General features: G+C 41.3%; 1 protein-coding gene across 1 annotated transcript; it reads right to left on the minus strand.

The window, feature by feature from the left end:
• Window positions 1–360: 360 nt before the first annotated feature.
• UBE2E3 (ubiquitin conjugating enzyme E2 E3) lies at window positions 361–57142 on the minus strand. The gene is made up of 6 exons (XM_061379204.1): window positions 56929–57142; window positions 55521–55723; window positions 53314–53364; window positions 5873–6005; window positions 3866–4013; window positions 361–2866 (listed from the first exon to the last, which is right to left on the minus strand). Exons 2-6 carry the CDS (start codon window positions 55712–55714, stop codon window positions 2769–2771), a joined length of 624 nt encoding a protein of 207 aa, XP_061235188.1. The 5' UTR covers window positions 55715–55723; window positions 56929–57142; the 3' UTR covers window positions 361–2768.
• Window positions 57143–72089: the final 14947 nt, after the last annotated feature.

Raw genomic sequence — 72089 nt, forward strand, 5'->3', positions numbered from 1 at the left:
CCAGCAGATCACAGACCCCACTTTGGGCACCCAGCTCCCACCCACACTCAAATCCCAGAGACAAGAGAACAAGAAAAGCCAATCCAAAAGGAAGAGAGGATGTGCAATAACTTTAGCTGTTCTTTTCACAAAAGTGCCATTTCAGTTCATTTTTTTCCCCAAATAGAAAGCTCAGCGATTGGCGACAAGAAGATGGAACTGAAAATTAAAACTGCAAAATAGAACAGCATCCAGTATTCACCCCAGCACAGCCAGGAAGGAAATAGTTTGAAAACACCAGATGCTCTTTGCAACTGGTATTTTGGATATATATCCAGCAGGGATTTCTGCCCTCCCCACGAAAACAGACACACATTCTCATTTAACAACTAATTGATTTATTTAACAATACAAATTTCTTTCTACTGCATGGTTTAGCAGAGAGAACTTGAGAAACAAAATTAGCTTCTTTTCTTTCTTTAAAGTTTAAATGTTTACACAAAAACAACCTTTACTTCAGTAAATATAAAATTTACACACAAAAAAACTACATTAAAAAAGAACAGAATCATGACAAACCAACAGAAAAAAAATAAAAATGATGGGAATTCAGTGTAAAGGATCCAATTGCAAGGAAGGCAAGATGGGGCAACACTAACAAGGCATCCCACTTGTACACCTAGGTATCTGAAGATGTAGGTACAATACAAAACCAAAATACATTAAAATTAGGATTAAAACCTGTATTTGTATACCATAATATTTTATGATATAAATACCTGTAAATTCTGTAAGCAACACAGTCAGTGTGTGATATACATAGTTTGCTCTTCACTGGAAAGTCACTGGAGTGGTGTACGAGCACTGTGTCACCCACGGGTGTGCTCATGGTCAGCAGCGAGCAGACGTTAGGTGTCCAGCCTGGATGTGATAGCCCCTTGTTTCTTTGCCAATCTGTGCTATTTCTCACACGTCCAATGACATAATGAGAAACTCTGGTCACCTTCAGCAGTGATTTCCAGCACTTCATCTCCTGGCATTAGTCTGTTACCTGACTTAGGCATATCCACCTGCCAGATCCCCTGTTTCTCATTCCCTTTTGCACTTTATAACCTGAACTCTAAAGCTATCTTGTAGCTACCAAAAGAGACTGGCTTCTAGGTCGAGATATTTGGGATACATGGTTCTTCAAGCCACCTTCAGGAATCTGTAGAAATATTTAAAGTAGGGTGGACAATTTATGGTCAAAGCTTATGTGATACAAAAACCTGGGACCTATATAGTGATGGCTAACTTCAGATTTAAATCTTTAATGTTTTTTCTATTGCTTTAGTATTTAAAATTAACATTCGGTTTAAATGAGCAGAGCATCTTACTGATGGAAGTGCTACATTATCTCCAAAAACACCAGGCAGTAAGGGAGACTGTAAAGTTTAAAATGAAGTGTAATTTTAAAAATCATTTAAAGGGATCAAGTCTCTTTTTTTTTTTTTATAATCAATATTGTGACTGGCAACCTATAAAAGCTTAAATTATAAAACTATTAGTGACTCTACTTTTTAAACTGTATGTACTATAAATCTGTATCTTTGTTACTTACAGATGTTACAAAACTTTCAAGCCAGAAGGCAAAGGGGGGAAAACATAGTCTAAAAGTTTTACAGATTACATTTTCACTGACAAATGTTCATTTCCCCCACAACCGTCATAAAAACCTGATTACATTTATTCCACTCCTCTCTTTTCTGAACAGATGATAAGAGTGTTCAATCATGCTTTGGAAGACCACTTTCAATGGGTAACTGAAGTTCTCTAGATCAGCAAGTCCGACTTGCTTTACTCAGAAACAAAAGCACCAAGACTATCCCTAACCTGGCCCTTGTCCTGCAAAAGAAAAATGGTAGCAAGATTTAGGCAGTCTGTTAGGACAGCAGGACTGGCCCTGAAGCAACCAGCTACATGGGCTTCTGGAGTAAGCATATGCAATGCTCTCATTCCAACTTCAGAAAGAGCCCAACAGTGTTAAATTTAAGGAAACTGTAGAAAGGACGTTTGTTCTGTTAAAAAAAACAAAGCAGGGAAAACTTAAAACAATCCACAGGTGTGCATCAAACATTTAACAGCAAGCCTTTGCTTATGTATATTAATTTAAAGATTATCCACAGGGATCTGTGATACATTGGCCCTGCCTTGTTACTATAATTAAATTTATTCAAATATTAATTTAAAATAGGAAAACAAAGAAACTACTCCTTGGGGAACATGTTTATTGTGTTTGAGATGATACACTGGGTGCTCTCTGAGCTACAAAGGGAAAAGGAAATCCTTTCATTACAAACTGACAAAGGTAAAAGTTAAAACAGTTTTCACAACAGCATGTACCACATATTGGAAATAGATCTGGGTTTAATACAAATGACATAATTCCTAGTAATCTACAGCTACCTTTAATAACTTCATACAGATAATGAATTAGGCTAAAATGCACTATAATATTTGGTTGACTTCAGGAACAGTATCCTTAGTACATCACAAAATACATTTTGATATCCCAAAGAAGCAAGACTTGCAAGTAGGCATTTTAAACATAACTAATCTACAGCTACAAATTTCTACTCTTAATAGCATTTACCTTTTTTGAGGGCCATATCCCAGTCTTCAAAAGGATAAAAGCAGAGTAGAATCAGTATAACATATACACAGAAGTCCGTATTGTAAAGGCTATAAAGATTTGTTGCACACTGCAAAGTTGCCTTCTGCACCTTCACACTGCACAAGTAGTTTGTCATTTATGTTGCATATCTCTTGGTCCACTGTCTGGCTATCCTGTCATGTTCTGCTCTGTTCGTCAGGTACTGAGTGGCTATGCTTCCAACCAGAGGGTCAGCTGCAAAAGGCAGGAGAACACAAAACTGAACACATGATTTAAAATACAGAATCTACTTCATAATACAGCCTTTGTTAGGCCAAAAAATGCTGTGAGATACAGGGGGGCTCTTACCATACAAGAGAAAGCACACAAGGCACAATGAACAGAAAAAGAAAACAGGAATATCTGTTGTGGTTATTTGCATATGAATGCATCCTGCCCCAGCCAGGGGCCCTGCTTTCAACCCTCTGGAAGGGCTGCTGAGTGCAGGGGACATTCAGTGAGCACAGCCTGGCACAGTCGGGTCATAAGACTGGTGTACATCAGGGTATTTGAACTGTAGGGGACACACCGAGGAGATCCCGTTTGCTTCAAGAGTTATCAGACTTTTGTATCACAGAGGCTAATTCATCTCTCCGAGATCATTGCCAGTGTTCTGTATATGAGCTGCCATCCTAGCACCATTGCTCAGTTCCTGCCCTGATGGCAGGCAATTAGCATTCATTGACAATGACACTGGTCACACAGCTGCTGAGAAATGGTACTGCTTCCAGTAGAGTTCCTCCCCTCCCAACAGGAACAAGGAACTCTCTCTGAACATCGTCCCCCTCACATTTGCAAGATTAAACATTTCACTTTCCATCTTAAAGAAGGGACTTCCTGGGGCCCCTTCCAACCTGCAGGATTTCTGAGTTTCTAACTCAAGAGAACTTTGGTCCTTTCCTGGACAGACCACTCGCTGGAGCTCCTACAATACAAAACTTCTGTGACATCAGCTTATTTTCTCCACCATAACTTGGGAAAAAAAGAGCTTAATGTTATTTCCTTTCTGTTGCACCACAGGAGTGAAAGGTGCCATTAAATGTCAGACCACATCTGCGCAAGAGGGTTGCATCCCCAATTTCTAAAATGTTATTTTTTATTTAATCTGTGTACAATCAAATATACAAATTACATGCCATGGCAACTAAGTCAAATGACTAAGAGTGGATGCTCAAAGAAGTATGTGCTCCTTACCTGGGTTGCAGTCTGTCAGAAGAGAACAAATAGACAGCAGAACCTTTGAAATAGTCAAAGCAGGGCTCCAGTTGTCTTTCAGGATATCCAGACAGATGACTCCCTGACTGTTGATGTTGCAGTGATAAATTCTGGTACGGAAAGTAACCTAGAATCACAGTATAAGAAACAGAAAGAGAGTCAGTTGGTGTTGCCCAGTGATGCTGCCTCTTGTCTCTGCACAGCAGCAGTGCCTGGGGTGCTCTCAGTTCATCAGAGCTTCCACGGAGGCAGCTCTTCTCTGATGGCTTTCTAAAATACAATTATTTAACATAAGAGTATTTACTGTAGTCATGGCTACCTACCATGGAGATCTTTGGTGCATAAACTGCTTTCACGCAGACTTTTTGTCTGGTATCCACAAAAATTACGACCTACTCTGTAGTACTGTACACAATTTAATGAACATAGAATCATAGAATCATAGAATAGTTAGGGTTGGAAAGGACCTTAAGATCATCAGGTTCCAACCCCCCTGCCATGGGCAGGGACACCTCACTCTAAACCATATTACCCAAGGCCATGCTCCATGTCAAAACCAATCTAATCACACGTGTAACTTTACTGTGGTTTCTCAAGGTGAAGAATTAGACAGAAGATGGCTGCATCTGCAGCATTAGTTGTTCCTTTCCTTGCTTTCAAATGCCTAAATATGGACCATGAACATTAATATTTAGAATTGGAATTTTGTGTTATTCTTGTTCAAATTAGCAATGAAATCTTCACCTCACCCTTCATTAGGCAGGATAAAATATACCACCAAAACAGTGCCCTCACACTACCATCACCTTTGTTTTTAAATTATTTCAGACTTGTATCAGTACAGCATGTGTTATTCTGCACAAATAATAAGTTAGAAATATTTAATGGCTTTAATTACATAATGCACAAGATGAGGAATATTCTCCTTTTCATACTGATGCAGGAGGGGAAAAATCCATGATGTTTTCTGAAAATTAAAAAAATGATCATGCTCTAAAGAAACCCCTACCTATGAGATTTTCATAAGGAATTTGTCTAAAATTCCGCATCACTTCATTATAACAATATGAACTCAGGGAATATTAAATTTTGTGGATTTCAGAGAACTGTTATTCTTTATGCTGTAATCCGTCTGGGAATGAAAAGTGGTATTTGATTTGTAACAATAGCATTGTAGCCACAAGAGCCATAAGTTGTAGAAATGTGAGGTAGGATGTATTTAGCCTGTGCTAATCTCAGCAGTGTCCTTTCTGGTGACTTTGTGACAAGTTATATTTTGACATTAAGGAAGGGTTGAAAGGAATAACCTTTAACTTCTTTGACATCCATTAGTAAATTACAATTTCTTAAGTGTTCAAACTATTTCTGAGCAAGGAAATTAAATTTTAGTTTAAGTCAAGACTAGTTTTCTTTAATAAAAAGAGTTTTTGCTCAAAAAGACTATCAAAGAAAGTCGCTGCTCTTACCTGCAGTAGACTGGCAGTTTACAATAATGGAAATCATCAGAGTAATTTACCCAATTTGAAGTCACAATAAAACACTCCAGTTGTCTATCTAAACTTATTTTAGCTTTCTGTCATTTTGTTAAAAATATGTATTTTTAGTGAGAATATATAATATAGAATCTTGTTCATAACAGAAAAAGCTCACCATACATATATTTTAGTAGCTGCAATGAGAGGAAGGAAACATAAGAAGGCCTTGCACTGTCTTCTATTAAAATTCCTTGAATCTTAACTCTTGACCAGAATTATCATCTCATTTATAACTTGGTAAAGCTTGGAAATCAGTATTGACTGTGGTAATTGGGAAACAAAATAGACATGGGATTTTTCTGAAACTACAGGCAAAGATTTTGAACCTTGAGGTTTTCGAAAAATCATAAACAAAATCGATATTCAGAAGGCAATGAGTACTCACTCACTGCATGTTACATTCTTCTCACAAGTGAAAATATGATAAACACGATAAAAACCTTACCCTTACCTTTGGTGGCTTGAATGGATAGTCAGATGAAAATGTGATATCCAGGAAAAAAACACCTCCTTCATATACAGAACCTGGAGGTCCAAGAATAGTAGATCTCCATTCATAAATGTTATCTCCTTTAGGACCGGCACTGCATAAAATAACAGGGAGAAACAAAGAGTCAGATGTACTGTTGAAAGAGGCACTTTATGGATTTCCTTCTACCTTTGTTTTGTTTAATACAAGCCACTTGCCTATCCTTAACATCTGCCTAATTTCCCACCAATTTCAGTGGGCTCAGTGTTTTAAACAGGCACGAAAGCTGGGTGCTTCGCTGCCCCTTTGGAGATAGAGCACTAAAGCAGATCGACCATGAACTACTGACTGTCATTATCTGAAACAAACCCCCAGGTCTGCTTTCTCAAGCATGTGGTTGCTCTGAGCTTCTACATCATGCTCTTCCAATGACATCATATCCATACACAAAAGGAATTGTGTATCTTGACGACATGCAACTTCTCCAGGCATTAAACAGACCATGCCTTCATGAAAGAAGTGACTTACACGAATATTGACACACATTTATTGCCACTTGTTTCACAGGCTACAGTGAAATGTTATATCCCTGGGCAGGAAAACTGGGGATGGGAGAGGCAATAACCTGGAACTGAGCACTGTCAAATCCAAATAACCATTTTATTCAGGATATATTTGTGTTACGTCTCCAGGTAACCAGCGTTAAGCATACTAGCCCAAAACAGTTTATTTTAAGAAGTACAATACTGAACGCATTTCTCATTAGGGGAAAGGTTACTGCATAATTAATTATTAAAGCTTTGAAAGAAGGGATAATGAACAAGCATTTTCTCGACTTCTGAGCCATCACACTTAATCCTATTATCACACAGTAACCATGTAACCTCCTCAGGAAAAAATAACAACCCAAGCAGAATCTTACTTCTGTCAGCAAATGCTAACCCAACCTTCCACAAAAGGTCCTGAATCTGATCCACTGAGATCCAAACTGACTGCTATAGAACACACCTCTGCTGAGCTCAGGCAGGCACGGTGGATTTGTCACATCTATGCAGATAACAAGTCAATAACGCAGCACTGTAAAAGATCCATTCAATTCTCCCCACCTCGGCAGCCTCTCAGACACCACCTACATCTTACAGACACATGGTGAAACGTCCCCCTCCTTATCCCTCTGCAGTCCCAAGGAAGAGGCACAGAGGACTGTCATATGTGATTGCACATGAAGCAAGCAGCAAGGCATGGCATCAAGCTGTAGCCTGGGAGTTTGTGGTTTCTGGCGCTGCTCGACACACAGAGGAGACTCCTTACGAGGCCTCCAAGTATTAAAGCTCTTTCCTTGTTGTGTCACCTCATGTATTTGTCATACATATGTCTGCAGTCTGTAACACGGCATGTTGGACATTCATCCTTACTATGTAGCCAAACATGTGGAGGCACTCATCAGACAAGGAATATGAGCAGTCTGCACTCTGTATCTGCAATTCCCACACCAAAAATTTAACTATTTTTACGTTAAGATCATATTCAAGAAACAACCAAAATCTGACTTTGATTATAAATTCCATTTCAATTTGTAATTTTCCAGCATTTTTTTTATCTTGTGGATGTTTCATGTACGCAATGTTTAAGCTGTTGGAGACCTTTCATTAACAGGACAAAACAATCACAGACTTTGGCTCACATCCTATTTAATTAAAACAAAAAAAAAATATTTGATGGAGCTGGAGCTATTTTCCTGTTGCCAAAAAGAAAGTAGGCAACAACGGCTTGCTGGCCTCCAGGGTACAGCTAGGAAACAAAAACTACAAGTGCTGTCAAGTTAAAGTCTGGGTCTAAAATCACTGATCTTATCATTCTATTTGTAATGCATGCACAAAAGTGAAAGAAAAACAGTAGATAAATTTTAGGGGAAGAAAAGGGAAATCCAGAGGCAAGGAGGTCCATTTTCGATGATGTAACGCACCATTTGTACCCTCAGTCACTCCAGAAGATAATTCTATTCATGCTCTCTAGAAAGCAATTAGTGTAAGAACTGAAAATATTGGGGCAATAACGACAATATTTAAAATCCACACAGGCCACTGAAATGTTTTAATTAATTCTTGACATTCATCAAGCTTACAGCTAATTACTATTGTGCTTGGAAACCAAATTTCTATGGAGCAATTCAATTTCGGCATTAGATGTCCTAATGACTGTTTTATAATTTAATGCAGAGGTTACTGCTCTTGCCTCGTGTGTCAGGTGCCTTTCTTTCATACACCTCTAACAGCTGGATGCAATTCAATCAGATTAATGAAATAGCTGAATTAAATTAGTGACATATTTCAGCCCAATGAATCAGTCACAATTAAGTGTGGCATCAGCCTGGTGCCAAACTATCTGGTAATCACTCACCAAGTCAGTGCAAAGGCATCTATCAGCTAGTTGCCAGAAGCTAAGTGCAGTAATTCTCCACTTATTACTATCTGCTATCCCCTTCTATGCCACTGCTAGCAATATACAAAAGGATCCAGGTATAACATGAGAAGGGGAATTCCTAACCTTGTAAGAGGAAGAAAACGCTGTGTTCAAGTCCTTTCTACTGCTGAGAAAAGATTACTGCAATGTCAAAAGTAGCAGAAAGCTGTAACAACAGCCACTCACAGATACAGGAGAAAACTGTTAAATCTAACAATTTGGTTATAACTGATTGAGGTTTGTGAAATTCCTATTTAACAGCTGAAGTGCTGTTTCACTTCCAGTGCTGTAAAAGACACCTCTGCTTCATTAGCAACCTGAAAATCCCCACAATTAGTATGTTATTGGTGTGAGGAAACACGAGATTAAACAGCGGAGACAAGACATCACACTGGGCTTCTACCACCTGTATATTTCCTGGGGATCCTCCTCAGCCAGCCATACCCTACTTTGTCTTTCATATACATACCAAGGTAATCTTCTTTTGAAGTAATCAAACCCACACTTTCTAAGGCTCAGCAAAACACACCAGACCTATTCACAGCAGTCTCGGCCTCCGCAATGACTTCCACAAGGACAGTGCATTGGGGTTTCACCCACTTGGATGACTGCAGGAAGAGCAGAAAGTGCAGTCCTGCCTCAGGCAATACCTCGGCTGTGTACTGACCTGCAAGCAAGTGCTCGAGCCTCTGTCACTGCAGAGCACTGTCTTGATGCTGCAGAAAGCCACAAGGAGGGAACCACCACTCTCTGGTGTAAATCTAACTTCTTTGTGCCCACAAAGGGCAGCAAAAAACCTGGGCTGAAAAATGGGAACAAGGAAGCTTAACCCTGTCAACAATTTTCCATTTCATTGATACACCTGGAAGAAATACTATCCTCCTTCTGTTAGGCACTAAAGAGGCTGGCATGGGAGGTGATTCTAGGGGCTGTACTTGAGCTCTTTAGTCCCAAAAGTTTTCCTGCTACTCAAGAGACTCACTTTCCCACAGCAAGCACAGGCTTCAAGCACCTCACCTTAAACCCCGAGAATTGCGTTGACTGACAGACAACCAAGGAATCTTTCTTGCTGCCTCCTACACGGGACAGAATACCCCATGCAGAGTGCTACCATGAGGAACTGCCATGGTTTTCTTCCCTTTCTTCATCACTGAAAAATCCAGCTCCTTCTGACCTCCTCCCATGGAATCCATATGGACAAAAAAATTCCTCCTCCACTGTGTCCTTTAAAATACAAGATCTTGATGGAGCAATGGATCTGACAACTGCTGCAGTGTTTTGGCTACACAGCATGTATGTGCAGTTCATTGCTACCAACCTGCTGCCCTCCTGAATTAGCTTACAGAGCATCACAAATTCAGTAAAGCCACCAACAGTATGTTCTCAATACAGGAACCACTTAACTATTTTTTTTTTAAATATGGGCTAAAAAATCTCACACAAAACAACAAATTAGCTGAAATGACAAAATACTCTTTGCAAAATTAAGGGGGGTCTACTTCATGCACAAAAGCTGGATTGATTTTCTTACAATGAATTCTATAAAGTTAACTGGCTGTATCCGCTTCCTAAGTAAATATTCATTATGCTACTTCACTGCGGGATATATACCTGATCTAGGTAAGACAAAGGATTTATAAACATGCTCTATCCAAGCTAGTCCACTGAACAGATTTAATTTACAAGCGTGCCTTCAGATGGTGAATTTGGCAAGATGTGAGGTTAAACTCCAGGGGCTCATGGGCTCACATCAGAGCCATTAAACCTAACTGCTGAACCCTGGCTGTCAGGTTTCATGAAGATGTACAACAGCCTCTCCAGAACACTGTTGTGAGCATTCACATGGATACAGCAGCATTCACACCAACAAGAAGCCAGTTAGACCCCTGACACAGTGGTTACAGAAATCAGAATTCAGCATTCGTTACAATTCACTAAATCAAAATGCATTATAGCTGCCCATATGGAGCTAGCTGCAGGATGAGAAACTGGGACAAGAAATTTCCAATCTACATGATGCTAGTAGCATGCTGCTTTCTGTTCTTGCTAAATTCGTTTCTCCTGTCAACAGCAATCCCCTGAAACATGGGGCTCTAAATTTCACGACAGAATGCAACTTCATGGTACTGAAACTGTGATAATTAGAAGAAAAAGGGTGGAAAAAAAGAGTAATTTAGCTAGATTTGATGTTAACTCTGCATTATGCTTTATTATGAGAAACAATTTGGGTCTGTAATAGGATGAAACTAGGGGAAAAGAAGAAAGTAATACGTGTTTTAGGAAGCTTCCCAGCAGTGAAGTCTGTCAGGCTCTAAAACAGCCTTATAAGAAATGTCATTGGTACCATAAAACTAAATGTACTGGCCTACAACCCAAGACACCCATCACATGTTTAAGAGGTGGAATATCATCCTACATTTTCCTTTCAAAGGCTCCACCCTTAGGTCTGATAGCCAGGCAGGTATCACAAAGGCAGCAGCTAGCAAACCAAATGGGAACCTGGTGTGAGAGGCAAGGGAAGAGCCCACTCTATCTTCCCCAAACTTCCATCTTAGATGAGACTCAGCAAAAGTAAAACTTCTGAAGCAATTCACAGACTGCTCAACCACAATGGCTTACAGTTTTTACAGCAATGTAAGTGAAGTCAAGGGACTAACTTTTAAGACAGGAGTAAAAGATCTGGTTTAATTTTTCTTAATTCAACTGAAGGTACTCAGAAAAGGAAGAATCAATGCCCTTAAGTATGTTCTGCAACCCCGTGCTTGAAAAATGCATTTCATAAAGCTACATAGTGATAGATTTTGCAATATCCACAAGACAGCTTCAGAAATAGAGTTTTACGAATCCTGGTGTAAGAAAGGCACTCGGCATTATTCTCAGCATTCCTATTTTCAGAGGTGGTGCCTAAGCACCTCTACTTACAGAATCTGGGTACTTCATCCCCTACACACAGAAAGCACGCTGATTTCACTGTCAAGAGCTTCGAGCCCTAATTTTTGGATTACAGCATTTTTCTACGGTTGTATACACGTGGGTTGTCTACAGCAATATATCAAACCCATGTTCAAAACACTTTTTGGTAAGGTACTCACTATTATTAATATTTACATTTAATATTAAATGTAAATTATATTAATTTATATTAAGTTTAACATTATTAATATTTTCCAGGTTACATGCAATTCTGATAAAATGTTTTGGTCTATTGTGTTCTCTACATAGTGACAACTGTTATTTTACCTGCCACTGAGCTACCTGCTACATCTGTTTGCTGAAAAAGGTTATTTACTGCTTCTAGCAGATCCACAGAGGCTCTGTGTAACTGAGGATGAACGGAGCCTCATTCACTGTACAAACCTTTGCTTCTGTCACTTCCTTAAAGTCTATCATGCCCTTAAGACTGAAAGCTAGAAATTACTGCATAAATACCTTCCCCCCCCCCCCCCCCCCCTTTTAACTCCTGGATCCCCTGCTAATTCAGCTGGTTGTAAGGCAGTGCAGAAGTTGTGCCTGAGGCCACGGTTTGATGCAACAGTAAATCCAACTTGAGAGCTCCTCCTACCAGATCAAAAGCAGCATGGCTACTCAAAGCAAAGTGCTCATCCAACATAAACTCCGCCAAACTGTACACATTCCAAAAATGTCAGTGGATTAGCTCTGTAACACCAGGATTTACGCTTAATCAGGTATCATTTGCCCTCCTGCAGCCAGCGTAAAGAGAGCACAAACTCTAGATTGCACAGTCCAGCTTAGGAATGCAATCATGTGGCCGTATTTGGTTCAAATCAAATTGTACCAATAGGGGAATCTAACGGAGGACAGATCTGCTATTAAGCAAACTACAGGGAAAGACACCACACTGCAGTGTTTTAGACAACTAAAACCTCCAGTGCTAATCTTGCCATTAGTAAAAGAATATACACTGTTGTTACTAGAGGAAGCTGAGTAACAAATCATTTGATAATGTCACCAAAGCTGTAAAATGTAGATAACCCAAGTAACGTATTTTAGAGAGCTGATAGCTTTTCCACTGCCAAAAGCCCTGTTAAATTACTCAAGCTGCAATAGCTGAACTTTACCTTTCCTCTTTGTACTCCTGCTAGTTCCTAGGGCCTTTCTTGTTGCTGTTAAAAGCCTACTCAGGTTCCTTTTCTCTTCCAGAACAAGCACAGGCGATTATGGAGGCAGAATTCCTGTAATTTTTATTTTGAAAAGTAACCAACCCCACCAGAATGTAGTTTGTTAAATTACAGCAGAAATACTGACTTTAATCCAGGTAACAAAACACATCAGATTGTTTCTATCTATGCTTTCGAGAGAGGAGCTATAAACTACTCAAGCAATACATAAGACGTTACCAAACATGAGTTATATTTGAAAATGGAGAAATCACAGTACTCGCAGGCATGAAGAAAGTTTGTGCTGAACATCTGGTTCATTTTAAATATCTTGGAATATGCATAGAAGTCCCTCTCACATGCCTATACTAGAGAAATTATCCACACTTCCTATTAAAACAGAGACCAGGACAGTCATTAAAGGGGAATGTTTCCTGATACTTCACCATGTGTTCACAATAACAAATCCATAATTTAGCATAAAATAAAAGGCTAGCTCCCTGTCATCAGTGTTGAAACACCAGTAATACTAGTGGCAAAACGTGGGCTATTTTCTTCTTGTTGGTATAACACTCAATTTGTACTAAGGCCAAATTCCTTTGTAAATGAAATTTATCCACCAGATATACAGTTCACATTTTCCTTCCAGTAATTACTGATGAATCTGTATTTATGAAACATGGCAAATGTGCTCTTCTTCCATGAGAGAGGGTCCTTTGTGATTCCCTAACACAAACAAACCTCATTTGTGATGCATGCATATTTTATTCTTATGTATGTTATAGCCTCTATACTGATGCTAGCAATCCATCCTGAAAGAATCACACAGTACCTGAGAAATCACACAGCCTTAGTTTAAGGTGTCTGCCCACAAATGCACAAAATGGAAGCAGTCAGACACAAAATCGTTAGACTAATGTCATGCAGAAAACGTGTGCTGTGGAGTATGACTGCAATGTAAATCTCCCAAACCCCAGGCCGTCACCTTACCCAATCGACTGAGAGGACACTATCAGGAGCTCATTCAACAGTTCTGTGTCATACATGTATTTTAGACATCAGTCACCACCACCATTCACCGCAAAATCTTCATGCAAAAAGCTAACTGACACTGAGCCATCCAGTTTAGGATTTCTTACTGATGTTTTCAATGACATTTTTAACATCAACTGGGCAATTTTCAACAGACTATGCCTACCAGTTAACTAGAGCTGTACAAATAAAATCCTCAGCTATCAATCTATCTACCCAAAATGCCTACACATTAGCCAATTTCAAATACAGACCAATGTACTAAAAAAACCACCTTCCACTGTTCTGTGGATTAGTTTTTGAAGGAATGTATCTGAAAACCTGAAATGAGCTCCACTATGAACAGTGCTTTTTGAGACAGAAAGAACATTAGTGAATTAGAGAATGACCACAGTCTGACAATCCAAGCCTAAAGGCAGACTCCATGACTAAACTTGCGAATGGTGTTAATGTTGTGGAAAAACTTTTCTGTAATATCATAAAAGGAGAAAGTGCAACCTGGTGAAGATGATTTATTCAGGTACCTCATGAAGGACCAAGACAGACAGAATTGCTGGGAAGTCACCTTCACTGAAATGCGGGCATATTCACCCATATTCTTGTCAAGAAGGTGAACATCCAACGTGCATGGTGCTACCACAGATGAACCTTCTCTTCTGGCATGTCCAGGATGTGGCTTTTCCAGCACTTCACATCTATATAGCTAGAAGGCGTTCTCCCCAATTCTTCCCACCTCTAAAAATTCAGCTTTCAACTTCAACAACAAAGTTACAGCTTGCCCACACAGAGATGGAGGAAGGACAAAACCACTCAGCCCGTTGCCATTAAATCACATTAACGCTCTGAATAAGAAGCAACTATTTAGGGATTTAATGACATTTAATACATGCATATTAGTTTCATAATTTTAGTTATTTCATACTAAATTCCTGAATCTTGCCTTGTAGCAAGCACTCAGTATTTTACCTCACAAGAAGTCTGTATTTTCATGATCTAAGCCAGTTCTTGGTTCAGTCTTCCAAACCTTCTAGCACAGGCTTTCTTCCAAACGTAATTTCATTATTACTTTTAAACACTTCCTCCCTCTTGCCTCCCTTCATTTCCACATCAGACTTACAGCCTAATCATAGAATCATAGAATAGTTAGGGTTGGAAAGGACCTTAAGATCATCTAGTTCCAACCCCCCTGCCATGGGCAGGGACACCTCACACTAAACCATGTCACCCAAGGCTCTGTCCAAACTGGCCTTGAACACCGCCAGGGATGGAGCATTCACAGCTTCCCTGGGCAACCCATTCCAGTGCCTCAACACCCTTACAGTAAAGAACTTCCTCCTTATATCAAATCTAAACTTCCCCTGTTTAAGTTTCAACTCATTACCCCTTGTCCTATCACTACATTCCCCAATGAAGAGTCCCTCTCCAGCATCCTTGTAGGCCGCCTTCAGATACCAGAAGGCTTCTATGAGGTCTCCACGCAGCCTTCCCTTCTCCAGGCAGAAATGCTGTGCCACAGCTCCCTGCATTGAATGCCTAACTTGAAGCTATAAAAATCTGATGGAAATCTCTGTAACTAACAAAGGGCTGCATTTCTCAAAATAACACTGAGCTTCGTCTTTTCATCCACAAAGACCTTCCCCACCTTCTGCACAATAACGATGACTTCTCAAGTCTGAGTCCTTTCCAAACATGGTCAGGGTCACTATGTAGCTTTTGTCCCTAGCTACCTCATCTCAGTTAAAAGAAGTTAGCTGTTCTGAAGGGGTGTGAATCTGGTTAGCCAAAAATCAAGAACCCTATTCATCAAAGTAGAGGCTCAGGATCCTCTCTGTGTTCCCACCATTCCCCTCTGTCCACTCAGTACTAAAGCGGCAGAGTGACTCAACATGATGAGCAGCATAAGGCAGACTTGGTTGAGGTGCTAAACCATCAACAATGTACATTTCACTAGCCAAATATGAATATCCAGAGAGTTTCAAAACAAAAGCAGTTGCAAACAGGCATCTGTTTTCTATAATGCAGAACTGGAGACAGCTGAAGCAATATTTGGTAGAGAGTAGATATAAATGTAACTTCCGTATTAAAAGCATTAAAAACCCTGTGAATACCAGCTTTAGCTCCAAAAGCAGAGCAATTCAAAGGAATGGAAAAAACATCATGCATACAAATACACAGAAATCAATGTCTGATATGAGTTCATTTGACTCCACAAAAGCGTACCACACTGAAGAAAGATGTGAAAATAATCATTCCAGGGGAAAAAAAAAGTCAATAAACATCAAGCAAATCAAGTCTCACTCTGTAAAATCTGTTTATTGAAAAGCCAGCTCCTGCCCAACCACTGCTCCCTCTAACAATGTTAATTTAAGGAGTAACTCTTCCAAATGAACATTCTTTACAGAGGCAGCTGTAGTGTATAGCACAGAAGCTGTCTGGGTTAGCCTTGGCAGCAGGGCTTTGTAGTCCTCTTAACAAGACTGCCACTGCTCAGATTGAACCAACAAATGTGTGACCCGCACAGAGCTTTGCTATAGAGCTTAGACCATGGGTACCAGTGGACCAAGATACACTGAAACTTCATTTCACCTTTTTAAACATCTGTCTGTCCAGAAGTATGATTAAAAAGAAATGTAACTCTCCCCCACTGCCCAGATTCAGGGCAGCTGCCAGGCAATTGATAAGTTTACTGCCTGCAGTAGGATACACAATTCACCCCCTGGGCAAAGCACATGGGCAGCACTGACCTCTTCCCAGGCGCTAAATCCTTCTTTCCAACAGGTTGCAGCACCACTGTTGCTACAAACCAGACACAGAATAGCTGTAATCTCAAGAAGAAAAGGCTCAGGCTTGTATGACTCTATTTGAGACTATAAGCATGAATTATCAGTGGAAAGAATATGCTTAATGACTACTGCTGCAAAATTCATTGGGTTATATACAAATTAAGTATAATCTCTTCCAACATGTCCTAATACACTACACTGGTACATAATTCTACTTCCTTCGTATTCTCAGTCAGTTGTAATTTAGTGAACACCATTAACCACACATTTGCTTACATCTGCAATCTAGGAAAAATAATGTTCTTTCTGATAACTAATCTCAATAAAGCTCTTCCTTTGCTGCAAATGCCTAATTTTAAAGTAAGGCACTGCTAGAAAAATTAACTTAAGACAGGCTGCCTGCTCATTGTACTTAACATTCAGAGCTGAACAGATAAACATTTTTACTAGCAGTCAGCCTGCTGGGATTGATTACAGATGTTTAAACGATTAAATCTCTGTAAAAAAAATCATAGTAAATATATAATTTTGGTAATGATTGAATATTTGTTAAAAATACAGTAAATATATAATTATAGCAATTTTTACCACAGGTGTATAAAATAACATCAATATTCTGTTTTACAGACAGAATACTAAATGTGACGGGGCGATGAGTTGCTGAAAGTGATTCTATGGGTAGAGAACAGGGTACTAAAGCAAAGGCTCCCAAGACTCCAGTAAGCAATGCGCCAGGGTCTCAACAATTCCCATTCAATGCTTGAAGGTTCATTAATCTGAACTTCAGAAATCACACACCACATTTTATCCTATAGAAAAAGGGATGCTCCCAAGAGACAACTTACAAAATGAATCCAAATGGAGAGTTTTGTTTCCTTGTTTAAATCTCCCTTAATGAAATCTAACCAATAGTACTGGAAAATAAAGGTGGCAGTAGTAATAGCAATAATTAATAATTGTAACAACAATAATGATAATAATAAGGAAAGAATCAAACGCTGTGGCCTGGCTCTGGGCTCGTTGCAGCCGAGGCTGCTGTTGCACCTCCCTGGGAAAGGTTACTCACCAGGTGCCCCGCTCCAGCAGCGGTCCCAAGCATCACCGGCACTCTGGGCTAGCCAGAGGGAGGTGATTCCAACCGGTCGCACTCCAGCAGCTCCCAGCTGCCGCGCCGTCTCTTGGGGAGCGCAGCAGAGCTGGTTTCGGGCAGGCTGACAGATTGGCTCAGGCGGAGAAAGCCATAATGAGCTCTTTGATAGCTTGTTCACCCTCCCCCACTGCAGCAGGCAAGCGCCGGCAGGGGAGACAACCCTGCACAGGGAGAGGTGCCAGGCGTATCTTTTGTAGGAGGTAGTTTTCCAAAGAGGTATCTGGAGACTCTTCAAGAGCCCACTGATAATCTGCGAACACAAAGATCTCGCTTCTCAGGAATACGCTTCACCTCTCTCCTGCTCCCCCTCCACCGCAAGCAGCAGCAGCTTTCACAGGGCAGGGCTCCATAGGCGCTCGGAGCTAATTACCAGATGTCTTGTAAATCTTTCCAATCTGCACAACTTCATCCAGTTTGCAATGCTTAACATCAGCTCTTTTGGAACCTTTTCATCCTTGTTTTTGTGTAACAAATTTTCAACAAGCCAGGAGTTCTTTGTTCTCCCCTAATAAAACAACCTAAAACATTAACGGTTCAGCGTGAAACTAACGAACTAAATGCACTTTTCTGGAGATCTGAGCAAAATTACAGACATTTCCAGACTTATGTGAAAATTTATTAATTCTGGAAGAAGTCCTTTGAGCTGTTTCTTTAAAATAGCTTTAGAACTACAAAAATGAATACAAGTAACAGTCGTAAATTATTTATGTGTTTTGTCAAATGTGTGGCCGCTCAAATGCTGCTCTTACTGAGGACAACTTAAAAATCTAGAAGGGGGCTGAAAAGATAAGTGCAGCAAGTCAGACATTTGCTCAGACGCAACTGCTCTGTCCACAATATTTTACTTCGAGTAACTGCTAGTGGCAATGCAGAGATACTGTGCAGAGCATTGAGCATTCAAGTCTACAATTTAATGGAAATGATTTTCAATTGCCTCCTCTTGGGAGAAATAGTCAAAAAGATAAAGAGTGAAGATCTAATCAGTTGACTATTTCTGCTCCTGCAGCACTACTGACACAGGAGACTGACAGTTCTCTCTAACATGTATCAGTAGAATCCATAACAAGTAACCATATGAGTTCAGTATAAAGCAGGAATATAGACCCCACTCACATGAATCCTCCAGCTGGCAGAGTTGGGAGGGGTTTGAATCACCACAGAGGGCAGCTGTAACATCACGGCACAGCAAATGCCTGACCGTGCACTGACTGTACTACAGAAGATGACTCTGAACTACCTAGGAAGCGTGTCCTATGCCCAGCACCAAGAGGAGTAGGGAACACACAGCTTTTTTTCCAGCTTTATAGTGGTAATGTCCTGTTTAACATCAAAGTTGCTTTATTTAAACCTCTTTGACCAAAAGAAACAAAACAAGAACTTTCACCTCGGGCAAAACACCCAGACTGCTGGATCCCACCTGCGCTGGAAAGACTCCATCGTGACTAAAACTGGAAGCAATACCTTCACTTTTATTTTGTACAAATACTACCCTGCATATTACATGGTGTAAAAATAAATAACCTTTTCCAGCACTCAGTATTAAATGTATTTAGATGTATGCATTTTGGATAATAAGCCTAAAATGCACTGTACCTCTTGGTAGTTGAAAAGCACCCAGGAAGCATCAAGTTTATAGGAACTGTCACTATAGAAGGAGCAGCTATGCCCCAAACCAAGTGACACTTAAATCACAATCTTCATTTGAGCTGCTGTTGCAAGCAAACACTAGTATTAACTACAAAACCTCTGTTGCTAAAAAGAGAAGTGGCAAACATAGAATTTGTGGCTGTGTTCACATGTGGACAACTATCCAGAAGGATTATGGTTACATGAACCTCCCATTTTGGCAGGCACAGAATGGCATGATCCTTCCACAGCTCCCAAGCAGCAAAAATCAGAGAGAGGACTGGATCCTTCTACCACAGGTTACATCCTCTGTGCCTTCAGAGAAAAGGAAGCAAGAGGCCTCATTCATTCAAAAGAATTCAGGACAGCAGAGTAGAAGAGTTGCCCCCATTTACAGAGGTGCAGCTGCAGTACCTGAAAGACTGCAGCTCTTCAAATACACGACTGCAATGAGCTCAAGGCCCATGAGAGTATGCCATGTCAGAGCCAAATGTATAATGCTAAGGCAGCAACAGTGTTGTTTTTTTTTCCAACTAGCCTAAAAGCAATAAATTGTTTATAATATATTCTAGGAATGGAAATGCTGCAAAATCTGGTACTATTCTTGTGCTGAGAGTCGATGCTGAACTGATGACACCAATAATTTCTGACTTTTTCCATATGCTTTTCCTGCATTCAGTGGGAACAGTCACTCTTGTCAGCTCTAAAGGAGCCCACCCTAAGTTTTTGTGTATTCAGTATTAAAAAAAAAAAAGAAAAAGATTTACACTGTTTTTCTGTATGGCACTTTGCTTCCCATACTATCTTAAATTCCTTAAACACGAGTGCTTCTTTTCTTCAAATGTTAACAAATTCCAATCATTACTGCAGCAATTTTATGAGCATAGCTTTGTGAAAACCTCCTAATATGGTCTGAAACAGTCAATCTACAACACTTTCATGCACCTCTCAAACACTTCAGAGCAGGCACCTCCTTTAAAGAGCTGCCCTGGAAAGACCTCCAGCACCGGGCACGACCTCATTAACCGCTGACTAATCTGAGGCATGGAAGAAGCAGCGGTCCACCTTTAACAGAAGGCACTAAAAACACAAGGCACTAAACCACTGAAGACATAAAGACAGTGATTAGCAACAAGATGTGGAGCATATCATGATGATACATTCTTGACAATGCTTCTAAGCTTTCTTCTTTCAATTTTTAAAGCTTTTTATCTACTCTACAGATTGGCATTTCTGCACTTCTCAGATCACCAAAGTGGCTATGCCAAGCCTTCCTACAAAGAACTACATCACTCACTTAAACATCAAAATAGTCATGAACTAATCTACTCGGCTCAATTATATTGCAGTTACAAATCTTGACCAGACCCGCAGTCTGATCTAGGAGAACTTTGTGGAGGAGCACAAGAAAAGGTGAACTCACTGCACTCTGCAGAGTGGGTGCCATTGGGATGCAACTCGGTCACCTGAGCATCCTCTCCAGACAGCAGGTATGGAGCAGAGAGAAGCATCTCTCAAACACCTGGGCCTTGAAAATCTCTAATGCTCTGAAGGTCAAGCTCCACCACAAATCCATCTAAAAGCTAGGAGGCAGTTTTGCTGGCACTCCCAACAAAGTGCTGCCTAACAGACACAGGCTGGCTTTTAGCTTCTGAATGGTCTCCATGCACTGCTCCAACCACAGTAGCTTGGAGTCAAGGCACAAGGTGAAGTAGATACAGGTAAGGGCAGCATTCAAAACGTGGTAAACTCCAAATGCCAAGCACACATAAATTAAACACAGATGTCTATCTAGCATCAGAAAGCATCCAACAGGAAAATAAATCCCAACTTTCAAACACTGACTTCTCCCCATCTTTATCTACTTGCTGTTTGATTAATTTCAGCAAGTTAGGTCCACAAAATTAATGTACTAATTCTGCAGACTGTATGTTTCCAGCCTCCTCATAGTTCAAATTTGCAAGCTCTTCTACAGCTTCCCACTCCATTCACAGCCTTCTCAACCTGCCTTCAGAAAAGCAGGTTTTGTGTATATCTTTTGCTAAAACCTCAGCCAGCAGAGACCGGCCATGGCTCTCCCAGAATGTGCCTACATTTGCTCTACCTCTTTCCCTCTAGCTGGCTCAGCCAAATGCCTCCCATCCATTTCCCAAAGAGATCTTCTTCCTCTTCCCTTGAATATGCCCCTGGTGCTCCTTCAAACTGCAACTCTTCCTACAATGAAGACAATCTTCATCTCATTAAGATAAAATTTGTTTTCCTTGACAATCTAACTCAAGGAAGAAATATTAATTATAAATGACATAGTTAATCTTCATACCTATTGAAAATATTAAACAGGTAGACAGCAATGCCTAAATATCTTTCATCATCACTGATTCCGACACAGATTGTGTTATTCACTTTAGACTTACATTAAAACTGAAGTTTTGTTTATCGAACTTTTCTTCTGAGTGTGCCTGAGATAAACACTAACAACCAGAAACTACTGAAAACTAGAGTGTTTTTTTCTTCCTGGATTTTTAGTCAAATGAATGCAATGATCCTCTTTCTGAATAGCAAAATACTCAATTGGTTTCTGCTTGTTTCATAACAATATAGAAATAACCTATCATGTTTTTACTATAAGTCTGAAGAGGGTAAGCCATGTCTCTGGCTGTTTGCATGTTAAACAACTCTCAAACAACTATATCAATGCAAATCTGCTATAGTTACCTGCAATACTTTGATCTGTTAACAGTACTTATTTCAACATATATTTCTCCTTAGAAATACTTCTTTTTAATCTAGAAGTATTTCAATAAGAATAGAAATAGAAAAAGAAAATGACAAGGAAATATTAGAGCAAATTGATTAAATATTCATAAACTAGGCAACACTACATAACACATGACAACCTTAATTCTAAACCCTCCTACAAGTTCCTAAAGTTCCCTTTAACTACCTGACTATGCACTCTAACTTAGATAACTTTTCACAGCTTTAGAGACATCACCTTTTAGAAAGACAAGTATTTCGTATCTATAACCTATAGAGTAAATTGCCTATACCCAGCTTCCTGCCAGTCAAAAATACCTAAATACCAGAGAACAGTAAGGGCTTATGCACTGAGCCAAGTTCACCACTAACATAGCCCCTGAAATGGCTATGAGGAAGCAGTTCCACTAGTACAGCAAATTACATGCTATATGATCATTAACCTTCATAGGAAAGAAAAAGTCTTGGAGAATAGTAGGTTTTTTTTCCTAGCAAAGACATCAAACTAATGCCAGTACTATAAGAATGATGCAAATATATAAGGAAGAAAATATTACAGGATGTATTACAACCATATGAAAAACATAGGCAAAAATAGAACCACCAATTTGAGAAACAAACTAATTTAAAGGGACTGTAAAGTATAAGGCAATTGTGCGTACAATTTCAGAGACACTGCAAGAAGTCCGCTTGACAAAAACTGCAGATGTATAAACATCCAGATTTGCAACTTTTACACTTGGGCATCTGTAAAGTTACCCAAGCAGCAGCAGCTTCATTCCTCTGGGGCTTAGTACTCTGAATCCTCTTTTTGTAAGAAACCCAAAAAATAGGTAAGACATAAAAAACCTCTGACTTCTTCACAGTAAATTCTCAACCACTCTGAGTTTGCTTGCTTGCTTGCTCTCAGTCCCCTCACCATTACATTTTATACACTTGCCAAGCACAAGACTGTTTCCCTGTTCATCCTTTCTTTCAGCTACATGACACTGCTGTTTGTTATTTTTCTGCAACTTGTAGCTAAAGCAGGGCTTGAGACACTACATGTCAATCCATCAAAAAAGACATAGGATTGAAGAATTTATTCTGCAGACCCCCAAGAGTGAGAATGACTTTCTTCTGTAAAGAAATCACTTCATCTTCCCTCTATCTCAATAAATAAAAGTGTCTTTATTATTACTATTTGGAACACATGAACAACAAACATTTGCTGTCTTTGGATTTAGCTGTCTCAAACACTTTTACTTTAGCTGAGGGCTCAGACTCAAAACTTTTCAGTATTACTGAAAATGACAAAAATGTGATCCCAGCAGTGGTGCATCTAACCCTAAACCAGCTCTCCCTGACAGACAAAGAAAAGTCCTTTATCAGAAACACCAAAAATAAACTCTGCTGAAGTAGGGAATAATTTGCTTACTTGACAAAGTAAACCAGACTATGTCAGCAGACTCACTGCATCCCAAGGAACTGTCATCAAATGAAGGTGCTCACATGGGATTTTAAAGCAGTCTGTCTGGAAAGGGGTCAGTACTGTTTCCTCATCTCTGGGGACCTGCCCTGTATATCCTGCACCAAAAGGATGGACAAGGTGCTCTATAATAGACCCATTATTGGTCTTAGATGGGAATACCTGTTGGAGGAGAGGTTACAGATGTCTTTATCCTGGCATGGACGAAGTACCACGCGCACAGCAATGACAAATACCAAGTCTGAAATTTCACTCCACAACATTCAACTTCTCTTCAGCATGCTGACGCAACATTAACTTTTGAAGCCTAATTATGATCACTGAAATGTCAATAAACTCACTCCACTGTTGAACAACAAACTGAAACGTTATCAGGCAGGGATTTGTTCAGAGCCACCAAAGATACATTTGGCATGTCCCACTCCTCTGTTCCTTTTAGTAGGGCTGTTCCAGAACAAACATATATACAGAAAAAAAATAAATAGTGTGGAGCAGCTGGATGCGATCTGGATTCTTACTTAGGAAAGCAGTGTTCAGAGCATGTCAAAAATGAATCAAAATCTGTGTGCCCATGCCCAAACTTGGGAGGGGGAATTCTCATGACTGCTGAAGAGCTGTCAGCAGGGGTCCATGGGAAGTGGTGTATAGGAGAGGGCCACTTTCCTGGTGGTTATGGAAAGTCAAACAGTGGCTCGGTTTTATTATCTGGGAAACGTAACAATTGCCAGCAGTGAGGGGTCAACCAAAAGGAGCCTTAAAATGCTAACTGAGATCAGTGTAATACACAGTATTACCTTCTGGTCCTAAAGTGGTAAGAGTTTATGTTGTCTGGAACATTTTTAGAAACATCCCCTGCAGAGCATATCACAGGAGCATCTTCTATTCTCCCTTTTCCTGAGGATTTACTGGAAACCTCGACTAGCTCTTAGGGAACCAGGGTGATCTAGTGGAAGAACTGGTTTCTTACAAGTAGCCATTGCCTTTGTCAGTCTGATGAGTAGATTTAGCTCTTGAGCTGTTAATGGCTGACCAATGAAGAACCAGAACTCAGAACATTTTTCTATTTAAATACTTTCTGGATAGCTGCTCCTACCCAATTTAATGGAGGAGGTAGAAAAGATTTCAGCAAAGCTATTTAAATCTGTAGCTTTTTACAGGACTTACGCAGCGTATGTACTGGTTAGTATATATAGTTGGTAGAGGAAAAATTTTGCTGGCACTAGCTACGCAGAGCATTATTAAAATGAACAAGTGTACTCAGTCCCTTTGACCAAATTCTGCTCTCCATCAACCTTGCCTGACTAATGTAACTGATGTTAACGGATCTGTTATATACCAGTACACTATATTAATTTTAGACAGCAAAAATACTAGTAAGAACTAATCTACTTAATTTAAAATTCATAAAAGGACAGCAACTTGTGCTTTTATCTACAAACTTACAGTAAAAGTATAAAGAATACTTCAATGTATAGCAAATGAATTAACATTAATAATTAATATTTAACAATTAGGAATAATTAACATTAATAATGTATAGCTAATGAATTAGTATAGCTAATGAATTAGTAAAAAGCATAAAAAGAGGCAATAAAACTGAAAATGAAACAGACCTCCAGTGCTTTAGATAAAAATCGATTTATAATTTCTTCAGATTTAGTATTTGTTTTACAGAAAAATATCTCAGAACCTCTACAATCTTTCCCAATGAGATACAAAATCTCTTAGAATAAAATACAATCTCTGAGCATAAAATACAGATTTGCTTCAGGTTAATTCACTGTTCTTTTGAGTAAAGGTAAAATCCGTGATCTTATTATTTGGGTTTCCTGGTAAACAGATTAGATCCACAGATGCAGCTACCACGTTACATATGCATGACAACCACTGGCATATTGCTCTAATAGTCCTCAAGAACACATTTCTCTACCAGTTAAACAACCTTTCCTGAAATAAAACACATCTTTTCCATTATCACAAGCTATAAAGCAGTTCAAGAGCCCTGAAATGATCTTTTCATTAGTTTGAGATGTTTAAGCATCTCAGTACTGAAACATCCATACAAGCCTTATGAGATGGGAAGAGTATAAATCCTGCTCTCCCATTCCCTTAATGAGAATACCTAATAAAAATGTAAACTAATTCTCTTGGCTGCCACTATCCTGTCTACTGAATGAAATCTGCTTTTTCAACCTCATATATTTATATAACTTTAAAGCTACAGTATCAGTATGGCTGTTTGGGGTTACTCATCTAATGCCACAAGCCGGCAACAGTTTCTTAACTTCCCTCATTTCTTTTTTTTTCCTTTTTGTGCCTTGTCTGAGACCACACAGGATCACCCACCCTTTAGCAAATCCATCTTCTTCATGTCAGTCCTGTACTAGCCTCACCAAAGTCCACCCTCTGTCAACAAAGTAATCACAAACCCCTTAGCTTGCAACATTTCCTTGTTGAAGGAATACTTTAATAAATCTGAATTCCCTACTTGATTATAAACATGACATGCTTTTAAACTCAAATACATATTAAATATGCTTAAACTGTGCTTTCCTCCTTCCTCTCTAAATGGCTCCTTGTCCTCCTAATTCAAATACAGATGGTGCTCCTCCCACAATATTTTTCACTGTTATTAGCTGGGTGGACACTTCTGTCCCCTGTTAGACTTACACAGAGGTCCTTGCTCAGCCCTTTCCCATCATCCCCCAGAGGACTCTCTAGGGAAGCGAGAGTTTCAGGCAAGCTACAACCTGACTGTCCAGCAGCAAAAGGAAGAGAGTGATGATTTGAGCTTATTTTCATGCCTGACCTGGGAAGCCAGCAAAAAATGCCACCAGTACCTCTGGACAATTTGGTACTAAACACATTCGGAAAGAAGTGTGTTTAGAAGAAAACAGTATTGTGAAGCCTCCTGCTGAAAGCCACAGGTTACAGGAGATCCCAGAAACCCTGGGATGGTGCAGAAAACCAAGTTGTCTGGAGAATGGGTCAAGAAACAAGTTGAAGCACAGGCTACTTTTGGATGTGGTCTGCAATCACAGCTAACTGCAGAGCAGAGCCATGCTGCCCGCACCCGCCGGCTTTTACCACCCAGCCAAAAGTAGGATTGCAAGACTTGTTTAAAGGAAAAGAGGTACCAGCTGCCAGAAAGAACACACAGAAGATGAGACTGCCGGAGGGGTGGGGTGCCTTTCACCATACAAAACTGGAAGTGAAAGCATGCTCATTTGGTCCTGATTGGTCCTGAAACAGCTGTCAAGCCTACTGCTAAGGAAGCATTTCTCAAAGTTAATTCCTGAAAACACACATCTTGCCAGGGACCAAGCAGGAGAAGGCTGCAAATCTACTCTTCCATTCTGCAGCAGACTGTTGCCCTCCTATTATTGTTAGCAGATCTAAAGAAGCGATTGGGCCCCAGCTAGCCCAAGCTACTCCTAGCGGATATATCTGAACAAACAGGTCTTTTGGGCATACTTCTTCACTCTTTTACTTGCTGGTTGCACTCCCTCTTACTGCCCTGAATTTGCAAAAGCACAGCTTTGGAATGGACTGACAGGCACCCAAGCTTGTACCTGGCTCTCCCAGGTAAACCCTTACTGCCAAGGAGATGTACTTTCCCTGGAAATAGCCATCCTCCCACTACTTTTCTCACATCCAATATGGTGAGAGAGTGCCACCCTGGCTGAGAGCAGGCTTCCAGGCAGAGAAGTTGCTCAAGAGAAGAGCACCCTTGAACATCAAGTGAAAGCAGGAACTGAACACCAATATTCCTTTGTAGGTTTGTACAACAGGAATTAGACCACGTAAGAGGCAGTCTCCAGCTCATTTGTTTATTATGAAGTGCCTAATGCATAATTAGGCAGAGGGCCCTGCCCTTCAAAGTCCCTCTTCTTCCAGCCTGTGCTCTAACCTTTTGATGAAGAACAGACAGAAGAAAGGAACCAAGTGTGTTTAGTACATGTAACATAAGCAGGTCTGGTGGCATGCTGATACTTCCTGGTCTCCAAGGGAGGGATAACAGCTGTCTTGATGCCTCAACCTCCTGCTTTGAGTTAATTCAAGCAGTGCCTGAAAAATCCTAACCCCTATGCGACAGTGCATCCAAGCTTTGGGCAGGCAGAGGAAAGTCTCTCGCACAAGCTTCTTTAGGCAGCCCTACACACAAAACATCCCACACCAACCGCTCTTTCCCCACACTAATCATGAGTGTTTCCTGCTTCCTCCCAGCAAGCTCCAGTCAAACCTTCTGGGTTTTCTAACACTTTCTTTTTATGCAAAAAAAAAGAGCATTTTTCTTTTTACTTCAGTACCACCCTTTTCCTGGAGCACTAGAACACACAAGACAAGAGAAGAGCCTTCCCACCCCAGGCTGTTCCTGTTGTGCTCGCCACACAAGTGCAGGACAGGGAAGGCATCTCAGGGGCACTGGTCATCTTGCCTTGGCTGGGATGGTCCCTGGTGTATTCATACAGCTCCTTGCAGGATCCAGTGCCATTTCTGTACTGAGCAGACAGCCTCTGAGATGAAGCCTGGCCAGCTGGTTCTCCCTTACAGCATTCACCCCTATGTGAAGCTCTGCCTTCTGCAGACTCTGCAGCATGTATTCTCAGGACTGGCAGCTCACCTGCACTTCACGCTCCTCACCACGGGAAGGGGAGCTCACTGCTGATGCTGAGCCCCACTATGCATTTCCTAAGCTGCCAGACACACACCCCAGTGCACATGGAGATCAGCTCCCAGAGGAGACAGCAAATCCAGACAGACCCACAGGCCTGGTCTATGCTTTTACAATACACACAGGAGGCCATGTAAGAGTTCGCTGCTCACCACAGCCCAGACCACACAAGGGCTGAGGCCCTTCTGAGTACCCAGATGCTGCACTTCATCTGACTTTGTGTTCACTGAACAGACCCAACAAATGTAACCCATGTTTGTTATGGAACAACAGAAGTGGGATGAAATCATCTTCAATCTCATAAAGTTCTCCTTCAGGCCCTGCGTGCAAGCCAAAGTTGCTTGTTGCTTGTTTCTGTTTAAGTGGTTCAAAGCAAACAGAGAAATTCACATGCCTGGCACTGAGGTAAGACTTCAGATCCGCTTCAGATGATGTCCTGCAATATTACACTCGACAGCTCAGCTCTGCATAGAGAAAGACAACTTCTGCAGTAAAGGCAGCCACTTGTAACACAGATCCTCAAACCTGCTCCTCACAACCACTAAAACTAAGTTTGTTTCTATTTGGGACTTTTCCTAGCCTCCTGGAAACACCACAGTCAAACAGTTGGGGGCTTTCCCCCCCCCAGAAAGTGGTGGCTTAAAATAAACATACAAAGTTTCTTGTGAAAATGAGAAATCCTGATTTCAGATCACAACTGTAGAGGACGGCGTTGCTGAGCACCCAGCAGGCGTCTCGGCAACGGACAGGCAGCCAGACACACAGAGTACTACCATTGGGTGGCCATCTCCACACACTGCCCATTCCTGCCTGGGGGCTGAAAGGGACTGATCTTCTGGGGTGAAGCACCCCAAGGCTCATCTCCTCCTGTCACCATTGATACGCAGACATCACCTATTCAAACAGGAGCTGCCAAGAAAGGGAGTGAATGAGGAGGATCTGCAGCAGCAGTTGCTAAGGGTTATAAACTACTCCTGCAACAGGACAGCTCAGAAAGACATTGATTCCAGATCTGACTTTTTATTCCACCTCCCTCTCAGACTACAGCCCAAAGCCTTTGCAGGGTACTGTTCCCCTCTATCTGGGTCACTGCCCATTTATGTGCATTGCTAATGAATTCTACAGCCACAAATCAGGAAGAGTTTTGAGATCTCTAACTGCTTAATCTGGCTTACACCTGCATCTCTAGTATATGTGCGAAGTCCACCCAGATCACACATTTTTATCATAGATAGGGACCAGGGCAACCAGGAGTTGCCCACACCATGTGGAAAATGTACTTAACCAGTTTCTACCAAGGACCAAGATCCCCTGTAAGACACTCTGAAAGGGGTAAATGCTACCTCCTTATGTGGGATAACAGCCTGAGCTGTATTTCCTAATTATGTCTCACTTTAAGGTCATCAAGACAAGCCATCCAGCCCTCTTTTTCAACCAAGCAGCAGAACCCTTAGCTATAGTGAGTAAACTCTTTAGAACAAAACCTGTCCTTGTGAACGTGTTTTGTGTTAGGCTGTGTTAGGATTAGCACAACAAGGTTCCCTTTAGGAGCATCCCAAGAAAACAAAAGAAAAAGGTACTTGCAGTGTTGAGGAGGCCTGTACAACAGACAGTGCAAACGAACATAAGCCCATGTTACCTTTCAGCCCCCTTACTGGGTAGTGCTAGGGGTTGCCCACCCTTCTCCCACCTGTAAGCCCAGAAACACTCCTGCCCTGAGCATTATGCCCTTCAGCACTTACTGATGACAAAAGAAGGTGCAGTTTACACTTACTTTTACAGCTCCATTAAAAGGTGACCTGCAAATAAAAAAAAAATCAAGCACATTTAGTATTATGTGCTGAATACCCCCAAATAAACAGGATCAGATGAGCATTCAGCCCTCAGGTAAAAATTAGGTGAAAAAAGCCCTGGCACTTAATGGGTACTTTGATTTTATGCTCATGAAACATGAGTCCTACCTAACAGCAATGCAGTGACCGGTTTCTGACAACTACTGGCTTCACACTTCTGCCTCTTGCTGCTTACAAATAGCATACTGGCATGGAGGTGTGGCAGAAATACTACTCCTTGTAGTGGCATATCCCTGAAACTGCCAAAAGAAAGCTGGCAAAGGTGAGGGGACAGCAGGTAGGTCCCACTTCCCCCTCCTTCTCTCTCCTCACCCTGCTCGGGCACCAAAGGCTATGCTTCCCACATACACTGACCTGACAGTGGAGCCACTGGTGGATCAGACATCTTTAAAGATGAGGACGTGAGATGTTTTAAAAATAGAAGCAGTGCACTGCACAGCAATAGGTAGAGCTTTCTCCTGTGAAAATACTGAACACAACAGTGATTTCTGACTCGCCATCACTACGCTGCTTTCCCCTTTTCCTTCTGCATTTGACCCCTCTTATCTGACTCCCTTCCCTTGGACCCAGCTCAGGAAACTGTTTCTGCATGTGCTTAAAACCCACTGACTTTAATGGGAGGTAAGGACATGCTTCCATACTTCACTGGAGTGCTGAAATGAATGTAGACCTCTCACACCAGTGCTCTTTTGTACCAAATTTTTTTATCTTTATTATGAATTACCCTCTATAAAGTGATGAAAAATTAGCCCTAAGTGATCTGATTACTTCATAGCTACTCCAATTCGTTTTGACTTAAAATCATATGGACATGTAGAAGAAGATTAAGGGGGTTTCTGTTGTGGTATTCTTATACTATTCCCCCTGGGGCACACAAGAGGAGGCTGCTAAGCATCCTGCTGCAGTTCTCAAACAACCTTACTCTCCCTCAAGTTCCTATCTGCCATCTCTCTAAAGTGGGGCTTCACCCAGCACCACCTTAACCTACAGAAATACACTGCAGTGGTGTTCAGAAAGAGGTTCAAGTAAGGTCTAGCACGTAGTTTCAAATCTCTTAGGTAAACACTTAGGTAGTGCCACCTAAATCTGTTCTGGCACATGCTTACTAGTTTTTGGTTTATTTAATTTTGGTTTTTTATTTCTCACTCTTTTGCAAAATCTGATACTGCTTTACAGGTCTTCAAACTGTTAACGTAAATCAGCCACATTATCCTGCAACTAAAACCCTACTATAAAAACTTCAAAACCACTGCTTTGTAAGTACAAGTGTTAGAACAACAAGAGGCAGGCACACTTGCTACATCTAAATGTAGAATTTCAGGGAAATCGATTGACATTAACATGAAACATTATTTTAAACTAAGAAACCAAACAAGTGAGTTAGACCAATGCCTGCCAACAACAATTCTTTAGTTTTTACTAGGCTGACAAAGACATCTGCAATGGGTTAAGAAAGAATTTTAAAATAACTGTAATTTTAAGCAAGAGATTTTAAATTAAAAGTGCTGGTGAACCAAGAAAAGGGAGTAGGTTATGCCAAATTCACACTTGCTTTTTAGAAGAGGCAGATGATGGAGTTAAACTTGAAAGCTGCTTGAGTTCATCTTTCTCCTTACCATCCTCCCTGAAGAAACCTGTTGTCTTTCTGCTCTCAGATAAATATGCTGCGGACATGAAAAGCAGGCTTCCTCTTGCCTTGCCTGGGAAAAAGCATGTCAGACACCAGTGTGCAGGCATGGTGGTATCATGCCAGTGCTGCAGCCAGGAGCATGACTGACCATTAACAGAACAGAGGAAACCAGCCAGAAAAAAAAACAACAACATGGTGTTTGAAACACAAACAAACACAATAACCCCCAAACAACACTTCTGTTGACTTCACATTGAGCGTAATAACAGTGGACATCATACTTTAGATAAATATGAATCCCAGGAGCTTTCCACAAAGTAATGCTGGCATGGCTTTTTGTTGTCTGTCTGATCTAGCATCCTCCAAGCAGTCCTTCCGCTAATGTTTCAGCAAACAATTAGAAGAGACTAATTGTGCACAGAGAGAACCATGCATGAAACAGCAGCATGGGGTCTGGCTGAGTCTCAGTCCCTCAGCAAATGACTTCAAGAAGTTTTCAAGCAAGCCAAGGATGAGGGCAGAACCACAGCAGAAACTACAGCAGACTGCTTGCCTAAGAGCTATACATGAAGCAGTAACACTTCAGTGAGATGCCCTCTCGTGAACAATTAGAAGCACGATTCCAAAGAAAAAAATAACTAAGGCATACACACTGAAAGACTGAAGCATTTTTTAATTACTCCATCGATTTACATTAATTCCAGCTATTTTCCAGCTCTCAACTGTTAGACTACCTGGCGACGCCATCTAGTGATGCCAGCTGAAAGAAAAACCATGCTCCATCCTCTGTTCAAAAGGTTTCCTCTTGCGAAATTCTGTCAGTGGGACTACAGCTTCAAGAGGTGCAAAATTCTCAGCACCTCCGAGCACTTTCAAACCCACAGCACTAATTCAGTGGACCATTTTATTTACCCTGAAGTAATTCACAGAACTAACAATACAGAAAGCAAGCTGGGTTTATATCACATCAGAATATAAACATGCACACCACGCAGTCCTGCACTGACACAGGGATACAGTGAAAAGGCTAATAAATTACCTTCCAGTTTGGGGAACAGCTGCAGATAGTTGCTGTATGATAAAATAATTTACCGAATTTTTGAACACTTCCAGTGGTGTGTGTAACATACCTGCTTGAAAAAACATACCAAAGCCTTACAACCTCAATGGGAAAGAAACCCTTGGCAGGTTTGAGCTCTTTTCTTTAAGAGGTGGAACCACTCACTCAGTCGTCTGCTGGTGATAGCTGCTAGCTGTAATTAGCTTCTGGTGGAAATTGCCAGCAGACACAACTAGAAGTTTAAATCAATTGGCTCTGCTTCCTCCTTAGAAGAAAATTGGCATTTCAGGGCTGCATTCCAGCGTGATGGATCTGAGAAACCAAAGCCAATTTGACAAGAAAGGGAAGCGTCCCTTTTCAAGGCCTGCTTTAACCCTGCACACGCTGCACGTTCCTGGAGAGAATCTCATTTTTCTTCTTTTTGAATCACCAAAGAAGTCACTACAAATATACAACAAATATCCCACCGAAAAAAAGCCAGCGTTCAGCCCCAGTTATTTTCACTTCACAGCTGTGAAGATGGGAGAGTGAAAGACAAGATGCAGAAAGTCAGAAACTGAGAATAAAAGCAGCCTGTGAAACAGGACTTGCAGAAGGAAGAGGAACCCGGTGTGTGGAAAGCCAAACGAAACCATCTTGCCCCAGCACTTGCAGGTAGTTCACACTCATCCCAGGTGCCACTGGGCTCTGTGTATTGGCTGCACCGCTTTGTGCCTTTCAATAGTGCCACTGTGGCACAGGTACCTTTACTCACCCCCCTTTGCCACCATTTTCTTTGTTTGATCAATACTTCATTATTTCAACATTCAGGGCTTCATCAGTCTGTAGAGGAGTACGGGCTGTGCATTCTTGTGACATGCATTGATCTTGTCCTCCTTTACCCAATGTTCAGCCATGATGAGTAAGTGACATCATTGCCTTGCCAGTGCTGGGCTTTGTGTAAGAATTGCTGGGATTTAGCTCCCTTGTATCTAACTCCCAGTGCTACCTGAGGACTTCAGATGGTAAAGCACTTCACTTTCCCAAAGCCACCATTAACTAGCTGTGAATATGTCTTAACACATAAGCCATCATTTTCAACGAGATGGTATCTATAACTGAGTGTTATAACTACTCTTCAGAAGTTAACAACTTCTTAACAAGTCCTGTAAACATCTACACCAGGAGGCTGCCTAGAGTCTCCATGTCAACAGCACTCAACTACACCTGCCTTATCAAACCAGGCAGTACATACACAGTAAGGATCATTGTCAGGCTACCTTTCAGCACCCCCTTTATCTGTAGACCACAAAACTTACGTCGATGATGTCTTCAGATTCACCAGAAAGAAACATGGTTTGAGATACATAAGAAACTCATATGCAAAATACACTAAATACAGCACTTACACGAAAGCTTAATGGACCAGGGAAGAGTTCAGTCAGGCAGAAACTCAGGCACGACAAAGTGGACTTCTCTGACACTAGATAGACTGGTCACATTGTAAACTCCTGTAATTATGTGGATCCAGCTACAACAAAGCAATGCTAGCCACTATTTTGATGCACTTCCTGAAAAGATACGCAGTGACAGCACAGCAGAACTGCCACAACCACTCACATTCCAGCTGTATATATGCACAGCTCTCTCCTAAATATCTTTTAATACTCACTTAGTAACCGTACTTAAATGGGTCAGCTTCTGAAAAAGGTGTGCATGAGGGGGGCTGTTTACCACAAATTTCCTAGCAGATTAACCAGAAAAAACATGTGTACATACTTGAGTATATTGCTCACAATACTACACTTTCCAGAAGGCAGGTTTAAGAGTGCTCTTAACAAAATTCTTTCCTTTTAAAAAATGCCCATTTTAGTATCAAGCCTCTTCTGGCATGCTACATGGCTTAAGCTAGATGGGATATTTTCCCTTCCACTTAAGAAGAAAAAAATCCTGTAGATTTAATCCTGCCTACAGGCAAGCTTTTTCTTTCCTTTTTTAAAAGCCAACACTTACTACTTAATTATGAATCTAGTGTTTTGCACAAAAATTGGATCTTTCTTAAGCTCTCTTCTGCTCTGTAGTCCTCTGACCTAAAACTGCAAAGCTGTTTCCCAAGACTTTTATCATGTCATTCTTGTTAAAGTTATTCTTCCTATTAAACAAGCAATAGAACAAATCCTGACTTCCTCTTTAAGCAGTGGAAAAGCAAAGTTTCTGCCAAAAAAAGTCTACATAGCCAGGAACGTTAGCTAGTGTATGTTAATTGCTTTCAAAACTAAAGCAGTTTGCACCAGATAGGAATCTCACCCAGGAGCTGAAACTCCAAGACATACGCTCTTCAGAGAGAATGAACAAGAGATTGAAAGCTGTACAAAGAGGAGCAGAGAAAACTCGATTCATACTTAGTCCAAGGAATCCCTGCACACTGTAGCGCAGCAGAGTGGTTAGCCCTCTAATATTCTGGTTTCACACTGCATAGCTCTATCCATCCCCTGGGCAGTGTGGGGCTGTAGGACACAAATCACCAGTTCAGCTCTTCCATGAAGAACAGGAGCCTTAAGTCCTTCTTGATAGAAAGCAGGCGGCTGCGAAGCCAAATGTGCTGCCTGCATCATTCTCTGCCTCTCTAAGACACCATTCACTCAAAACCCAACACTGTCTTCACCCCAAGTATCTGCTTGAGCAGAAATATGGCCCATAGCCTTTGCTACTCCCAGTGAGATCTCAGCCCAGTTTCTCTGTGCTTGCTCTTTTCTGAAGGGCAAAACAAAGAGAATATTTGGCTTTAAAAATGCCTTGGAAAACACAAATGAAAAATTACATGAAAAGTGTACAGCTTTAATTACATCTCTCAAGGGGACAAGAGAGCATTTATGTGTCCCAGTCTTGTCTTCCCTCTGCCCTGGAAATTCACGAGATGACTGGAGGTACAAATGTTCGTATTTGTAGGGGAAAAAATGACCTCCATTACATCCTCAGCAGATCATGTAAATAACAGGATGTAAAGGCTCACAGAATTAGTTTACATTTGAAACATTTTCAAAATATTGTTTTAGCTGGGTATAATAGACCACCATAAGATGTGACACACAGCAAACACAGGGCTGCAATTAAACAGCTGGCAAACAGCCAGGAAGAGATAAAGGCCCAGGCTGTCACTTGCTAGACAATATATATGGCTATTTTGGCAGCCAAAACCAAATGTGATAATTGAGCCATGACACATTAAAAAGGCACACAATTTCCAAGGAAAGAGTTCCTGAGCACTAAGCAGGGAGCATCTACAGTGTGCTTACAGCGAACCAAGATTTAGGAGTAATAATGAGATCGGACTGATTACAATTCAGTGGTGCAAAGCCAACCTTGTTTAATGCGCTGTGCTACTATAAGCAGTTATATACAACCAGACACAAAAATACATGTATGAAGCCCACAAAGGCCGTCAGTTTTAGACACAATGGGAATCTGAGGCACTGTCTTGAATTGTTTCCTGCATGTTTTTTACATTAATAAGGTTTCTATATAGTAGCATTCTTATCTCCAGAAATTACAGTGCACTCGATTTGACTTTCAACACTGGGAAAAGCCCCAATCTATATTATTCAGTTTCAAGATAAAAATATACAGCAACACTTAAAGAGTAAATAACCCCTCAGAATCACACTTCTGCTGTAAAGAAGACTGTTTTGCTTAAGATATGAAGAACCTTAACACTTACAGCAATAGCTGTTTGGAAGACAAAGTCCGGGAGCTTTTCTAGTGTTTCACTACATGTTTTATTAAATAACCTAAGGACACAACAAACGAACAAATGTACCAAATGAAGACACGGTTTTAACACAACGCCCAGCAGCTACACAAAGCCTCCTATAAACGCATGCCATCAAATTAGCATGCTGACACCAGCTGCATTTCCTTCTTGAATAAAGGACTTGAAAGCTTATACATTGTCAGCCCCCGGTCCATTCATTCACTAACCTCCCACAAAATGCAGGTACTTCATGATCTAAAATTACGCTTACATAAAAGAGCAGCTAAATTTAGGCTCTGTAGCAGGAAAATCCTTATCAAGAGTTTACTTCCTAATCTTATTCTAAACTTAACCACATTAAAGATGCACTCAAATAAAGAAATTGCATGTGCACCATCCCTAACCAAAACTTGTAGTGTACAACAGAGCTTATAAATATTACAAGAATTCACTCTTAGGCCCACTAGCATCAGTGATACCAAGAAGTCAGTTGCACATATCTTCATAACATCAACACCAACGAGCCAGAATCAAATAAAGTAATACCATCAAAACTTTTGGAAACAATCCCCAGCAATGATCATCAAAGAAAGAGGGAAAAATACAGAGATATTGAGGGGTTCATTCCATTTAATCTCACTTTTTACCTCGTATCAGTTATCAAAGTGCTCTAAAACATGCTGATTTCCCCAAAGCAAATTCCTTACCCACTTCAGATTCCAACACCATGCACACACTTCATTCATAGTTAGCAACCAGAGCAAACTGGCATTACTATATTGGGCCAAAACAAAGAATCAGCATCAAGACTTGACTTCATACTAAACCCAGTACAACTGTAATAATTACATAATCTACTTTTACAGAATTATCTTTAATGGCTGTGCTAGTAACTTCATTTAAGTGTCAGTAAAGGAAATGAAAAAGCTTAAAGATGAGGACAGAACATGAACTTTTGGCTGCTTCCTCAGGAGATGCATCAAATACGTTACTTCTGTCTGAGGAATAGCAGACTCCTGAGGGTAGCTGTTATGCAGCCCTAAGAAGAAAAATGAAATCACAGTATGAATTTTTCTGACCCCCAAATTAAAAGGAGCAAAGGGGAACAATTTCAAGAATAGATTAGTCAATTTTCATCTAAAAACTTCATACTACTGCATGTATAAATGGCATATTATAATAGTGAAATATATTAAAGAAGTCTAGTCTTTGTATTTTTTTGTCCCCAATATTGCAGCAGACACACAGGCACGTTATTCCACAGGCTCTGCCAAGTGATGCTTAGTGCCAGCTTCAAGGGCTAGTTCGCACTCCCTTCAGAAAACCATTTAAACATACACACGTTTTCCTGGAAAAGGTGGGAAAGGTATGGTGTGCTTTCTCTGACTCAGGGCCACAAAGCAGAAAGGCACTAATTAAGAATGTAGAAAACAAAGAGGAATGAAGAGAAATAAGTCCCAGTTAATTAACATAGCTCATACACTTGCCCCTTCCCTAAGTATCCTATGACACTTCACTAAAGAAAAGAATTTTTTCATGGATTTTTTATTCGGGCCTGACCGTGAACAGCCAGTTATGAAAAGAGAGAATTAAAGGTAATCCAAAAAGTAAATATTCATATTGATTCAGGGGAAGTATGATGGAAAACTGTTTTAGGACAAGAAACAAACAAACACAAATAAATAGCTTTGCAGCATGAGACTGAGTACTGTGAATAACACTGTGCCAGACAGAAAAGGAAAGACCTAGTAACACAGATGAAGAGGAATACTACAAGTAGGTAGCTTACTTACACCTACCAGGGAATCAGGGAGTGTTTCTTGTTATGGCTATGTTAACTCCATTCAACCTTTGGCCACTAGTAATCAGCTGCAATTGCAAAAGAAACTTTGTCTGAAAATACAAGGAATTGTAGGTAAAAGCTTTTTATCTTCTGCTGCACAAGTAGTAGCTGTAAAAAGGTGAGTCCCAGTATAATGCAGTTCACTAATCCTCCCCACAAAGCAGAATACCCTGGAGTAGATAATAACATTCTCTACAGAGTAAATCCTCTCTTTATTTATACTCTGGCACGGTTTTCTGATGTTTACATTTACTCAACAAGCCAAAATATTACTCAGACTTATTTTTTCTTTATATTTCACATTTAGAAGAACAACAAAGCTCTGAGCACCTGGACCATAATTAAATCTATAATTCATCCAGCAGCATGAAGACTAATATGCAAATAAATTAACTCCAACTGCCAGAATAATTAATAATACCAGGAACAACTCACTGAGATACCAAAAACAAGAACATGAAGGTTTTACAGGAAAGCTTGTATCTTTCAAACTTCACTAAAACTTCAGAGGTTAGGAAAAAAAAAGCAAGAAACTACTAACTCACAGACCAAGAGGGACAGTACTCGTTAGCACAGTCATTGTGAGTCATTGCTACAAGCAAAGCATGGCTACACCACTAGCAATGCTGGGCTACCACTGCTCCTCATTGGAAGAAAGAGGTGCCCTTGGCTGGTGCTGCTGGCTCTGGAGCAGAGCTGGACTGCCTCAAACGCACATTTGCTCCTAACAGAGGTTTCAGCTTCTTGGGACCATGTGTAGCTGGTGGAATTTCAAACACTCAAGGTACTGCAGTTTATACACCTAGCCTAGGAGAGAAGAGCACAAACTTGTTCCTCTGTTCTGTTCTGTATACAGACCTGATAAAAGCCAAGGTCCTGGCTGCACCTAGTTTAGAGACTGTAGTGACACACTCCAGCAGTGCCAGGATGACTCATGGTGCTTTGCACTCTGCCAGCTGACTTTGTACCAACCAGAGATGTTGCATACAGAAAGCACAAGCAGATGCAGCACAGCATCTCACGGATGCCACTTGTCAGGCATACTTTGCTAATAACATGCATCTGCTGCAAAACTAACCAGAAAATCCCTCTGTTTTGTGATCAGCGACTGACTTCAGAAGATCAACAGAATTACTTTCAGAAATAACATTCAGTGCACTGCATGGACTGCTCACTGCATGATTCAGTGTTGCCTTTCTTTTTCCTTCAGGCTTCAAAAGTCAATTGCTCTTCCACAGTTAACAAACCTGGAACGCTTCTGGGTATAAATGGATTTGCACTAAGACCTGGGGCCATACAGTCTCTCGTAACTACCTGTTCTTCACACACTTTCAAGAAGTGGACAACCAAAGTGGTATTTCTATTGGTGCAGCAGCATTTTTCAAACAGCACTCATCTTCCCACCTCCTGAAACCAGGTGCTATCACACTGGTGAGCACGTCTCATCTTTACTAGAAAGCTGCCCAGCCTGGATGGAGGATTTTAGAAGGGAGGCATCCAGCTTATCCCAGGTGTAGGAAGAGGTACATTCGCTGTCCTTCCTGTTTCCTTGCTCCCATGTTTAACAACAAAAGAAGAGTGCAAGCACAGCTGAGTTTGACAGTTCAGATAAGAGACTTTATTTGCATTTACTCTTCAAAGGTCAGAATCTGAATACAAGAGTAAAGAAAAGTTAAACACACCAAATTTGCATTTGCCAGAAAACAGAGTTACCAAAATCTCTCTTACAGTTCTGCCTCATTCAAAAGTGGGCCATAGCCATTTACACCACAAATATCAAGCACAGCCTGCTCCTCAGCTAACAACACAGAGCAGTACACAGGAGCAATTCAGAGATGCAAACGGCCTAAAGAACATCCAGCAGAATGAGGAGTCGCATTCATTCACTGAATGGCACAATCCTGTATTTAAGCTGCCCACAGAAGGTACTGGTACCCTTCAGAGGGGAAGGAGCTGCCAGCGCACAGCCCTACCACCCTGTTGGGACTGGGGCTATTTCAGCTGGCAGTGCTGTGCCAGGGAGCTCAACAATGCAACATGCTCAGCGCCATGTAAATGAAGCAGCCAAGAAATCCAGAAAGCTGCATCCCAAGTTCAAAGATGTATTTTTCCAATGTTACATACAGCTTAACTATTTTCAAGGACAGATTAATTCTGCCTTATGATTTCTAGACTAGCAAAGTTTTGTCTGCCTCAGACTACAGAACTCCCCTCTCTATGCTTAGATTGGATAAGGATCCAGGGAATTTTTAATTTTCTAGCAAAAGCACAGTGTGCACTTAAAATGTCAGCACATACCCATTCACTAGTGAACACCTAACAGAAGGAGCCAGCAAACACGTTTGACTCATTCCACCCGCCCCCCCCAACTCAATCCTTCATGTGCTTCAACTCTGCAATCAAGCATCAGTCCAGATACGAGCATACCAGGTACAAAATTAATGCCATTCCATGCAAAGCAGAAGGTGCTGCTGTGAAGATTTAACAAAAAAATTCACATTTTGACCGGCTTCTCCAGCATTTGAATTAGGCTGGAGAGCAGTGACAGACCAGGCCACGGCGACTGGGATGTGGCTGGTACACAGCACCAATGTGCGCCACAAGGCTTCTCTGCACCCACCACCTGAAATAAAGCACTGAGCCAGAAAACCTCCACAACCCATACACCAGTTAGTTTGTTGCAACCACCAATTCCCCTTGGGAAAGAGATAGAAAGAAACTTTAAGGAGAATCTTAAAACACTGGAGAACTGTATTAACAAACCAACAGTAATGTGATTTCTCACTGATTGAGTCTGAAGGGATAGAAGGCTAAAGATGAAGGTTAGCTAAAGCAGAAGAAGAAACCTTTCCCATCTCTCTAGCCAGCAACCACCTACAGAGAGTACATAAAGCAGCAAAGCAACCCTTTTAACTGTTAAAGGAAAAACAAAAAACAAAACCCAAACTGGGTTTTTTTCCTCTCAGCTTTCTAACACCTTTTTAAAGAACCTACTACTGAAAACAGCTTTACATATTTAGTAATAGCACTGAAGGTGTAGTAATCTCATAGTTCCACACAAAAAGCTCAAAACTTCTCACAAGTGCTTTTGTACCTCGGCATCAACTTGCAGAACCAGCTCCTCCTTTCCATTTCCATTAAAGCATGACAGATCACCATCTAAGGATCACCATCACACAATGCCAGGCCAAATTAAGTTTATTAGACCTTCAACAAATAGCTATTTCTAGCTTCATTTAGACATTGTATGCAAAGCACAAAAAAATCACACAAAAGACAAGTGCAAGTCACAGGAAGAGTTCCCAGTTCCTTCTGCCCAGATGAGAAGTACCAAAGTCTAACTCATGGCATATTCTTACAGAGCTTAGTTTTTGTACAGAAAGAAGATAAATTGGTAACAAAAGATTTATCTGATCACTGCAGCTCACATCTCTATTTATTCCGTCCCTGATCCCACCTGCACTAATTTCTAGGAAAGCACACATAGGGGAACTTTGCCCAGAATGACCTTTAAGAGAACAACTCAGCCTACAGTGGTTGCTTTAGTAGCCATGATCCTAACTGTTAGCTTGCCTTCCAACTGATAAGAAATTACTTTGCTTCTTCTATTCCTAAAACAAAAAATTACCCAAGAAGGCTTAACAAAGACCAAAGACTTAAAAAAAAAAATCTAGTCTGGGGTATTACCATGAAAAATAAACAGTCAAGAAAAACACCCGAAAGAAAAATGCTTTCACCATATTTGTTCTCAGATAATGCAGAAAGTAACTGATTTCTGCATCTATTGATCCATTTAAAATTTGGTACTGTATATTATCAAACAAACCACCGCTCTCTTTACTGCTCTGTTTTGGTGCCATCCTTTTTTTAGTAAGCGGCTTCTTTTTTAAAAAACTAGCTTATGGTGTGTTTGCTCTGGTATAAGTTAAGTATATCAGCTGGAATTCTGGCTTCAGACTACCCCAGGAATCCCAGCGCTCTGTGGAGGAAGAAGAACGTGAAGCTAGGCACTACCTGCTGCATAAAATTCATATGGGTACCATACAAAGTATCTACTCCAGAGAAGCAAACATTTTCACAGCCACAGACTGTGCTTCAAACAGTTTATTATGTGAAGACCACTCTCTCAGATGTCATTACTGCTTAATCACACTTGTAGAATTTTAGGTTGTGTAGTATTTCTACCTTTTGCGTAAGAAATTTCTTTAATCACTCACACAATGCTTAATATGCAGTAGGCTGTGCTGAATAACTTACATCACTTAAATTTGCTTCCATAGGAATAGTGATGGTTTCAGATTTCATTACAAGTTGACCTTAGTCTCTTAAGACCTCTCTTCGCTTTTGCTTTAAAGGCTAGAAATGAAACCAAATTTTTTAACTTCCACCCCTCCCCCCACCCCCCCCAAGACGTCGAAGTCCAAAACTCTAAACACAAAACTGGGCTTTGGCATAATGGGTCTGGTTCACTGGGCCATCAAGGTGTCTGCAAAGGGGGGTGTTGCTAAATCTGTGATGTCCCATTTCAGCTTCTGCCCTTGATATTAGTGAGTTAGATACAGATGTGCCTTAGGTACCTACAAACAAGTTAGGATATGCACCAGTGTTCAACAATAACAGGGAGCTCAGTGTCAACTAACCATCCCTGCACCACCTCACTTTGTCGAGTGGATCCACCAGCCTGGATGAGGTCTGATACTGAGATACCAGGGGGAAGGACAAAAGCTAGTTAAAGCATGAACATACCCCAGGCAGTGACTGCACAGTAGACAAGCCCTTTGTTAGTCAGAAGAGGTGTCTGTGTGCTGCCCATTGTCTGCTACAATAGCTGCAGCTTCACAGCTAGAATCACCATCAGCTGAACATATCTCCTATTTCATAGCTACTAATCTGCTGCTAACTTTCCCTTATGGAAAGGAAAACACCAATATTTCTCTTTGATGCTTGCCTTCCATTTATCCCATAAAATGTGACCTGACCTGACCTCTCTACTGATTTACTCTGTCTTCAATATGTTGGTGATTTCTATGTCTAGGCTTTAGGGTGAAGTGATAACTCGAGTTCAAACTTGAACTGCCTCACTGCAGCTTCAAGCGCAATGAACTGACCTGGCATAGCTGAGAACCCCCAGTAGTACGAGCAGTTGCATGAGTGCTGGACATCACTACCTTTGCTCAAGCTATGCTAATCACACATCCACAAGTCACACTGACTTCACACTGAACATGTACCTTAACGTGCTTACTGATTTCCAGTCCTGCCACTGAAGCTACTTGCAGGGTTTCTGGCCAGGGAGGAACTCACCTCAAAGACAATCATGTTGTGACTCCCTGAGGCTGGCCTTTAGCTTTGCCATCTGTTCTTTGCCTTCGTTGGCTGCGTTCCCAGTGCAGGCACCCTTCTGCATGCCTCAGAGAGGAACTACTGAAGTTTATAGCAGCATTAACTCACCAGCTGGAAACCTGCCAGGCTGCTTATATTTTCACTACCATCTTCTGAGGCCTGACTCCAGAAGGTGCTTAGAGACAGGATCCATGGTCAGAGGCAGTATTGCTATACAACTCTTTTCTGATGTGCTTGGACCCATCTGGGTGTTGTGCACAGATGCATGAGGGCTCTCGTATGTACTACAAACTGCTTCAATGAAGCAGGAAAAAAAATGTCCCTTGCTTTTGTTTCTCTCAGTGTTAGAGATGCCTGTGGAACAAAAGCAGAGAATCCGAGCACAGAGTACATGAGGTATCAAAAACCAGGACCTATAGCACAACCTGCGCTATTACTTTCTCACAAAGATGATATACCTCTGGAGAATTTATGACATTTGCTAGCTTATTTCTAGTTAGCAGCACGTGACAAGTTTGTGCAAGGAAAGTAGGGTTGGACCCAAAAGGAAAACAAAGATAAAATGGGGAGGAGGGGAATCAGCAGAAAAAAAAATAAAAATCATTAGTAATTTGCTTTTTTTAATTGATAGCAGCATACAACCTGTGCACTTCCAGTGCCTTTCCCAGTAACTGCTGTTACTGTTGTTGCCTGTAATCATAGAAACTGTCTATTTTCCAGGATGATTATACTACAAAACCCTGATTAAAATTAGTTTTTAAATGAGGGGAAAATCACTTCCTGATAAGCTTTCCTTTTATACTGTCATTTAAATCTGGTATCACAGACAGCTTGATCAAACTGGTCTTCAAGAGGTCACTTAGTCCATTTCCTGCTTAAAGACAGAAAGAACAGTACCTAAGTATCATAAGAATCTACCAGTCATTTGTCTAAACTCTGTTCTTAAAAACCAATGGTGATGCAGATCCACAACCTCCTTATGCATGCTGTCTCTATAGCTAGGTGCTCCTCACATCTAAATTAGGTCTTCATTATGATAATTAAAGTTGCTCTCCATAACCACCAGGCAAGACAAGCAACAATTGCCTGTTCTGCTTTGCAATAACTTTCTTCAATTCTATATCCAAAGATTACTCCTTCCTTCCTTCCTTCCTTCCCTTCCCTTCCCTTCCCTTCCCTTTCTTCTAACCTGTATTGTTTCCTGCTACCCCACATTGCTTTGTAGTGTTGTGCCTTAACACTGGCTGAGGTACTCCAGCTGGCCTTTTCTAGTGCTGAACAGAACAGGATGGCTTTACGTACCATGTCACCAACATTTCTTTTCTATTTTTTTTTAAATTCACCCCCTTATTGTGACTGCTGCTCTATTTACTTCTCTTGCTGCAGCTTTATACTGTATACTCCTGGAAAGCACGTAATCCACAGAGTGGCCACCCCTTTTCTGAAGAAATGTTTCTCATCCAGTCTTCTTTTTTTTTCCCATGGATATGTACAGCTGATTATGCTACTAAAGTGCTGTGCCTTGCAGTTCTCATTATTAAATTACATGCTATTTTTAAGGTAATTTCCTATATTTGCCCACATCACTTTGCATTCTCGTCCTGTCCTCCAGTGTGCCTACAACCCTTTCCTCCCTGTTGTTACCTGCAAATGTGGTATTTATATGCTCTAGTCCAATGACCATGTCAATAACGAAAACATCAATTACTAATGACTGCAGGATGGTCCTCTACATGCCCTCTATACAAGTTCTTCCAACCTGAAAGTGACCCACTGATAACTACAGATCACTGTGGTGTTTCAAGGCAATCTCTCCCCTCATTTAGTTTCTGAAAGTGATGCTTACAACAGTAGTTTCAACACTGTTGACTAAATCTGTATCCAAGTTCCTGACAGATATGGCCAGTTTGTTTTACAGTAAGTGCTATAAAATTAACAACTGCTCCAACCACAGTTCTGAATTAGATAATGGTATAGTGCATTCTTTGCACAGGGAGAATTAATCCAAATTAATGCAAGCAGGCTAGGACTCGTTTATCACTAGCAGTTACTGGCTCAAAGTAAGGCATCACTTTAAGGTTACAGCATTGTTCCTGGATAACTTAGTGGTATGCCTGATCCTGATCTAGATGGCAGCTGGATACCCTTGCTCCTGCCTTAGCTCTGAACTCAGAAAGCACGCTTAAGGTATTTTTTCTGATGTCTGTACTATCTGTTTTGAAATGTTCCATATCTATGCAAATCCTAGTTACACCAGCTCCAGGAAATCTCCGCACATCAGTTTCGTATGAAGTAGATGACTCATTTTAAATAAAGGGTTTAATATAGCTTAGATAATTCTCTTACACTTGCAGTTTGTTAATTTGAACAAAAACTAGGTGTCCCAACTTTGTAAAAGTAAAGATAAAATCAAAGAAGAGTAACCAATACACACAGACAAATCAGTCTGAGGGAGAAGCATTCAGTGTGCTAAGACCTTGACACACATACTGTTTATCTCAAACTAAGTATGACAGCCTGGCAGTGGTAAGCAGTGCAGACTTTGAGTATAAAAAGAAATATATATATATATATATACACACATGGTATATTTTAATCAGTTTACTACAGAGCCTGAGGTGCCTTTATGCAGTTATATAAATGCATATTTGAAAAGTAGATCTGTCCTTAAGTCTAAGGACAGACGGCTTTGCAGTTTTCACACTTTTTTGAACACCACCACTTAAAGAATTGTTTAAGAACCTGGTCCTGCTTGGGCTCTCCTATTGCTTCCACACAAACACAATGAGGGTCAGTTCTCTACCATGCGTAGGAGAGTGCAAAGTGTATGAACTATTTCTACAATGCTACGGTAGATAGACAGCCATGATTTTGTTTTTGCTCTTTGACAATAATGCTGAAGAGAACTGGTGTAAGACTTATACAACCTTTTGACTAACAGAGATATTTAAAAGCATATCTGATAGCACTGTGAATACTGCTTACACAAGTGCCTAACCTGCAAATCTGAAGGCATGAAAACTTACTCCTGTGAGTAGAGGTGGTGATTTGTGTTGCATAACCCTGTCTTAATTATGCCACTAAGATTACTTGCATGAGAAATTCACTGTGTGGGGTTTGGTTAAAAAAAGCTTGGTTTCTAGCTTCCAAGAGGTTGATACTAGCACAGGTAAAAAAACAACAATCAAACCCTCCCCCCCAAACTTCAGGCATTTTGAGTTAGTGGATGTGCCATCTAGTCTCAACTGAAACAAAAGCAATTTAAATATTCTCCCAATTCAAAACATTCAGGAGTTACACAATCTGCCACTGTTGCATTTTTCCTTTGTAATAAAAGCATGCTAAATAACAGTGCACTCGGGCTCTACTTAACACTTCAATGTTTTACTGAAATGCCTTTCTAAATTTGTTCCATTCCTGCTCCTTAAGCGACACACTGACTAGTGGCAAATAAGGTAAAAGCCACTCTGCACACATAAAGATGGCACAATCAGGCTGTTACTACAAATGGACAGAAATACAGAAATACCAGACTTTGGATTGCTGTGCTCAATTATACTACTCCTTCCTACTCTGACCTAGACTATACTCTTCTGGTAAGAAAGAGGGAGTGAAAAAACAGAATGGAAGAAAATGCTTAGTAGAAATAATTCTAGACACATCAAGGCTATCACTAGCTAAACATACCTTTACATCACTGTGAGCCACTGATTCAGCAACTAACAACGAAGGAATTGCTTTAGAAAGAAGCACAGGATGATGCTTGGAGCTGGACAACACTAAAAAGTAGTATTTCAATACTCCCTTAAGAGCTACTTCAAACATATTCTTGCAGGAGTTGAGAACCTTCTTCACTATAGTTTTGTAACTGCACACTTCTGTAGAGGGAAGGAAGTGTGAGAAATAATCGTGTGGGTTTGTGCTCTCAAAATCATTTTTCAAGATTTAGCTTTCTTGTATTGCACCCCTGGTGAGATAGTGCTGGGCAGACAACAAAAAGTACAATGTTGTAGAGACAACTACAAAAGACAACTACCAGAAGATACACTATCCAGTGGAGTGTAGGTGAGGCTTTTTAGACTTTGCTCACACAGGTTCAGCAGAGGCACTTTTGCACATGCTCCTAATACACTGTCTCTTACATACCTTAATCAACTCCTCCTTCTATAGGGAAATATTCAGCATTCACAGTTGGTGTTTTCACCGCAGAGGTGAAAACACGCAAAACTGACATCTTTTTTGTTTCCTCTCAGTGAGGCTCGGTATTTAGCAATCTGAAGAGGTTTGCCCAATAAGAAATTAACAGAATAAACACAGAACTGGGGGACTGCCATTGATCAGAAAAAATCAACAGCTTGAGTGGGAAAAAAAACCAGTGCATGTGAAGACTTGGGCACATGTGTTTGCTACAGTATAGGGGCCTGGTATTCAACCGCATTCAGAATATTCTTCCTCCTACTGATTTCAGAAAAGCAACAGAACTAACGCCTGGCTTTGACAAAGGAGAGAAGGAAACTTATTACATTTGAGAGACAAAGGAATGGATTGACTTATTCATATCCTGGTGTGCCTGACAAAATGCTTTGTGTGAACAATGCCTACTCTGAAGGGAGGGAGGAAAAAGCCATCAGAGCTCGTTTGAATCACCTGTTTAAACCGTTTAAGCAAACTTGGATGATTTTTTTATTATTGTTATTATTTCTCCCCCACCCCCCCGTACCACTATGAGCAATCACATGAATGTGCTTCACTTACTGACTGGAGTAGTCACCTCTACAGCAGAACCGGAGCAAACCACAGCTGTGCAGTAACATCTTCAACAGGCACAACTGTTTGCAGAGTAAACATTTGCCTATAACCTTACCGTAGATAGAGTATGTTAACAAAAGGAAGGCTTCCACCAGCTTAGCTGTGGCACCTTCCTCACTAACATAAGGCTGCATTAGCTCAAACCCAGCGCTACCTCTGCACGTGGAAGAGCCTGCACCACTGGCACAATTGTTCATTGCTCCTCATTGTTTCAGACAGTTCAACTGAAAGAGCTTAAATTGCTGGTGTGAAGAACACCTTCACAATATTGCTTTAAATACATGCTGCACTGCTTCCCCACTGATAGGGTAATAACCACAGTGAGACAGTTACAAACATCTGGATTCATGGGTCCATAACTAAACCAGTAATAGCATTCGTCTGCCAGGGTTTTGCAGGCATTTTTCTTTGTGTTAAACTCCAGACTGTGGGGTTGGGCTGGCAACACTCTACAGCATAGAATTAGCCCAAGATGTGGCAGTAATGAAAGGGACAAATGCAGTCCTTAGGAAGCAGAAGAATCCTGTGTTAAAACAAACCCCCTACATGTCTTGCTCCCATTGTACTTAGTACACATACTTCAGAGTGTTATTTTAAAATAAGTAATTCTAAAATGAGCCACTCATAAATTATCAACCTACTTGTGAGCCTAGGAAATGCTACAAACAGCAAAACCATCAACTGCTTCCTTCTGTAGTACTGCTCAAGGAATCACATTAGTATATATTAGCATAAAAGGCCTGAAAATAAACAGTAATGGAGACAGTAATCCCTGTTAAGGAAAATCTTTTCAACAGAGCTATCAGGTCAGGCACTCACTAGCTACAGCACGAGGCAGAGCAGGGAGCCTCTGGGACAATCCAAACAGCTCTCCCTTGGTAAGAATTCCCATTTCCCAGCAGTTGTGAAGGAGGAAAGCTGTCTCTCTGACCAGTGCTCTGAGGCACGTGTTTCATCTGGCCTTTCTTCTTTTTCTTTTCCTTATTCCTTTTTTTTTTTTTAACCAGTTGCTTTCTAACGTCTGATCTTTAATCTAACAAACAGAAAAGATTAAAGCAAACCGACAGAACAGATTACAAAGTGCTTAAATTCTCCCACTTGTATGGGAAAGATACACGGTCTGAGCTCACCTCTTTTTAAACCATATGAATTAAGCTCTGAGTGGATACACTGACGCTGGTGTCTGCTTTGATTTCCTACAAAGTTTACACCAAACTGGATTTGCTGTAAAACGGGTTGTAAACTATAAACTAAGCTGGCATGGGTGTTACTAAATTTACTTAATACTGGGTTGAACTTTAAAAACTTTCCCATGAAGATGAACAATGATTAATTTTGGAATGCAAATGAGGAGTGGTGAGGAAAAGAAGACTGGGAATACATTTTTTTGCTATTGTGGATCAGCAGGGCAGCCAAGAACAGCTAAAGGAAGCTGCTATAAATCACTGTACCCCTGGGAAAGGCCTCATTCGTGCCAGCCCTAAAAGCCAGGAAACACAAGGAGCATCGGAGCTGGCTCTGCCCTGCTCCACCTGTGCTGCAGCCTCCACGTCGGGCAGGTCAGAACAGCAGCCTCAGATATAACCTTAACTATGGAACAGTGATCTCTCATCTGAAAAGATTTATGCCGTGAACTGAAAATGGTTATTTCAGATATGTCAAACCTATTTAACAGCATCGCTGCAGCCCAGATTTACCATGCATTATGTGTAAGATTTCTGCAGCATTTTCCTGAGAATGTGTAATGGTGGGGTTTGGCACACTTCCGTACCTTGAAGTATGTGTAAGTGCTTTGCCATGGTTTGAAACTGAGCTGCCTAGGAGCAATAGGCCAAGACCTTTTTAGCTTTGCTTTATGCTATTAAAAGCACAAAAGAAATTAAATACAGCACACTGCACCAAGTAGCACGCTTTGAGTTAAGCCAGAAAAAGCAAGAAAAAACAGGATCAGACACCTGTGTCCTCAGTTTACCTATCTGTCCTAGTGCTACAGTGCGTGTTGGACAGTAACTGACTCATTTCAAGCTCTTCTCCTGGACAGAAGAAAACGTTAGGCACAAGCAATACGTAATTTCCTTCCAACATCTTTAGTGGCTTAAGACCAAATCCAATTTTATTGTTTTCAATGTTCTATCTTTGAAATCACATAAAAATCACAGGAATTACTGTATATTAAAGAGGAGAGCTACCAGAATAAAGTTATTAAGTTTTATACTCGGTACCCCCAAGATGCAGCTTGTATTCACTGCTCACAAACATGACAACATGATGCATGACAACATGATTTTTCTAACAGTTCATTGTCCAGTTAACAGAATCAGAAATCAATCTCAACTGTTGAGACAAGCAAGCAAAAACCTACTTTTTACACATTTCCACTCTGCCTATCATTCTGCTACCCCAGTGCCTAAAACAGAAGCTAATGTGCAGCCCAGGTCTGCTCAGCACACCCAAAACCGGGGCTTTATTTGAGCTCTGGCATTTTTATAAGACAAATGTTACAGCAACACATGCGACTGTGGGAAATGTAAGTGCTGAGGAAACCTACACCTCTTTCGCATGAGGACCACAGTGCAACCAGTCGGTGTCATTTTTAAATAGCTAAATCAGCCTGAGATCACTCCAACAGAGCAACTCCACATGCAGTTACACTGGCAGGTGAGAACTGGCAGCAGCCATCAGTGTTTAACATGATATGGGAGAGTTCAACACTATTCAGTTTTTGCACTGCATCCTGTTAAAGTAACATTTAATGTCTTATATGTGCCATTATCATATTTTAAATACTGGTAACTTTTTAATCACGTATGTAACTGAGTAACCAGAAGGACCATCAACCTCCAAGAGCATCAGTTGGCAGTTGTATTCTTGTGAAGCCTGCAACATGTGGGCTGCAAATGCTAAGCGTGTGCTCTAGAACTGGCGGAGAAACAAGCTCGCAAGAAGAAATCTCTTTGGGGGAACTTACAACACAAGGGTTTTTATTGCTAAAGCACACATGAATGTGTCCTAGTTATGCAGGCTTTTAAATATTTTTTTACAAATTATTTTTATTTTACAAGAAATCTAAGACGTGGCATTCTGCTGCTTGTTTCATGATGAGCAATGAAGAGGTGTCATATGCCTGCTGTGTCAGTCTGTTCCCTGATCTGTGCTGCTACACCCTGTAAGAGAGTATATTACAACCTTCAACTGCTCTGCACATAACACACAGCTGCATTTACCTCCTGATACCAGAAAGGCTCCTTCTAACAAGTCAGTTCCAGTGTAACAGTAATCCTTCAGGCACTGAAACTCTCTTTAATCTGCTCATTGTGAGAACCCAGAATTTCTGTTACAGAAGCTAATAAGTATTGTACATACCTTTCATTTTGCAAAAAGTGAAAATGCATTCATCATGCAGTTGTTATTGAGTAAAAGGACTAAATTCCTCTTAAAAAATACTTATGGGAACAGTAGCACTGACTTCCTCACTGGCAAAAAAAATAATCTTTTCCCCTACGCTCTGTAGGAGAGAAATGTGAGTAATTTTAGGCACATTGGGGGGTTTTCATCATTCTCAACAGCATCTCTGGGCATCTTGTAGTACCAGCTCACAAGAAAAACTCCCTGCAATACTCATGATAATATGAGAGGAACATACTTTCCTAGAGAGCTAAATATCAGATGGTAATGGAGAGTTTGAGAGGGGCGACTTCTTTTTCTAAAAACCGAGCTTCAATTTGCTGTATTCAAAACTGCTATAATTAACGTTTTTAGCAACTATAAGGCAAAGTGTTGGTGTTCTATTTCATTTAAATATTTTCTCTCCTACCATGCCCCCTTCTTTGAGGGTCCAAGTATAAAGTGCATGACCAATACAGAACTAGATTCCATTAACTTATTAAAAGTCATTAAAACAGCTATTTAAAAACAAAATACCTCCCACTTCCCCAAGGAGAAAAATTAGCAAATAAACCCAACAGGCATTTGGCTCTATTGAAGAGGTAGAGCCCCTGACCCTGCATGCAAATACATCAGACAGCCACAGGCAATCTACAGCACAGACCTCAGGGTAAGACATCTTTACCACAAATCCAATAAAACACAGCTCTGGTTAGTCCCTGCTTTCACGGACTAGTCAGACACAAGAACAACTCACATCTCAATTCTTGCTGCAAAACCTGCAGCAAACTTTTCCAACTATTCAGAAAGCCAAATTACTCCGACATAAAACCAGAAAGCGCTTCCAGCATTTTTCACACATGTACAAGGCTCACTGTTACACAGGAGCTATTAATCTCAAGATACCTTGCAGTCAGAAATCTTACCGAGAAGCATCAAATGAGAACAGCTTTACTGTAGATCTGAACACCGGATGCTCACAGCTAATGAGAACTTTTATGCATCCTTTAAACAACAGTAAAACATGCAAAAGATTTAAAGAAATTAGCTAGCTACGCTACCATTTAACTTTCCTATAGATCACGAGCTCCGGTTACCGACACTTTATCTAGCACTCAACCCCTCAGTCTTCCAAGCTTACAATTTCATTTCCTAAAACCTAACAGAAACACCTCCCAAGTTGAGAACTTCCTTAAAAATAGTCTCTATTAAGAGACTACCCCTTTGACCAACAGACACGTAAATTTGAAGGCAATGCTTTAGTTTACCTAACTGCTAAGCAACACACTAAGAGAAAGTGTATAAAAATCACATGTGGTTCTTTACCCTTACTTCAGAACGAAGTGATAACTCTATAAACCTGGCACTCAAAAAGCCGGTTCAAACTACATGCAGGCATTAAGTTGAAGCTTCAGGGTATTCTGAAGTTTGTATAAATTAATGTTTCACAAAGGCAGTGACAAGCTACGAAAAACAAACTGGATACACTTTACTGTGTACATCAATCACTAACCATTACACCTCCAACACGCAGACAATATAGCAAACTTCAGTATCAAAGGTTCCCTATGCTTGTTCCATCTGCTGCACACAATTTTTTGTCTAACAGTCACTGGCCGTGAACACTAAGTTTCCCATTTGTTAGCCTGAGCACATTAATCTCCTACCACCGTCCACAATTTAAGAAGCCGTTACATACCTGCAGTTAGGAGGAGGATCAAGGGTTATTTCAGCTAGCTCCTTCTGGATTCTGTTGGTGAAATGAGAACAGACACAAAGCATTTGAGATAGTCTATAGAATATATCAGGGAATTACACTGCCCTCTACCACCATGCAGTTAAATGCAAGATTGGCTTTGCCTTCAGTAATGCTAACATGGCTGCTTCCTCTTTGTTCTCAGAGGCATAACCCAAATCCCACAGCTGAGAAACTTTGCAGCTTTTTTCCGGCTCCACGCTGTGTGTAAACAGAACGCTTCCAACTGAGCTGGGTAGGAATCTCCCACAAGTATCCAGAAAAGTAACTCTTTTCCTCATCCGAGCACTTTTTGCCAGGGAGATTTTCTTTTCAAGCTAATATGCAAATGAGGCGAGGGGGGGAGCTGCACAGGCAGATTTGACAATGACTTTAAGCCAGCGCTACAGACCTGTGACTGCGGCTCAGGACGTGATCCGCGCTGGCACCAGGCACACACTTTTCACACTGTTTTACCTACTACTCTGCAGTGTGTTTAAAACAGGGGATTTCCAGACCTGCCAGCTGTCTCTGCTACTGGAATCATCTCTCTGGATCAGCTTTGGTGCTCTCCATACCTTCTGCTGCTTTTCTTTCCCCAACCTTATACAGTAGCTGTGTTTACATGATTAAAAGTGAAATAATAACTTGACATAATCTGTGCTTAGCTTTACTTTATTAAAACCACTCCCAAGCTGTTAATCCAGAAGAGGAATATGGAAAACTTTTTGTCAATTTGACAGTTTATTCAGGTACATAAGAGGTGTAATTTCAAAAGACACATGGTAAATTCCTCTTGAAAAAATCAAATAAGACTTCTCTTCAGCAAAGGAGCTATATGAGCAAGACCACAAATTCTGTGTGAATAGCAAGTGTTAAAACACAAGCTAACATAACTGCTTTGCACACCTTTGCCCTACTACCAGTAAATTCAGTCAGACTACCAAACTATTTGAGATGTACAGAATTAGACTTGCAACAATTCAGTGAAAAAAAAAAGGCAAGAGGGAAAAACTCAGTCTGGAAATCCTGCATCTCACGCCTTTCAAAAAAGATAAGTACTAACAAATTACAAAGCCTACACAGCAGCTCCTTCTTTAGCCAGTCCTATTTCGAAGGGTTTCTTTAACAATCTCAAAAGTCATCAAAGCCACCCAGCCATACTCTCCAGCAATTTTAACACATTTCAAAAACTATTCACTGAATTTTAGTCCAATAAATAATTACTAAAGTGTTTCTAAAAGTTTGAACCACAGTCTTCACATGAAATAAGCAAAACTTAAAGCTACCATGGCCATTCTACAGCTTTTCTTGCTATTGGATATTTGTGGATGTTCGTAAAGGAAAGCAACTCCAGAGAAAGGACTGCAAAGTTATCTTTCACCTCCAAAGAGCACTGGAATCAAGGGACTTAAAGTCTGCCTATTTCACAGGGCTGAACTTACTTACAGAAAATTATCAGAGTGTGTGTCTTGAGAGCGGGACTGCCAGTGACCTCATACACAAATAAAAATGCAACAGATATATTTAAACAAGGCTTCTGAATATTTTTATATTTAAAGGTAGAGGCTACCTGTAGAACACCATAGTCTGAATGTACAGATCCTAGGGGAGAAAACTTCCCAAAGTTTCTCCTGAAAGAACTGCAGAACAAACTTCAAGGCGTGGAAGGCTTTCCCGTGCACTGACATGAAAAGCGAGTCATGCAGCCCACAGGAGCCACGGGGGTTTTGTGACTTCTTTAATTAAAGAGCATTGCTTGTCATCAGTCTACAGACCATAATAAAATACACCAGGAGGACTCCACCCAACACCAATCAGGCATGGAAACCTAACTCTGAAAAAGACAGCCGAAGCTGACGCTCTTTCCCGCATTTCTGCCAGTACAAGACATACTCAGGTCCCCCCCCAGCCAGCCTGTAAGTTACCAAGTTCTCAAACAACTCCTTCAAAGACGCATGACAAGTCCATGTAATTTTACTACCCCAGTAAGACTTGGATTAATGAAGATACCACCTGGCAGGCTCCTGTACTACAAGAAGTTGGTACTTTGCTCTTTCCCGCACAGCTTTACAAGAACCCCTTCACCTTGAGAAGTGCAACGCAAGTGCCAAGTCTCAAAATACCACGTAAAAAGTCCTACAGATTGTTGTACAGAGCGTTCTCTTTACCTTTTAGCACTAGTAGACAGCTTAGCAGTAGTTTTGCTGGACAGTTTGGTGTTCTTCTTCTGCTGGGTGGCAGATGGTTTTCGTTCTTCTTGCTCCTCCGGTTCAGGTGCCGGTGGATCCCTCTGATCTGCATCCGAACTACCGCTGCTGGTACTGGGACTTTCATCGTCTGACCTCTGCCTATCGCTGGACATCGTGGGGAGCTTTTTGGGGAAGGAGAAGCAAAGAGGCAGAGTTAATACAATGGGCAGGACTCCCTCTTGCCATTCCCCAAGTTCCAGAGAACACCTGAATTGGTGACAACTCCGTTTGACTAGAGAAAGACACTTCTTTGTCTCATCCCCAGGGGCTGCAGTTTGACAGCTACCAAGCGATATTTACACTTCCGAAAATACTGATATTTCCAATTTTTAAGCCCACTCGCATTTTTTTCATACTTTAAACAATATGCCAATTGTCGACTTCGTTCTAAGGCATGAGACAGATTTAGCAGGGTACTTAGGCAATGCACATTAATAACTTATGACACATGGTAAATAACAGACCTCGCTGAAAATGTTTTTTAAAAAGTCACTAATACCCTGTAAATATTTACACTGGAGCAGAGCATTTTATTGGGTCCAAACGCCAGATCCCCCTCCTCTCTCCCCCTCTCCCCGAGAAAATATATTGCCAGCAACACTTGGGTTGATTTCAGATGGAAATGTACACTTGCTCTGGGCATTTAAAGGGCTGGGCTGCGGAGGGGAGAGCACACACGACTCGGGGTTTTCGCTGTTGTTGTTGACTTGGTTGTTTTTTTTAAGAGAAAAACCCCAAGCTGCATTCAGAGCAACCCGGGCAGCAGCAGCCCGGGTTATTTACATGGCCAGCAGCGAGAACTGCATTTGGCCACCGCCGAGCTGCCGGAGGGGGAAGAAGCATAATTCAAACTGCACCTTCTGCACAGCTCTCCCCGCCGCCGCTCCCCGCGCAGCTCCGCCAGGCAGACCGACATTTTTCCGCCGATGGGGGGGGGTTAGGGGGGGGGAAGGAGAGGGGGGGGGAGGAGGGGGCTGCCCCGGCGGCCGGGGGGGGCCGAGGAGGAGCGCGGCGGGGAGCTGCGGCAGGGCTGGAGGCGGCCGCCCGCCTGCCCGGCCGCGCTTTGTGGGGAGAGCCCCGGCGCGGCGCGGCTCGGCTGGGCTCGGCGCGGCGGGCGGCGGCGGCTCGCCCGGCCCCGCACCGCACCGTGCGTGTGCACCAAGTGAGGCGTGAACTCGGGCCGGCTCCGCGCCCCCGGCCGCCGCCAGGCAGCGAGCGCCGAAAACAAGAACAAAGCTCCTCTACCAGCCCCCCCGCCTCCTCCCCGCCTCCCCCCACCGCGCTCGCCCAGCCGCCGCGGCAGCCGCCTCGCCCGCCTCTCCCTTACCTTCGCCGGCGTCCTGTCCCGCTGCTGGGTCGGAGAGGCGGGATGGCGGGGGGCCGGGCCGGGCCCGCGGCGCCCGAGGAGGGGGACGGAGGCGGCCGGGGGGCTATACGGCGGCGGCGGCGGCTCTGTGGCCGGGCAGTGTGGAACATTGAGAGCCGGAGCAGGGGGGGACGGGGGGAGGCGCGGTGCGGCCCCGCGGCCGGCGGGTGGCGCTGGCGGGCCCCGCTCTGCGGCGCGGGCTCCCGCGGCGGGCCGGGGGGCCGGGGCGGGGGGCAGCGGGAGCGCGCCAGCGGGGGCGGGGGAGGGGGCGCCGGCAGCCTCCGGCCTCCTCCCGCCCCCGCCAGCCGCGGCGCCGCCGGCGGAGCTCCGGGCGCGGGGATAAGGGGGGGGAGGGGAGAGGGGGCGCTCGCGGCCGCCGGAGAGCGCGCAGGCGCTCTCCCGCCGCGGCACGGGGCGCGCGTGCTCCGGGCCGGGCAAGGACAAAGCGGCGGCGCGTGGGGGGGGCGGGCCTCGACGGCCCCTCGGACTGGCCCGTGGCCGCCTCCTGTGCCCCCCTCCGCCGCAGCTGGTGCTCGGGCACTGCTCCGAGTTCCGGTGGGCTCCTGGCTGGGCGCCGTGCGGCCTCCGGAGCTCCTGGCCTCGCACCTCGCCTCATGCCTTACGCCTGTGTCGGGGTCGGAACAGGCACGGGCCACCCGCACAGGTGTGGTGGTTCTGCACCTGCCATGGCTGCCTTCTCGCATTCACCTCCAAAACGTCTCTATTCCTGGCACATCTTCACATGTGGGAGCCGGAGAAACTGGTGTCTGGTGCAGCACCCCTGCGGGAGCCCAAGGGATGGAGTGGCGGCCATGGGGATCCCACCAGCCACGGCCTGCGCAGGGTGAGGGGACCGTGCTGGAGAGCTGCCCTCATGAGGGCCAGGGTTTGAAAGAGAACTAGTTGTTGTGCCCTGGCAGCCAGCGTTCGGAATGCTTTAAGGAGGAAAAACAGTATTAGTAGTTGTAGGTGTCACAACGGTGTGGAAGGTGGTGTAGGGTGGAGATGAAGTTTCTTTTCTGGCCTGTCATGCATGTGCCGTTCTGGTGTGTTCATGAACAGCTTTTGCACTGCACACCTCTAGTATGTCGTGCAGTAAAAGCAATGCACCAATTAAAATAATGTAAATACCCCAAACTCGGAGCTGGCAAAAAAATGCGTTTGCAAAAAGGATTCATTCTGTCTGCAAGACATGGATGAGCTTGTGGGTAACTGGCTTCAGCAGTGAAGGAATTAACAATTACCGTAAATATTTGTGCAATGTACATGAAATCTCAGGCTAACATTGCTGTCCAACACAAGGGCTTTCGCCTGGATGCTTTTTACCTCAGGGGCTTTCACTATCAACAGTCCAATGACATAAAACTACTCTGTTCTCTTAGCTTGTGCAGGATCAAGGGGTCAGAGAGTATATATCATGCTCTAGAGGGAATAAACAACTGGTGTGTCAGGGAATACCCTTCTCTGGGCAGCTGAAGTTAGCTCAGTTGAAAAGTATGCTGGAGATTTGGCGAGAGAGTTGAATGATGTGATGTGGAGAATACTGGAGGTTTGTTTGTTAAAGTAGGATAGAGAGAATTCCCAGATCACCACTACAGGCAATTTGCCCCTGAGGTATGCTGTAGAAAATTCCTAGCATAAACAGTATCTGGCATGATGAGCAATCTGGGCATAATTAGTAAAAGGGAAGCATGGCAGTATCAAAAACCTATCAGTCAGCACTGAGAACCTTTTTCATTCCCTCACCTACCCCTTTCTGTTGGTGGTGCTCAAGATGAGCCTGGCTGGAGCTTTGAAAGTCAGGATTAAGTGTTTAAATTTTGCTTTCGTTTCAGGTAAAAGTTAACACAGGTGTCCAAAAAGTACTAGAAGAGTGCATGTCTGCAGAACAAAAGTGAGTAGCTTGGTCGAAGGTTGCATTCCACATCAGCTGCTACATGTGGTGTGGCTTCTGTGGCTTTCAGGATACCAAGTGAAAATAAAGCAAGCCTCTTTAACAGAGACTAATTGAAAAGCCAGCCTAGATTTTATTTATTCTCAGCCTTTTGTACCTTATTAAAACAGATTTACTGCGGCAGTGTGTGGATATAACGGGTGTTTATTTAAATGAATATTCATTCATTTGACATCAGGTCTCAAAGGATGACACTTTCTTTTTATGAGGTGGTATTTTTGTTGGGTATGTTTGTTATGTTGTAAACCATAGAAAAAGTAAAGTACTGCGCTGAGGAGTACAGTACAGGTGGAAGGAGAAATGCTTATTTTAATAGCCACTGTTGCAAAGCTACATATCATGATATCTCTGGCTTTTCATATTCCTTGTGATTTGACATCGGTTTACTTTAACTGATGCACCCACCATGAATGCTTTACTTTTTCAGTTTACTGGGTACTTGAATGGTCAAAGTGTAACTGGTATTGTAAAGTGCATGGCCTGCCTAAGGACCTTCCGGACTTGTCCTGGACACTCAGTAGTGGGTGAGGCCTGCATTTGTTCCCCAATCAGTTGCCTTTGGGTTTTTTTTACAAGCCTTGCTCCCAAAGGTGGTTGATGGTTTTTTCAGAAGCCCAGTCTCTTTTCAGGTATGTCTCCATCCCTGTTCTGTCAGAGCACAGGTATGAAGTTACTCTCAGCCTGCGGAGGTTTAGCAGCTGCTTTGAGCTTCACAGACATAGAATATTTTTCTAGGTTTAGGAATTCACGATTCAGTCTCCTCCATCTGACGTGAAATTCTGTGATAGCAAACAACTTGATGCCTGGCACCAGCACTAGGGTGAAAGGCATTTTCCGCTTCTCACAGGAGAACTATGAGGGATGGAAAAATCACTGCTTGATCTTCTTGCCCCTACCATTTTAAGGGTGTACAGATGGTAAAATAAGGCCAGCATACATTTTTCATTATTAAGAGCAGCTCAACTGAAAATACTACTTAATGTTTACAGTCATGTACTCCATCTTCTTTATCACAAAATCACTGTTTCCTGACAGTAAATATATCTCCCCCTGGCAATGTGTCTTTCTATTCTATGTGTGTTCCCATACTGTGGGAACTGTGTTGTTAAAGCACCTGTTGGAGCTCTGCTGCAGCACCACAGCTAGAAGGGCCCAAACTGCATAACCAGGAAATGAACAGATTTGTTTTAAAGTAGGTGGGGTAAAATTCAGATTGTGTTTTTCTTAGCAACTAATGTCATAGTAGCAGCCAGTGGTCCTTATAAGGTAGATCCAGTACAAATATCCAGCCTGCCTTTTCCCAGGATAATTAACAACTTTAACAGAGAGTGCTGGGAAAGTAGATTAGGCAAAAGCTTTGGGCCAGGAAGAGGTGTAGTGACTTACAGAAGCAAGTGCAGGAAGCCTGCTACAGGGTCAGTAATTGCAGCTCATCCTGTTGTGCCTTAAAATCACTGCCATAAATAGGATTATTTTCACATTGTGATGCTATAGTTTCATTTGGGTTTATGAATGGAAAATAATCCCTAAAGAACAATGTTCTTACTACATTTCAATTAATTGGTGTCCTCAAGAATTCACAAGAAAAGCAGAGGTAATTTTTTTTGTCCTCAAACTGAGAAGTAAAGTAAGGGTGGGAAAGGGCAAGAATCAGCTGTAGAAAGCCACCTCCCGGTCCTTTTATCAGCTGGTGTTTAGCCCATCTATTGGTTTTGTATGGCCACCTTACAAATCCTGGCATGGGAATATGGTGGAAGGAGAACAGGGAGCTGGGGGGCAGAGATGAAGGCAAGAGCCAGAACGCTGCTGCGTTTCAGTTGCACTTGTTTGAGGAATGACTTTTTGGACACTGTTGTAGCTTAGCAATAGTCCTGAGACTGCTCTAATGCAGACTGTTATGAGGCCTGGGAATCAGGGTGCTTAGAGGAGTTTTCAGGATATCTTTACTTTCTCTGGATCCAGGAGGAGTTACCAGCTCCATTTTAACACAAGAGTTAGCTAGTTAGCCAGGATTCCTTATCGTGATGAACACTGCTGTATCTAAACCCGTAAAAATATACTTAAAGCACTGCAGATATTAATTAGTTTTCATTGTAATCCTACGAAGTAGATGGAAAGTTTTGCTGTATGGTATACGTTGTATTTGCTGGTTGGTTTTTATACACTAAAAGGTTAAATGGTCAGTTGGGCACTAGTTTTTAATAGACAGGTTAATGTTAAGCACTTAAATACCATAACAGGTAAAAGTGTGTTTTTGAAGCACAAAGTCATGTGAAAATGGTCTTGTTTCAATGTTCCCATGGAGTCCTTGCATTCTGTTGTTTAAATTCTTTCCCTGTGTGTGAATTACTGATGGAAGAAAAGAAAGCACAGTAGCTCCTTTGGAGTTTCTGTAGTCATTCAGAAGAATCCAGTGTTGGTGCATGTCAAGTAAGTATCAGTGCTTTAAAAAATCCATACTTTTTTGTTTGAAGTAGCTTTTATTAATCTGGTTTAAACCTCTTAGATTTTGATTTTACTTGGATATCTACAGGAAAAGTGGGAAAAATTAAATAGGGAAAATTGATGTGGGATCAGTCTGTCTACTGGACAGTAGTAATTTATATTTCATAAGGGGATTTCCCTCTATAAATAAGCATTATTTCAGTGAGTATTCATCTGCAAGCGATGTCATTAAAATAATTTTTTCCCTTGAAATTTTAATTGAAATGTTAATTGAAAAAATATCCTTGATGTATATATACGAGTAGTTCCAGCTTGCTTTGACAGATTTAATTTTTAGCACAGTATGATGAGTATTTGACTATAGTCAATGACTATAGTTAATGCAGATACTGGCGGGTTTTTACCCCTAGCAAAGTGTGAGAACAGTAGGTTTCTAAGCAGCTTCATAAACTCCATAAAATGACTTTGTGGTGTATATCCGACAGTATAATGTGTAAATCGTAGGTTAGGAAGAACTTGTCTGTACAGATACAACCCTGGCAGGCCAGCATTCTCAAAAAATTTTCAGTGTGAGAATGTGTTTCTTTTCTGCACATGGGGCATAGTAAAATAATGCTGTCATTTTCAGAGTGTGATATTCTGCTGTGAAATTAGTAGCTGTTGCAGGGAATAATGTTGAAGACCTAGTAAATTTCTCATTTCACTGTTACAGTTAGAGGTATTCCACCCCTCAACCATCTCAGATTGAATTATCTCTAAGTATATACACAAGCATGTATCTTTGTGCTTTCTGCAGACTGCTTTAATTGAACTGTTTGTCTCTGTAAGACCAAAGTTTGAATGAAAGCAGAAAGTTAATAGGCTGCTGGTAATAGAGCTAATATCCTTATTCATGCCAGCCAGGAAGGTGGCAAGATAATTATGAAGTCAAGCTCACTTGGCTGAGTTGAAGTCAGAAAGAAACATGCACATGGGACAGGCATTATTTATAAGCTGACTGATGTTTTTTCACCCCCCAAAAAATAAAATAATTGTATTTGCATCACTAAATGGGTCCATCCTGAGGGTGTTATTAAAAACACAAAAAAGATCCTGGACCGCTCCTCCCTGCTTCAGCCTGGCTGACCTATTTCCCTGGGGTTGGCTGGGTAAGGGATTCTCTTCACCTTTACAGCTGGTGACTGTTGGCATAAACAGCTTTATGTGGCTTATCAGCAGTTTGACAGGTAGGCCCCTAACAGGCTCTTCACATTCTGGTTTCTGACATCCCATCAAAGAGGAAGAAACCGATCAGCATTTAAAGAAAACCTTACAAATCCCTGAGAGCAGTCACACCCTGTAGTGATGAGTCACAGTGCTTTACATTTGCCTGCCTGGAAAGCCTGGGACACTTCTGAATGCACCCTAATTATAGGGTAAGGCCCATACATATTTCCCATTATCATGTCTGCACTGGATAAAAGGCCAGCTTGGCTGATTGCCTGTTCTACAATAAAGAAGCAATACCTTTTTTAGCATACAGGCATCAGGATTACCAAAGACTCCTGTGGAGTAGCTTTGTGGCATCTTGGTTTTTGACTAGGAACATCACTGTCTACATTTATCCACTCCCTTCTGTCTGTAGGAGTCCTAACCTCCCACAAAGGGACAGGAAAGACAAGTCAGGGCCTGATCATGATAAATCACTGCTGCAAATAGCTGGGCAGGGCTGATCTTCCACAGCCTGGACTCCTGAGCTTGCTGGTCAGTTTCTGCTATAGGAGTAGGTGTTGCAACTCCCAGCAGTCTCCCTTGTGCCCTGATCAGTGGGAGTTCCCATAGCAGTCGCAGCAGGAGTAACGTGTCAGGACTGGATCTCCACAGTGGTGATGAGGGCTGAGAGGGGAGATCAGCCCTGGCTGAAGAACTTCCACATATTTACCCTGTTGCCTCCCTGCTAGAGAGAGAGGTGGTGAGCCTGGGTGGCGGTGTTTTAAATAATTGCAGCTAAAGCCATCTGAGATGGAAAGTCAGGCCCTGGAGATACACTGCAAAAACTGAAGGGCATGAATGTGTTCAATCCTGCAGGCTGTGTGGAGGGTTTATGTTTGTCATTGAGCATGTTGAAAGGTTTCTCAGAAGTATTTGAGAGGTAAAGTGATGCAGACTTAGAAGTGAGGTGCTTTTAGTGTTACAGGCATTTTTATCACCCCCATCTGTGTGATGTCAAGATGTGACTGTCTTTAAGTATCTCTTTTAGTAGTGCTAGTCAGAAATCTTTGCTCAGGAAAGAAGTTATGATTAGCAGGTGTGAGACCAGTCTGATTTTAGTCTCATCCTATGGTTTCAACAGTAAACTCTTCTTTCAGCTTTTGATTCTTTTCATAACAAGCATTTCCATTTTATGCTTCTGAGCAACATCCTCCTTCAAGTGAGAACTGAACCAGGCTCCCTCTGGAGTTCCTCATTACTGCTAGGCTGGCGGGGTAGCAGCTGATGGATGAGTGTCCTTCCTGGCCAGCCACGTGTACTGTCTCCACTCCCAGCAGAGAATGAGAGATCAAGGATGTTCTCTATGCCCCTGCAGAGTGCAGCTGCACTGCTGAATGTGGTTATTTCTCAAGTTGCTGTTGTCTTAAATACCCATTGTGTCACTTCCCTACCTTTATTCACATGTATGTCAACAGACTGTTGTGTTTTCCAGTGCAGTAATCCCAGCTGCTACTGGAGCCCTCCTTCACAATGCAGTGTGGCACTGCAGTGCATGTTTAATAAATACATAAATCAGCCTACTCTCTCTCTTCAGGTGGAAGGGGTGTATGACTGCACTTGTATATCACTGTATATGATACTCAGGAGGATGGCACTGTGTGGAGGGGCAGGAGCTTGAGGTAGAAGTCTGCAGTACAATTAGCACAATGAAAGTGTCAATTAAAGCCTAATTTTAAAGAGTTTTAGCGTTTCCAACCAGAGTTAAGCTGAAATGATGCTCCTGTCTCTGCGCAGCACTGGTGAGGAAGACCAGGGAATGTAAGCTCAATTCATGCCAGCTCTGCTTGGATGAGTCTGACTATAGCTTTGCCTGTTCATACTTGAATTTCTGAGTTATCTTTTATTACAACTTTGCTATGTTCTCACTAATATTTAATGTGAATATTAACATACTATGTTTTTAGAGTGCTTTTTGGTTAAATAAAAACAGAGAAGACTGTGCTATGCCAGAACAAATAAGACCACGGTGCTAACTTCAAAACAACAGAAAAAATATGCCAATGAAGCTGCTTCCACTCATCTAACATCAAAAGATTACTTTACTTTGTACTGTATCCATGATCTTGAAAGCCATGAAAATATCTCTCAGGGGTATTCTTATTCCTAAGTTACCTTACATTGTTTTAATTAATTAGCTAAATGGAGGTCATCATTCCTGAGATCTGCTTATTTTTGTCCCTGCTTCAGCTATGTTTGAGAATGAACTTTTGGCTTTTGTCAGGCTGATCATGCTTTTAAATAGTAATGATAGTAGGCTGTACTAATCCTTCTAGTGGAAATGTTAAGATGGGGAATATTTTGGCCAATAGAATCCAATTTATCTAATTCAGTGTTAACTGGGACATGGGCGTTTAAAGTTAAATGTTTAAATGCCAGCACATAAACAGGTGGCCAGATTGTTAAAAAAAAAAAAAAAAGTAACTCCCATCAGTATGTTACATAAGACACCTTCTAATATCCAGTATAAATACGTGACATACTGATGTGGTACTTTCCTGTCTCAGCATCAAAACAAAGAGAGATGTAGAACCGCAATGGTTCGTTATTAGAAATTGATTAAAGCATATCCGTTTAATAATGGACATTTTGCAGTGTGCATTTTAAGTCTCCAGAGCACATTTTTCCTATTTAATTATCTCTCTCAACCTTAACTTTGAAATAGTATGGTGCTAATTTAATTCTGGCAGAAACTCTTGTTTGATACATCTTTCAGTAAAGAAATACAGTGACATTAAGATTCATTTTATCAAATTAATAACTATAAAACTTCGGTGACAGGGAAAAGTGACTCAGAATGTGTGAAATCCTGAAGCAAACAGTATTTTTTAATGATACAATATTTTTGTTGGTTTCTTGTACCAGGTGATAACCTCTGGTTCTGCTCCCAGAAAAAAAAAAAAAAAAAAGGAAAATGAGAAACTACTTGGAGAAAGCACCTACTATCTACCACTCCACAGTATTCGGATATATAGATCTCCATTAGCACTGACCTTTACTACACGTTGATGCAAAACAACCCTACAGAGGTGAATAAATGCACCATTCTCTTGAGTAAGTATAGGTGAAATGATTATGTCTGTTTCTTTTTGTACCTTACAGAAAACTCATGCTGTTGAGCACAAGATCCAGAACTGTTGAATTTACACCTCAGAGCTCATCTACAGCTCCACCCTGACCTTCATTAATAGCACTAGATCAAATCAAATAGCCAAAGTCAATCTGCTGGGCTGTTCTAAACAGCAAGGAGAGAAGGTATGCTATGCTATTTAGCCACAAGTGGTAGTGGTATCATTTGAATATATCTACCTTCAAGCCAGCTCTCAGATCTCCCCACAGGAGAGGATTCCCGAGATTGGTGCTCATAGGTTTTACGTGGCAGTGAAGCTCATTTCCTAAGGCACTTTGGTATCCACACAGACTGTACTCAGACGCTTCCGAACTGTCTATCCAGTCAGTCACATGATTGTCATTCAGGCAACCACCTTTGCATACATTGGTTACAAACTCAATTAAAAACATAGGTGTGGCCTGAAAAATAAAATTGCTTACCTACCTGTGTCTGCCCTCAAACTGAAAATGTCTCAGCTCAGGTACTTTAAAGCATCCATTAAAGAAAAAATCCAAGGTTTTATTTTCTGAGAACGTGGGGCTTCCCGCAGGTGAACGCCACTTGTAAAAATATTTCACTTTTCTTCCAGTCTCTTCTTCCATTTCCTTAACAGTGTTGTCAGATTTATCAGGAATAAAGCAAATCCAATTTGTAGCATAGTTTGTAGGTCATGTAATACTTTCACATAAACTTGCAGAAAAACTCTGTCAGTGAGGCTTCCTCAGTCTGAAGTTTGGCTCTCAGTAGTATCTTGAGGCTGTGGATTAATTTACTTACTCACACTGGGCTGAACACAGTGAACTGTGGACAGACTGTACTGTAGAGAGATGTGAGCATACTTACTGGAACAGGTCAACCTTCTTTGGCAGGCAGTAATCATGGAGCAGGCACAGGACTTAATATCCTGCAAAGACATTGGCAGGTTTCTGGAAAAAGGCACTCCCTAGAAAAGTGCAATGTGCCTACTTATAATTTTAGGTGATGCCTAACCACCTTTGCTGCAGGATGCTTCAGCACTTGACAAAGGAGCAATGAGATTGTCAAGATCATATCTGAAGAAGCAAACTTGTATTTTGTTCAGCACTGTGTTCATTAGACCATTTTCCTGACATTTCCACATACAACAGAACTTCCAACTAATGAATAAATAGTCTTTTTCCACCAGGCACTAGAAAGGAAATTTCTATTCTGTCTTCAGGTGTACCTGTTCTCTAATAGTTACCCTGCTGCCTGGAATCTGCGAGGTTTGCTTCCCTCTGTAGGCTGGCCTTCCACAGAATTTGGGTCAGTTTCAGAATATCATTAAATTTAAAAGCTTTGTTTTCCAAGTCACTAGCTAGAACAGCTTATTTTCAGACAATCTTCTCTCCTGCCCTCTACTTTACGAACAGAATTTCTCCTAACCTCAAGGGTAAGTCTCATGATAGTAGAAGACATAGAAGACTTTCGAACCCCTTTCTGAAACAGATAAGAATGATCACAACTTTCACAGCCTTCCAAGTAAAATATAACTTGCTATTTTAGCCCTGCTATCCCCACCATGTACACAGCTTAAAGCAGCAATGAAGAAAAGAGGAAAGCAGAAAAGGTCAGAATGGAGATTGAGAAGAGGAAAAAAGTTAGATAAACCCTGTGGGGAAAAGAAAGAGCGAATTTAGACTTGTAGCCTGTTGAAATATTGGTTATTAATTCTTGAGTGAGGATCATATAACTGTGGGAAAGGGCAGCAGAGATTGACAGATGCGATAGCATTGCTGCACTCTGACCCCAGCAGTCACAGAACTGTTCTGTGTCTGAGTTTCCTCATCTGTAAAATGAGAATTGTTCTTACTTATATTTCAGAGTCCTCGGAACCATTAATCAGTGCTTATTGTTAAGGCTTGTTGTTTCCACCAATTGGAAATACAGAATAATCTGTGCTTTCTGGGCTGTCTTTTCTACCTCCCTGTATTCTAGCCAAATTAATTTAAAAACCAGGTAGTGTCAGTTCAGAGTTTCTTGGAAAATAATCAACTTTAAAAACGAGAAGGAAGAGTTGTTGGGAAGCACGTGTCTAATTTTAAAGTAGAGGCGCACTGCTAATGTGCTCTCCTGTCTGCAGTGGTGCTTACCCCCCCACCCCCTATTCCCACCAAACACAGCCAAGCCTCAGAGGCTGCTTGAGTTCATTAAGTCAATGTCAGGGAAAGGATTATAATCATTCAGTTACATTTCTGGGTTTTGAATTAACATTAATCCCACAATAAATTACTAAATAAAGCCGAAGACCTGTTTTCAGGTTAATTTTAATCTTTAAAATTATCCCCATTTCTGTAACGTTTCCAAATCAGTTGTCATGTCAGTGGTTGCATACTCATTATTACATATTCATTAGCTGTCACAGAGCTCTGTACCTACTCTTACTATGACCCCTTTCACAAGGCAGTCCTGGAGCATGAACCTTCTTTTACTGAAGTTTATTTTCAAATATTCAAATATCTATGGTGAACAGCTTCTCATTCTTGCAGTTGCATTAGGCAACGTTCTTCTTTTGCTCCATCTTCTCCACCTTGGAGTATCAATGACATCTGGAGCCTCTGATCACTGCTATCTACATGTCACCTGAAATATATAGGTTTTATTCCTTTTGCAGGTTCCATTGCTTACATCATTCCTCTATGCTCCCACAACTGATGTTCTCCACACTTTTTGTTACAGCCCTCAAAAAGCTTCCAGTGGATTTTCAGTGGAATTCAGTAGATTCCAGTGGAATTCTAGTGGAATTCCAGAAGCTGTGATTTTTAGACTCTTGAAGGAGCAATAAACTACTTTGACTTCTGGGCAGTCTACATCTGCAGCTGTTACATAAAGCTAGTTTTCACTTCCTTGCCTTGGAAGCACTGAACGAATGCTCAGAAGTGGAAGGACTGAGTCTCCTCTGAGATTCTCTCCTCTTTTTCCCTGCATAATTACCATGAAGGTAAATGAATTTGTGCTTGCAAATAATTTGAAACAATGTCCTCCAGAGGGACTAGGTGTAAAGCAGTGTCAATCTTTTCTTCCCAACAGGCCAGTTTTTATTCTCCATCTTCTCATCCATTCTCCTGTTGTCCTCCATTTATTCTTCCCTCTCTTCTCTGATTTTCTCTCTCATGCTTCCTCGTGTCATTTCCCTGTTTTCATCCCCTTTAGTTCTTATTTGGCAGGTTGGCCACCCACACTGCCTCACTTGACCTTTTATTCCAGGTTAGGTTTTCCTATTTGAAGGCCTGCTTGTCCAGCCTTGTCACCTCTCACCATAATAAAACAACTGGTCCTTGTTAGTGCACCCTTCATCCAGTTTTATGCCTGGATTCTTTGGAAAACATGATTTCTGTGATTATACTATATGAACGCATATATTTACCCTTTAGTGTGAATAAAATTTTAAGCTTTTGGCAAAACTTGGGAGAGGAATAAAGTGTTTTAAAGTGGTTTTAAGTTTTATTGAAGAAGATGGCCACACAGAAGAAAAGGAGCTTATTTTGTGTTTCTCTGAAAAGAAAGAAAGCAGATTGAGCTCATTCTTACTACACAGTAGGAAATCGACACTTTGGTACTCTCGTTGCATTAGGTATTACATTATTAGAGGTGCTATTGTTAGAGCTTCGATCTGGGCTGCTCTCCTCTGTGGACTTTCCAAATGCAAACTTTGATTTTGGCTTTTCCAGCAGTTCCATCCTTTAAACTGTTTCTCTTGTGTCTGTGTTCTTTGCTGTCCAGTAACAAGTGAACTCATGGTATATTGTTAATATTATTCAGTAACAAAATCAGTCAGTTATAATGTACAGCTCTAACAGAAAGATGATAACATGGATACTGATGTAGGCAGAACTACTATTTTGTGATACTTGTTTCTGAATCTACTGTGTGTGTATTGTTTTGCTGTAAGTACTGGGGATAGGAATTTTCTCTGGTTTTGACCACTGTATTGTGTTGGAATAGTAGGCAATGATTATAGTTAGAAAAACGGTTTTCATAGTTTTTAAACATTTCTGTACATAAAGTGTGTTTTAGAAAGTTTGAAGAAAATGCATGATTTTAGTTGCCTTTTGACAGTGGTAGGCTGAATCTTCCTTAACTCATACATGGAGTGTTTCAGTCTTAACATGGTGCTATGGAATTCTTAATATCGGCATTTCTCAGAAATACAGAACTTAACAAGTGTAAAACATTTGCAAGAAATAATGAGCAAAGATAAGAAATAGCATTCCAGTTGAAATCCATAAAATAGCTAAATTATTTGGAAAGAGATTAATTACAATGAAGTAGCCGTGCAGGGTATAGTGATGAGAAGTGACTGTGATCTATAGTAGAACAGACTCATCGTGCAGTGAGTGAGCACAGGTCCGACAGAAGTGGCAGGGAATCACTCCTGGCCAGAAATATCTGACCAGACGACATCAGAAAACATGTTTAAAAAAAATACCTGGTTTTTGTAGAGATAATTTTATGTAATTATTCCTGGAGGAATCTTGATGGACCTGTGTAACTCACCCTATTTTATCCTGAATTACATAAGACTAATGAGGAGAGAGGGAGAGTTTCACTTACACAAGGAAACAAAACCAAGGATATGAAAAAATGTTGGAAATCATACTTAGGTGGATTTAGTGAAAATTAAAAATGAATCTGAGTAAAAATGGGAAGAAGTTTGTATCCTGTGCAGTCTGCTGTACACTCTGTGTCCTGTGTGTAATTAATCATTTACACCTTTGTGGAATGTCATAATTCTTATTTGGTAGCATTTTGCACTGGGGCAATACAGTAGCTGCAGGGGTTTGGTAACTAAATGGCTTTACTTATTTGCTTATTATCTTTTCCCTCACCTAGAATATGTTAAACATGTTTCAGACCTGACTTGGTTTCAAGTATGAATGTGTTTTTGATAGCAACATTGTATGTCTTACTTGAAGGTGTGAAGAAGAGGAAGAAACAAAGTGTTCCAGTGCACTGTTTTCATGCTTCAGCATACTTTGTGTCCCCTGGTTGTCATTTAAATAATAAATGAGCACTTTTGACAGCAAGCGTATTTCCATATAACCTTCACAATAAGTGAATAGTTATCAAATTTAATTGTTAACTGCTTGACTCTGCAAAACTTCTTGAACACCATAGAATTTCATGGACAGGTTTGCAAAGAAAAAGGCCTTACTAGATCCTAGGAGTGGAAAAAAACAATATATTCTGATTTAGTGTTAATTAAATGGTGAATATAGATGTTTACAAATACAGCCAATTTGTTTATACACACCTACCACCTCGTCAGACTCCATTTTTATTCAGTAGATCGCTTTTCATTTGAGGATTCCTTTTCTATGGAAAGAACTGTATAAAATGTTCCATGTGGAAAATTAACCCACAGCAAATTACTGTGCTACAGAGCTCCTGGTATACTACAGTGAGAGCTGAATCCCTAGCACTTTTTATTTTAGCCGGGAAACAAATGTAAAGATAATGCTGTCACCAATTCAGCATCTCCATGAGCAACACAGAAGAATTGTTAAGAATCCCAAAGTGGCTGTTACTACCTGTCATCTTTCCATGTTGCTGATAGCACTTACACCAACTGTTGTAGAAAAAAACAAGAAGGCTCATCTGAAACTGGTATAAAACTTGAAAGATTCAATTCAGACACAGTTTACACACTTTTAGTGGTTGTTTTCCATGGAGTTGCAATTACACTGCAGCAGGTCTGGATCTGGCTACAATTTCCCTGCCAGGAGCTGTTGTACTGCTGAGGGTTCTCTGCGGCACTGTGTGTCAGCTGTCTCTTCTGCTTTGTCAGCTTTTGGTGTCACTAAATTGCCAAATTGCCTCAATGCACAAATGTAGCTCTGCTTCTGGGATGTTCCAGCCTTTTTATTTCTCTTAACTACATTCGCAGTGTTGCATGCAGTTGTCATCCCTTTGGACTGCTGAGACAATTAATGAATTTAGACCTTCAGCAACAGCAACTTCACTACCCTTATTAAAAATGAGATTGTGATCACTACGTCCTACATTCATTCCACATTGATGTGTTTGATCACATCCTCTTTGTCCCAGCCAAACCTATGTTACTCTTTTCTTTGAGGACCAGTGTGCAATTTGAACTCCCTGTTTCTGATGTAAAAACTGACCTTAGTCTGAGTCCCCTTCTGTCCCCTAAGTTTGAAATATTCTCTGGTCCTCAACTGAGCGGTTCTGGCCTGTATATTCTTCTCTACATTTCTCATCCATTCTCATCCATTTAATCAATATTCAGAACTATAAAATACAGCAAGAGCTGTACAATAGTCATTTGACCAAGTAAATGTGGTCATTTCTTTCTGAAGAGTGTGATTTTTTATAAACCATTCAATT

This window comes from Neopsephotus bourkii, unplaced genomic scaffold (assembly GCF_033783945.1).
Source record: "Neopsephotus bourkii isolate Nb327-2 ecotype Australia unplaced genomic scaffold, CSIRO-AGI_Nbou_v1 NB_196, whole genome shotgun sequence".
NCBI lineage: Eukaryota > Metazoa > Chordata > Aves > Psittaciformes > Psittacidae > Neopsephotus > Neopsephotus bourkii.

What these genes read in the sequence shown, in the direction of transcription:
- UBE2E3 (XM_061379204.1), bottom strand. Translation starts at nt 55,714, where the DNA reads ATGTCCAGCGATAGGCAGAGGTCAGACGATGAAAGTCCCAGTACCAGC. An exon ending in GATCCTCCTCCTAACTGCAG is followed by an intron (nt 6,006 to 53,313) that starts GTATGTAACGGC and finishes TATTTTATGCAG; the next exon opens with TGCCGGTCCTAAAGGAGATA. An exon ending in TCTGACAGACTGCAACCCAG is followed by an intron (nt 2,867 to 3,865) that starts GTAAGGAGCACA and finishes TGCCTTTTGCAG; the next exon opens with CTGACCCTCTGGTTGGAAGC.